This window comes from Emydura macquarii, unplaced genomic scaffold (genome assembly GCF_026122565.2).
Source record: "Emydura macquarii macquarii isolate MOO-44397 ecotype Brisbane River unplaced genomic scaffold, CSIRO-AGI_Emac_v2 contig_2422, whole genome shotgun sequence".
NCBI lineage: Eukaryota > Metazoa > Chordata > Testudines > Chelidae > Emydura > Emydura macquarii.
The window spans coordinates 23278403-23350491 of NW_027132559.1; the positions used below are offsets into that span (position 1 = coordinate 23278403).

At 39.8% G+C, this 72089-nt stretch overlaps 1 protein-coding gene across 1 annotated transcript; it reads left to right on the plus strand.

Annotated features, from left to right (window-relative positions):
- The first annotated feature begins 40947 nt into the window (after positions 1-40947).
- Positions 40948-52389, plus strand: AGR3 (anterior gradient 3, protein disulphide isomerase family member). Its single transcript, XM_067561675.1, has 8 exons — positions 40948-41050; positions 45483-45546; positions 46278-46330; positions 47007-47083; positions 47260-47323; positions 49722-49805; positions 50631-50722; positions 52316-52389. Exons 1-7 carry the CDS (start codon positions 40948-40950, stop codon positions 50678-50680), a joined length of 495 nt encoding a protein of 164 aa, XP_067417776.1. The 3' UTR covers positions 50681-50722; positions 52316-52389.
- The last annotated feature ends 19700 nt before the right edge of the window (positions 52390-72089 follow it).

Sequence of the window (72089 nt, forward strand, 5' to 3'; positions counted from 1 at the left end):
TGTCTGCAAATCTTCTCTTCCAAGGGGAAAGTTGAGGTGAGGCCCCAGTAAAGGTTGCACTTTCCCATCTCCACATATCCCTGGGATCCAAGAAGAAGGAAACCATAGTCCCATGGAGGGCTTTCAGGCTCCCTGCCAGGTAGCTGGGACCCTAGACGCCCCAGCTGAACTCTCAGCTTTGCATCAGGAACTCTGGAAGCCCGGAGAATCCCAGCTTCCCGGCTCCTGGCTCAGCTGTGGCTCCCAAGGCTTCTAGGTTCCCAGCTTCTTTTTAGCCTAGCACACTGACAGGGAACTGGGCAACAGGTTTTTTGGAGTCTTTGCACCCAGGCTCAAATTCTCCTTTCTAAACACATTTAGATTATTTCTATATAAAACTTGTTATGATCTTTCCTTCCACTGGAAATGTCAAAAATTCTACTTTTCATTCCAAAAGGGGACAATTTCCTACAAATTAAAAAAAAAAAAAAAAAAAAATCCTACAAAAATTACAGAATTTCCTACAAAAAAAAAATTCCTGCTTTCAACCAGCTCTCTCCAGACCTATATAACCTATTCACAGTGGCTTCAAATGAGATTCAAAAAGATTTTAACCATCATATCTAGTAGCCCAAGAAATCAAACAGCCTCTTCAATCTGCTGTTGTATTTTTAATACAAGTTTAGCATCTTTGCTTCATGTAGTTTTGAGATGAGTTTGAGTTGGCAACACTTTAGGCAGCTAGCAGCTTTGGAAGAGAAACTTCCCAGCAGAATTAACTGAAATGCAGAGATCAGTTTGTTTGTGCGCGTCCATGTAAAATGATGTCTCACAGCAGAAGCATTTCACTAACTGCAGTCTTGCTTTGTATGAAGCCTGGAGGAAAATACACAAACATCTATGCAACATCCAGATGGCGCAATCAGTGACTGAAGTGAAGACAAACTCAAAGTTCTCTGTCTGCCTGAAAGCGTCCAGAATCTCTGTCCAAGAACTGCACAAAAGAGTGTTTGTCTACCCTCCCTGATGAGAGATCCCTTTGAAGCTGTGGCATCCTAACTGGCAGCATTTCATATCTGGCCATCTTTTGGTTTGGAGCAATGGATACTGGAAAGGCAGAAGTGAGGGTGCAGGGGAAAGGGGAGATTGGGGCCAGACCTGAAAGAGATCTGGCTAAGAGCTCATGGCATCAACATATACTTTTTGAACTACCATCATTCTTTTTAAACTTATGAAATGGGGAGTGGCCAGCAAAGCAGGAAACAGATCTTAGCTAGTCACACATTTTGCCCTTAAAAACCAGAATGAACCCTTACATTCAGGTACACCATAAAGCGTTTCTATAATAATTCTAAAACTAAAACAGAGTCCCACATACATAGAATAGAGATACCAGCTCTGACTATCAGGCTTTGGGGAATCCTTTTACTACAATATGCTTTCATTTACCTAGAAAGGTCAACAGCTTAGTTTTGCTAAACTACAAATGTTTCGAATCCAGGAAACTCCTAGTTTTAGTCCCAGTTCTGCCACTGCCTTATTGTGTTTTCATGGGAAATCATTTTACCTCTCTATGCCTCAGTTTCTCTCATCATAAGATGCAGGTAATATTTACCTCCCAGATGGAGTGATGTGAGAATTACTTTGATATTGATATTGACCTTGAAAGGACTAGATACATGGTACACAGTAGTTCTTGTTAATTTAACAGTGCTCAATTTTGCACTATTCACAAAGTTTCCTGTTACCACAGATTCCTCCATTTCCAATTATAATTAATTTTTAAACCATAAAGATTTCATCCACATCTGACAAATTCTTCTTTTTTTCCTGTAATCTACCTTTTTCTATCAGATATAATTTAATCTAGTTGTGTGCTGAAAGAAAGAGGGCATAAAAAAGCAGAAGAGATCAGCTCTTCATCCTCAAGATTTTGAATCCCCAAAGGATCAGAACAGCTCTGTACACCAGTGTTGTTCACCAATTTTCTATGCCTCTATTTGTGAATACTCAGCTCTAGAAACTTTGCTCACATCATCAAAGCTATATGATTAGGTGCCTAACTCCCATTGAAATCAATGGAAGTTAGCTCCTAAAACTTTTGGGAATCTGGGCCCTTGTGACTAATTTTACATGATCCTGATGACTTGCAGGACCTTCTGAAAATCAGGCACAAAGTATCTCAAGTTGGCCCCCAAAAATAAGACAGAGAAAATTATCCAACACTTCTGAAAATTTGACTGCATGTGATTTACCAGAGGCAAAGCAAGAGTAAGTGATAGAGCCAGAATTAGACCTCAGGATTTTGATTCCCAATCACCTCTCAAAACACTAGACCATTAAAAGCTTCAGAGTTTAGATTAAGTTAAGAATCTGAATTTTAAAAGCTTATCTGATCCATACTTCTTAGGACTTCAAAATTGGCCTGGTAATCTCACCAGAGCAGGCTCTTTCATGCAACTTCAAGTGCTTCTATTTCTGGTCACAGGCAGAAATACCACAAGATGAGTGTTTCTTTGGTATTTTGGGTTTTCCATTTCCTGTGCTAGCTAGAAACAAAAAGTGAAGGGAAGTTATCACAATATTTCAGAAATGGGTTGTGAGTTCAATTCTAGAAATGGGCAAGGGTTGGAGGGGCTTGTGTTTTACCCATCTTACTGGACACAATGAATTTTGACTGTCCAAATTGATGTAAAAGTGTCCACATGCCACGTTAAAGGTCTGATTTAGTTAAATCGGTGCAATTAAATCGGTCTGCAGCTTTGTGAGTAGACTAGGCCTCAGCTAGCCATGCAGAACGCCATACAATCAAGGGGAGGATTCCTCCCTGGTGAAGTCGAACAGGAATAGGGCTGCTCTCTTGCCACAGCCTTTGAACTGCTCTCCTCCAAAGAGAAGGACTAGGACTAGAGCAGTAGACCCTAAAGCAGTAGACCCTCTGGCCCCACAGTCTCTTCCCCCTCAGACAGCCACTGTATGTGGTCATACAAGAAGCAATGTCAGCACTAATCTGTGCAGTGTCCTGTCATCCTTCACTGTAGCTTTAGAACCACAACTGTTCTGCCGTGTCTGGGATTTTGTGCACCTACAAAGGAGACTACCTGGGCCCAAATGAATGCACTGGTGTATCTACTGGATATGTACAAGTGTCAGCCTATGAAACTCCAATTGACATAGGACCACGTTTTCAAAAGAAGTGAGGATTTCTAGTGCTCAGGTCCCACAGCCAGGTCCAATTTTTCAAAAAAGGTGAACTCCCATTTTAGGCATCCATGTAATAGACATATTTTCAGAGATACTCAGCCCCCGCAGCGCCCATTGTGAAATTTATGGCCAGGTTTTTCATAAGAGCTCAGCACCCGTTGTGCACAATCTGGCCACTAGTTCTGATGAGTAAATGGGAGCAGGGCTTTTTGGAAAATCTGGCCTATAGTGCATTATTTTTTCTACAGTACATAATACGATAGCAATTTGTCTCATCTTAATACTCGATGTCTTGAGAATGTGTGATTAATTCACAATGTGAAAATTTGAAGGAGACACCTGACTTCCAAGCTTATAGTTTAAAAAGAAAGTTGTCATAGATATTGATTAATTAATCATAAAAGGGTGTTTTTTGGAGGGGAAGAGGATAGGAGAATCACATCAAACAAGAAAAAACCTGTTTTATTTCTGAAGTATGGTATGGATTCTAATAGATTTCTCACCATAATCCACCCCTTTAGGGCAATCAGAAAAGGATATTGTGGCACTTTCGCTATGTAACTGGGGAGGGGGCAGGGTTTCTGTCCTGGCTTGGAAGTATTCGAAAAACATACCATAAATAGTAGCAGTTCTGTGGTGATCATTTGAATGTGCTTGATAGATTAAAACGCTCTTTATACCTAAACTTTGATTCCCCTTCTGCCTATATTCCACCCTAACCAAATGGTCAAAATGAGTTCTGTTGCTCAGCAGTGGGACACCATTTTTGACTCCTATTAAGCACATTTCACGCTCAGGACACCACACCTTCAGAACACGCTCCTGTAGGCTGATTGGATGAGCCTCTGTTCCTTATGAGGAAAATTTCAAATCTATAGATCAGCAGCAGGTATAGCGTGTATAGGGAGAAATCACCACTCTCCCTCTAATGAAAACCCAAACGTATGATCTAATATACCCTGATCCATTGGCTCTGAAGGAAAGGGATCTGTTATTAAATTCAGGTCTCCTGTCTAGTTCAGCAGCACCAACCTAGCCATTTAACACCTCTTCTCTTCAGTTGGATTCTGCAGTACATCCATACTGGCGTCACCCTGACTCCTGTTAATTGGTGAAACATCATAAAAACTCATGAAGGAACATTTACATCATACTCCAAAACATGCTTATTAACGTCTCCTTATTGGATCTGACACAATGTAACAAGTTCTACAGTCCAATTTAAATACGCTGGGAAAATGAGAGTTTCAGTTATAATTACCACTGCTGTTAACATATCCTATTGTTCCTAGGTATAACAAGAGATGATCAGCTACCCATCTGAGATCCTCTATGACATGTGAGGACAAGATGGGTGACTCATGATGATGGGTGGTGCAAAAAACTTAACTCTCAATTTTCTTGATGTTCTTGCTGTTATTTGTTTAAATCCTGGTTACCATTACCATATTTTACTTTCCAGTTTTTATGTTTAATATTTTTTCCCTATAGGATATTTATCATTCAAGTCCTACAACCCTGAGCAGACAGACAGAAATTTGACTAACAAAGCAATGACTATTTATTAAAGCTCCAATAAATAATAAGAGTTTAACTAAGTATGACAAATACATTCATTTCAACCAATAGCCAAGAATCTTTTACTTAGACTTGTGAAACTCATACTGAGCTTCCCCCAACCCATAACAAATAATAATAATTCCCAGCTCTTATACTGTTTTCATCCATAGCTCTCACAGCATGAGGCCTGGGTTACTTGCAGGTTTAAACTAGTGTAAATGGTGGATTCTCTATAACTTGAAATTTTTAAATCATGATTTGAGGACTTCAGTAACTCAGCCAGAGGTTAGGGGTCTATTACACGAGTGGGAGGGTGAGGCTCTGTGGCCTGCAGTGTGCAGGAGATCAGACTAGATGATCATGATGGTCCCTTCTGACCTTAAAGTCTATGAGAAGTTTAAAAAGGAGGTATCATTAACCCCATTTTATAGATGGGGAAACCAAAGCCCAGAAAGGTAAAATGAGTTGCTCCAGGTCGCCCCTCAGGCTAGTGGCAGAACTAATAATAGAACTCAGGATTCCTGAGTCCCAGTCCAGAACCTCACTCAGCCATGCTACTTTTAATGTCAATAGATTCACAATGGGTCCCTAATCCTGACTGGGACCAGTAAGGGGTACCACAATACAAATAAATAATAATAATAAACCGTAGTTTCCCATCCTTTGCTCAAAATCTCTTGTGTCCATCCTGTCCCATCCTTCATCAGCCACTCAGAGAAGCAATGTTGGACCCCCACCCTTCCAATGATGACCAAAGCCAAAACTGTCAAACTTGGATGCCAAATGAGAGGCCCCTGGATTCACGTTTAGGCATCGGAATAAACCTAGCCTGATGTTCAAAGGTGTACAGTTCTGGCAGCTCCCATTGACTGGATAACAGCCACTTTTATTGGGGTGTCTAAATATGGTTATAGGTGCCTAACATTGGTCGCTCATGTTTGAAAATGTTGATGCAAATACACTATCACTGCAGCACTCTTAGCCCTGCTGGTGCAGGAGCAAATTGTCTACCACACGTGTGTATTAGCAATACTTTCACCTGACTGACTTCCAGAATCCGGTACAAATATCTGCATAAAAGACTACCACAACAGCATGAAAAAAGCAATTTTTGTTGATGCAAATTGGAGGAACACTGGCCTTTTTTCTTGTTTTACAGGCTTTTTTTTAATCACTTGATTGTCCTGGAAAAACTGACATGTTTATCTGGTTAAACAAAACAACTTCTCTCCAGAACAGACCAATAAAACAGGATTTATTTAAGGAGCTAAAGTTTTATTAGCTATTGACTTAAGCTGTTTGCCCTATTTTAGGAGAATATCTTTTTTTATTAGGGTTGTGTGTGTGTTGAAAGAGACTGGTAATTACATTGTCATAAATAAGGAACTACATTGTTTAATATGGCTCTTAAAAAGGAGTTTTATAGATCACATGATAAGGGTTCATTCAGCTCTCTTACCAATTAATATAAATAAGAAGTACAGTAATGGTGCATGACATGTTTTTGTTTGACCTTTTTCCCCCCTTCATTTTTTCCCCAGCTTTACATTTTCTTATGTAATCTCTCCAAAAACTTAACACTAGTGTCCTCTGCTGGCCAGACCATTTCCTCAACATACAATGTTGCTTACTTATGTAAACATGGCCAGTCAAATAAAACAACATTCACAAACTGGAGGTGTATTGATGAATGCAGGTGTGCAGGGTGTGGAGCCAAGTTGATCCAAAACCACCCTCCAACTTGCTTGCAGTGTAAGCTCTACATCTGCTTTTTCCACACTTGCATCAGGGGTGCACAGGAAAGCTAGTTTGGCACATTCACAGGGAATGTCACCATACACACAAAATATGTTCAAATACAAAATATAATTTTAATGCATACATTGGATATTCCACAGGGTAACCTAGTGAAAAGTCCAGTACTTTACTTCCTCCAATAATTATTTTAAATCCTAATGCTTCCGAATTTCTGCATTCAAAACAATCAATCACTTCTATTTAAAGACGAGTAGAAAAATATTCAATTTCTACAATTTCTCATCTTTAAACTTTCCTCTCCTGAATGACGAGTTAGCTCAAGAGATCGACCATGTACTATATACATCCCTTCATCTCTAAGCTTCTGGTTTAAATCTGCCTCAGGTCAATAGTGAATAAAAGGTGTTGCGAATTTGTTGGCTAATATGAAATGAGTTGGTGGACTCAGTCTACCTTCTAGCAGACAAGTGTCCATGCAAGCAAATCCCAATATGGGCAAGAAAGAAGAGGTAAGTCCATGGCCATGCCCCTTCTCTGTGCTGGTCACAGGAAGGGTGCCATTAAGGTACAATGTCTCCTATTGTGGCTTTGCACCAGACACACTATGTGGCCCACTGCTTAACAGATGATAAGTCTTCAGGTGTTAAATTTCATTCATGCTCAAATACCACTGGAATGGCCAGCTAATAGACAGCTAAATAGCTATGCAATAATTTGAATATTTTCCTAGACACTGAGAAGAGTTTTCTGCCAAAGAAAGTAAATAAGTTTTGTATTAAAAATTCAGTACAGCCTACCCAATTATTAGGGGCATTAATGCTTTGGTTTAAAGACATAGCAATGGATTCCAGATACACCCTTCTCCATCATTAGAACTGATTAGAGGAATGTCATTAGAAGATCCTTGCTGTTCAAGCATATCCACAGACACAGGAAACATCATTTGTAACTAACGACCTCTGCCCAAGGGCTGCTTCTACCCATTTCACTGAGCCATCTGAAAAAGTAGCTCCATCTCCAGAGCAGAAGCAAGAGAGAGAGTTTATTTTGGCAGATAAGTGTCAGGAGGGGTCTTCAGTAGGATCTTAAAAAAATTATTAAAATAGGCAGGTTTCTTTTAAAATATTATTAAATCAATTTTTCTAATGGGATCCCATGGCTGCAAACTTTTTTTATTCACCACTAGTCTGGAAAACATTCAAAGAAGGTTGCCATGAAAATAGGATAATGAAAGTCTTCTCTTCCATCTTAAAAACTAAACAACCCATTGGGCTGCTACACATTAAAACACCAGTCAACAAGAGACGTTATCATGAAACCTCTCTAAAAGGGAAGTAAACTCATATTTCTCTCCTTCATCCCTTTTGATGCCACACACACACACAGACACACACACACACACACACAAATAAAAGAAATGCAGAAATGAAACTACATGTAGCATAATATGTCTAAGGAAAAGTTTCAGAAAGTCTTGGATCGCCTTTTAACATAATTTGGGATCAACAAGACAACATTCGCTCATAAGTGACCTGGTTCAAAAGCCCACTGAAATCAGTGGAAAGATTCTCAACTGAGTCAGTGCACTTTAGATCAAAAAGAGCATAATTAGAGTTGGTTAAAAAAAATTTCCGTTGAACATTTTTTAATGAAAAATGGCCTTTAACTAAATGGATACTTTCATAAGAACATTTCTACTTTCACTGACTTTTTTTTTTTTTTTTTGGCAGCGTATTGGGGGCGGGGGGGTGCGAATTGGTCATTTTTCATTTTGATTTGGGGAGAAAAGAAATAAAAGAAAGCATACCACCTACTTTTCCTCATTTTTACATTTTGCCCCCCTCTTTCAGTGGTAAAAATTGGTGGCAGGGGTGGGGATGATGGGTAGAATAAAAAAAAGGGAGAGAGAGAGTTTTCCCACCTCCACTTAAATGTAACTTTTCAAACAAAATTGAAAAAAAAAATTCAGATAAAAGGAAAATGTTTTCATTTTTCTCTTTTTTACATGAATTACACTTGCCTTGATTGGAGCAGATCTAAACAAAATATGTAAGGGTTACATTAGAGCTGTGTGGGAACTGGAATTTCCATTCTGCAGAAAATTTTGCATTTCCAAAATATTTTGGGGCCTAATCAGAACTGAGGCGGCATATTCTGAGGAGTCATGCAGTCCACCCACCCACCCGCCTGACAAACATCCTGGGGAGTCGGGGAACCCAGAGAGCCAGAACTCCCTGTGTGTTTGTCTGGTTTCCGTCAAAAGTTCTGTCAGAATTAACATGCTCCTCCAGGACATTTCAATTCCCTCAAATCAGCATTTTCTGATGGACAAAAACGGTTCCACTGGGAAACTTTCAATCAGCTCTAGGATGCATGGACTGAACAGTTACATCCTTACAGCCAATCGCTCTCCTTTTATGATTTCTTCTTGCCCTCCTCGTTTAATTTTCTTTTGACTATTAAATAATTGGGGCTAAATATTTGAATCTGGCTGGAAAACTCTGAGATGATCCCCTTGCAGAGCTTTCCTATAATTGCTTTCTTGTGTGGGATGATAGGCACAATAACCACTTGTTCTGTCCCCAAGCAGAGGGAATTGGCCAGGGAAATCTGTGCATAGTGCTTGTGCCAACATACAAGCTCTAGCCCCTCCATCACATCTCCACTAGAGCTGTGCTGCTATGGCTTTGCCACCCAACCCTTTTCCTGGGCACTCCACCTTCACTAATTATTCAAAAAGTGCCGATTGTCACAGTACCCCACGTTAACGGCGGTTAACTCCTTGCGGTCTCCTCAAGGACACACCACTTAGCTCTCAGGCTTCTGGGCATCACCTTTCCTGGGGCAGAGTCCTGTGATTCTCTCCCGCCTGACTGAGGCTTTAGGCTGCAGACCCCTGCAATTCAGTGCAATTACCTCAGCATCTCCGACTTCCTTTCAGCACCTGCAGCCTGTTCGCTCAGAGTTAGCCAGCGACCAGCCGGCTTTCATAAATCAAAGTACTACTTATTCAGAACAAAGGCGTTACAGAGAAAACGTATCTTGGAAATAATAAACAGCTTATATGCATGTCTAGCTTATCAGGTACCACCCATGTTCCCTGGTAGGTCTAAAATACTCCTCCCACAGGGCCTGCTTCTGTTGGTCACAGTCACATGCCGATCAGTTCTCAGATCAGGGCTGTTTTATGTTATTTCAAGTCCTTTGTCCACTAAGGCCTTTGAACCAAGTCAGACCAATCTATGCGCTTTTTCCCTCAGGCAGGTAAAACTTCAGAAGACTTGTTACCTGCATTGTTTCAGGATTGGCAATTTGCATGAATTGCCCCCCATTGTTTTTAGTTCCTGCAGGAAGCAGTCTTTTTCTGCACCATTTAGTCAAGAACACAAGCACTGACAAGTCCATAAAGATCCATACAACATTTATCCTATTAAAACAATAGCCTTTGAATATTTCATGATTCCAGAACATCTGTCAGTGGGCACCCTGAATTCCAGTCAGAATCAGTGGGAACTGCGGGTTCTCAGCACTCTGAGAATCAGACCCCAAATACCCTCTCTGTCCATCTCTGGGGGGCTGGAGAAAGGGCAACAATGTGTACATCCTTTTCCCAGTCCCCTCCTTTAGCCCTGTCCTGTTCTGTACTTTCCCCTTATAATCTGTTGATTCCTGAGCTTTCCTCAAGTGCTTTCCTCTTTGAAAGAGCATTTTTGTGTCTTAAAGTGATTTCAGAAAGTCTCTAGCTGCTCCTGGAAAGTTCTGCATAGTGCTACTATTATGAGTCCATAAAGCGAGGGTGGATGCCACCCAAGAAGAATTAATAGTAATGTCCAAATTAAAATAGTCAGCTACCCAATGATGTCATTTTCACTGACAAAACAGAAATCTGTTTTCCTATTAAAAGGTTCGCATCCAACCTTCTTGTGAAGAGCAGTCTCTGAATTGACCCCAGCCCTTCCTTATGCAATTAACAAAAATCATCAAATGATCCTGATCTGCTCTAATAAATTATGGATGTTCATTGCCTCATTGAAGGTCTCATTTCTTGAAGTGGAACAGTAAGTACAGTAGTTCCACCAGAACGTTAGGTGGCTGCTGCATTTTTAGACATTCTGATTCAAGCTGTCCTAAAGGATTTTCAGGAAAAAAAGGGAATGTGATGGGCTAAAAATCACTGCATTGTTACTAGTTACTATTTATATTGCACTAATACCCCAAGACCACAGTAAGGATTGGGATTCCATTGTGCTTGGTGCTGTATAAAAATATACATAAAGTCCCTACCTCTGAGCTACCATAAACTAGCATAAGTTTAAACTAAACTAATTGGTAGGTATTTAAATACATGCTGCAATGACATAAATGACAATTTTTTTTAAAACTGAAAATGTGTAAAAATGTTTTCACTTTAATTTAATTTAATTTTTTTCTCGTACAGTGGGTTCTGCATCCATACCACTCCAATATGTCAGTTCAAAAACATTCAAGTTAAGTCTGGAAAAACACATTAAAAATAATAACTTGCTTTAATTAGCACAATACCGGAGCAGAAAGTCATTGCATGTCAACACATGAAGCACTGTAGCATGAGTTCACGTTGCATGATTACATTAGAGCAACACTTTCTCCATTATTTTGTAGTTATTTTTTTAAATGCACTCAAGCATCCCATTTGCTTTTTAAACTGCTGCTGTGTATTGGCCAGATATCTGTGCTGAGCTCTCAACCACGAGTCCCTAAGGGCTCTGTTAGGTCTCTACATCATGGGGAGAGGAGGAGCATCACTTGCGTGGGGTTACCAGAAGGTATTCTTCCTGTGGAAGCTAGGCAGAATAAGCTTGATTCCCCCTCCCTTGTACCTGGTGTTGTCATCACTTACACCTGTGCAAAGTGGGGGTCCTCTGACTCCTGAGATTCCTGGGGATGCATGCCCTCTTCCCCAGGAATAGATATGTATTATATATGCCGCCATATATAAAATACTCACATCTACATTCATTGTTCCACTTTTAACAAAACTTAGCTATTCTGTATTATACTATGCATGTCATAACAATTGGCCAGCCAACCCTTCCATCCCCAGAAGAACCCACTCAAGGCATTGGTCCTAACTGACCTCCTGCACGCCTTCACATGGGGAAGAGCTTAGTCTTAGTCTTCCAAACGTTTTTCTCATTTGCAGTGCTGCCTTTGGTCACCTTCATCTCACCCTATTCCTACCACTACAGCTCTTAGCAACCCAGCCTTGCTCTCTCGGGTCACTGTGTTTTTCATCTTCATCCCTCCATCTCCTTCCTCTGCTTTGCCATTTTCTCTCTCGCCCCCCTTCAGTCTTCCTCTCCTCTTACCCCACCAATACCTTCCTCTGCCTTAATTTAATCCCACATGTTTTACCAGCCCCTCCCCCCCCCACCTCAAAACTAACATGACACGTACCTAATGGCAACCTAACCTTTTGCTTGGATGCTATATCCATTTTCCTCATCCTTTGTCTGTTTTTTGTCAGTGCTTCACCACTGCTGTGTTTGTACAATGCCTAGTACACTAAGCCTCCAAACCTGATTTGGTCCTTTGGTGCTACCCCAATATAAATACTAATTTACTAGTATCCAGCATTTTAAATATAGTTCCTGAATATTGCCATGTGTCTTACATTAGGTAGACAATGCATTTAACTTTTGTACATACAGACATTTATGGAAAAATTTATTTTCCGCATGGAGGAATGAACTCTGCTTTCCTCTAACTGCATTCAGAGGCCCGTGACCACATCTGAAAGTGTTTCTTGTCATCTCTTCTTGTTTACTATAAAGATCCAGTATGCTACCATAAATGTCTAAAATGAGGCCAGATATTTTCAATTATTCATTTCATGAAGATGCCTTTTCAATCACAACTTCTTACTTGCAGCACAGCTGCTTGGGTCACATTTCACTTTAAGAGCCAAACTTCCTGATTATCAAAAGTTTCTGTCTGCGTCAGTCTCAAAGTGAGTAAGGACAGATTGCCTGTGTAAGAAAAGGGCTCCTCAAACAGCAATCATTTAGAAAAAAAGAATTGCCTCAGCCACACAACAGCAAACTTTTACTGAGAGGATGGGCCCGCTAGGAGGGTGTGTTTATTGTCAGTTTGGGTTTTATTTGACACATGTGGCTGTGGCCTAGAGCAGCACAAGATCGCCAGTTAAACCATTCCAACATTCCCATTAAACCAAAGTTCTACATCAATATATGTGGTTTTAGGGCCTGATCTGGCTACCTCTAAAGTCAGTGGAAAGACTCTCCTGGACTACTGAGGGATTTGGATCAGGTTCTTACTCACCTTTGACCCACAAGCAGTACTTGCAAAAAAAATCCCAGAATTCCATGCTGTGGTAAACGGGAGGTGTTGCTGATGGAAACTAACGTTTATCAATACTTGTGTTAATTAGCCAGATTCTTCCCTGTGTTTCAAGTCTACAAAATAAAGTATCGGTATGAAGGGGTGAGGTGGGAGGCTAAGTCGCCACTTACGGAACACCTCTTCCCCAGGCGCAGAGGGCTCCTGGCAGCAGTGAGGTTCCTGTGCACAAGGGAGGGCAGATTTTGGGTGGCTGCATAAAGGGGTATGTACCCCGAGCACAGTACAGAGTTCAGCTTGCACATAAGATGGGGATGGGAAACAGGTGGGCTGGAGACAGAGCTTGAGGATCTACTGTTACATGGATTATCCTGTCCTTGCCCCAACGAAAAGGGCATGTGAGGGGCTACAGAGACTACTCTGTCCTTTAGCTTGGAGCATGTTCTGTGCGGCACCTGCATGGGTGCTGCAAGGTCTTGGAGATGGGGTTGAAATTGTCAGTAACTGATTGCACTACATACTGGAACTCAAACTTTGGGGATCCTTGTCACATTTAAAATAAGTTCTATTTTGTAATACAAAATAAAAATCTATTAACAGTACTACAAAATTGCCAATGAAAATGGACAATCTATTATCGGGGATAGGGGAGAAGTGTTTTCTATTGTTGTACTGCTTTTCAACCACAAAACAACTAGTGCTACATAAAGGCAATCCTGTCTAGACCCTTTTAGCAAGATTTGAATTTTATGAATATCTGAAAAAAGGTCTAGGTGCTGTGGTATGAGTAGTTTGGTTTATACTTATACCAGCTAGAGGTTTATCAGACTTCTCTTGCACATCCTGTTCTCTAAAATGATGAAGAACGAAGCAGTTATAAAAAGTAACATGAAACACTTCCGTGGGTACATTTTCTGCCACAACAAAATTGGTAGGGCAGAGATGCATAGTTAACAATACTAACTGCATGTGCAAGTCCCAACAATCTCGGGTAAAGGAGACACTAATTTTCAAAGCTTTATTTGAAATGTCAATCTATCTGGAAACCATTCTGCTAATGTAATAGATTATATTTTTTGTCCCATGTTCTTTAGTACTATTGATTACTGCATGAAAATATAATCATTGTTTCCTATAAGTTCATCTGCTCCTGTTGCTTATTCCCTGCATAGAGTCATTTTTATATCACAAATAGTTGCTATGGAAATTATTACAAAGTCATTATTGTAGGATTAGGATTTCACAGTAGAAGAGTAAGTGGGACACACTGAACTCTTTGAATGAATGAAAAGAGGATGTGTCAGAAACTGGGACGTGGGTGGTCATGCCTAGTGATTGGAGCAGGCATCACTAATCACGAATTAGAACTGAGGGTCAGAACTAGACTCAAAGGCCAATTGCCAAAAGCCAAGCATCAGAGCCAAAGTCAGAAGTCAGGAACTGGAGCGGAGGGTCAGAGCCAGGTTACCTGGAATGAGGCGAGGGAGGGACAGGGTTGGAACAAGAAGGGCGGGAGCTAACGCAGCCATGGGCGAATGCTTTGAACAGCTGCCTGTGATGCTGGCAGACCAAGGGCCAGCTCATGCCAAGGCCCCTAGGCCTAAACTGAGCACTGACCAGTACATAGCTGAAAACCAGTCTGGCTCACCTGTGTGTTAGCATTGTTAAAATAGGTGTTAAGTTCATAAAAATGTGTTTAGACTTTATAAAATGCTTATAGGATGCAGCATGAAGTAATTTCACTGTAACATCTGTAGCCCACATTAGAAGGTTATATTTAGTGTGTGCACTGTAAACCTCTGTGACTGTGTAAGTCATCAAACAAGAAAGGAGCATGAAATAATGTAAAATGCTGGCTTCCTACAGAAGGTGTTAGGTCCTCCTGCCCACCACGAAGGCCTATTGAAAACATCAGAGAACAAAGACTTTGTTAATTTCTTTCCTCCCTGCCCCACACACCCTGAAGAGGAGATAAGCATGGGGACTGGTCCCCTTATCTTCAACTCTGTGGGAAGGGAATAGAAATCCCTGACAGGAGGAAACTGGATCTCTATGCTGCTTGGACTTTGAAAGGGCAAGATTTCTAAACATAAGCAAGGGATCCCCAAATGCTTAGCCTGGGTTAACCCTAGATGATGTGTAGACCTTGCATATTACAGTAGCCTCTATTACCTTGTGGAACCTAAGACTGTAAATCATTTGCACTTGTATGCTTACCTGCTTTAACCTTGTAAATAACTCTCATTTCTTTGTCTTAATAAATAAATCTTTAATTCATTTATTACAGGACTGGCAACAAGTATGGTCTTTGGTACAGGATCTAAGTGCAATTGATCTGGGGTAAGTCACTAGTCCTTTGGGACTGAGTAACCCGAAGGCTGTTGTGACTTTTGGTGTAAGGGACCATCCATCACAAATGCAAGCTTGCCTGAGTGGCAAGATAGACTGGAATGTCCAAGGGGACTGACTCCATGATAAGGCTGTTAAAGTGTGTGAGGAGCTCACACTTGAGTCTGGGTTGGTGAAATCTAAGTATAGAACTCACAGCCAGTTTGGGGCGTGTGCCCTGGTTTGTAACAGTCTGCCCTGAAGTTGGTACTCACTCGCCTTAGCCACTCCAACACTACCAAACTGGTGCTGGGCTTAAGAGTTAGTCTGCTGATTCTTCCCACCAATCAGATGGTGTAGCTAAGTAAGCAGCTAGTCGCATTAAGTCGCCCAAAAAGTGGCTCTGCTACAGATCCCTATTCCTGACCAGATGTTTGTTACTCTCTTTCATAATAAACAACCAAAAAGGGAAAACATAGAAAATATTATCCAGATCAGAATAGATTCATAACTGGGTTTTTCCAATTTTTCTTCAGTCATCTGTTGGGTTTTACCTGAGACTGAAGTACAAGAAAGAGTTATGAAAATGCCACGTCCATCGACCAAAACCGGCGAAAGCTGTGGTGGATATATCACTAGCAGAGTGAAGTAACTATAAATGAGTAAGGATGCCATTTGGTCACAGAGGTCGCAGATTCCGTGACTTTCCAGGACCCTCCGTGACTTCTGGGCCGGGGCTGGAGGAGCTGTCAGCTCTGGGGCCACCGCCAAACAGCTCATCAGGGGCCATCCACAGGCACTCAAAAGCTGGAGCAGGGGGCTGGAGCAGCTGCAAGCCCCAGGAGCTCTGTTTTCCCCTCCCCCTCAGGGGAGTTTTAGTAACAGTCAGGGACAGGTTGCGGCTTCCAAGAATTTTTGTTTATTGCCCACGACCTGTCCCTGACTTTTACTAAAAATACCTGTGGCAGAATCTTAACCTTATAAATGAGCCACTAAATAGTAGTGAACATAGGATAAGGGAGGATGGGGCTAGGCTGTTCTCGGTGGTGGTAGATGACAGAACAAGGAGCAACGGTCTCAAGTTGCAGGGCGGGAGGTCTAGGTTGGACATTAGGAAAAAGTTTTTTACTAGGAGGGTGGTGAAGCACTGGAATGGGTTACCTAGGGAGGTGGTGGAATCTCCATCCTTAGAGGTTTTTAAGCTGAGGCTTGACAAAGCCCTGGTTGGGATGATATAGCTGAGGTTAGTCCTGCTTTAAGCAGGTGGTTGGACTAGATGACCTCCTGAGGTCCCTTCCAACTCTATGATTCTATGATTCTATGATAATGAATGTATTGTGGGTGGACTCATACCAAAAACATTGTGATAGTGAACATTTAGAAATGGGGATTTCCAAAAACAAATGAAGAAGCGAAAAAAAGACACTAGGGAGTTAAAAATGTGGAAATTAAAATCGTTACACTCAGCATGAATGCTACTAAGGCTATATTTACACTAGCACTTAACTGCAGTACAACTTATGTCACTCAGGGGTGTTACACTGAACTAAGCATTGGTGTGGACAGCGCTGTGTCAGCAGGAGAGCTTCTCCCACCCTCATAGCTGCCGCCGCTTGCAGGGCTGGATTAGTTAAGCCAACGGGAGATCTCTCTCCCATCGGCTTAGAGTGGTTACATTAGAGACCTTACAGTGGTGTAACTGCATCGCTGCAGCTCTGCTGCTGTCAATTCTCTAGTGGAGCTGTAGCCTAACCTACACTGTAACAGCCTCCTACAAAGCATATATATTGCTTCACAATAAAGGGAATAGGAAGGTAACAAAATATGGTTTAGCTAAAAGTCAAGACTCAAGAGGTTATTCAAGCCAACCTAGTATCTAGTAGAAAATGGGAAATAAACCAAATGAAGTAATAGAAGGAGCATGAGCTATGGCAGTTAAAGTGTAAAGAGGACATTAGGAGATTTTAAAAGAGAATTCAAAGAGCAAAAAGCCGAAGTGATATAACCTGTAAGATAAATGCCTTGTCTGCTGAAATCAAAGAAGTAAAAAGGAGAGCAATGAAAGGACATTGCAGAGATTAAGCTAAATGATTTCTTTGCATCCAGTCTTCTTTACAGAGGATGTTGGAGAGTCACCGGTGGACCTTCACTTTTAAGGTAAAAAAAGATGAGGCATTATCAAAGACTGTCCAAAATTTTAAAAGTTGTTTTCCCATGCACTCCTTTCTAGTGGCAGGAAATTTTTTGATGGAATGTTTTCCATTGAAAAATGCTGATTTGACAAAAGAAATGTTTTGTGGAAGCGTGTCAATTTCAATAAAATTTCATTTAGAAACAAAACCAGAATTAAGCATGCCAATAAAGTCAAAGTGTTCCATTTTCACCTTTTCAGACTGAAAGCATTTTGGTTTTCCATTTCCAATTTTTTAAAATGTATAACATAAAAAGTCAAAATCAGAATGAATTGTTTCATTTTAATTGACCCAAAATGATTTAAAAAAAAAAAAAAACCCTTCATTTTGCACAACAATTTTTGGTTTTGTTTCATTTTCGGAATAGAAAAAAAAAATATAGAAACCTTAGAAATTCACGTGAAACAGAAAATCCAGTTCCCGTCCAGCTCTAATCCTTTATTTCTATATTTTAGCCAGCAGGTGGCACCCAGTACAACCCCAATTCCTGGATTATTTCATTCACCAGTGGCCATCATTGGAGGTTCTTTATTTAGTGCCTCCCCATTGACAGTCTCCTGCTGAATATTCATCCTTGCTTCCACCCTCACATTTTAAATCAGGTGTCCCCAGTCCTCTTTGACCTCTCCCTCTAAAAGTGACCTCTTTCAGAGGGTCTTGTCTGTTTTCTCTTCTGAGATCAAGTGGACCAAATGCAGAAAAGCCTCAGTGGGAAAGTTCCAACCCTGAATCACTGAGGCAGGGGTATCTTTCTAGTCCTAAAAATCATGTTAGACAGGTACCTCTTTCTAGTACCAGTAATCAGGGAAGAAGTCCACAACATAGTCCTCTTACTCACTGAATAATAATTTGCTTCATTCTTGGTCTATGTTTTGCCATAGCTAGCCCCAGGTGTTCCCATCTCCAAGTTGAAAGAAATATTCTTTTTCCTTGGCGCTACCCTATAAATCACTTCTCCAGAAACATACAGTAGTTTTGAAAGCAAGGTAACACATCTCGATTTTTGCACTGTGGATCTTTAGTCACTGTAAAACTCTTCCTCTGAAGGGTATTTCTGAGACATATGGAGGATGGTTTTTCTAAGTAGTGTTCTGGTTTATGAACTTCAGAGACAGCGGAAATATGGGGCCAGGTCCGTGGGTGTGTTGAGGCTGCTTGATGCTGGATTGCTGTATGTACTTCTATCATGTATAAACCATAAACTCAACCTAGCCACCTCAGGGTGGTTCACCCCAGTGATCCTGATATGAGGTAGTGCTGACATAAGCTCTATATACCACACACTCTTTATCTCCAGCTGTAGGCCTGCTTCAGAAGTTCCATTCACTTCACTAATAGGAAAAAAGGGGGCATGGCTAGAGAAAATGAGACATGGTCAGGCTCACGCAATGCCAGTTTTGGCCGACATTTTCAGTCCTTCATGCATTACAGGCTGGTATGAATTAGGGGAATGGTATGTAAAAAGCAGTACCAGCATCAGGCCAGTGCAAAGGAAATCTTTAAACCCCATTTGCACACCACCTGCTGACTTCCTTTCAGTGCAGGTTGTGCCAAGGATCTGCCTTCATCTGGATAAATCATCATTTCCCTTCCTCCCCCACCCCAGACAGAACTTTGGGATATGTGAATTCAGTGACTATAGTCCATGAACCCTAGCATTAATTCCTCCATGTTGTAAGGAGTAGACATAGGATGGGTTCTCCTTCAGCTGGAGTCCAATTTTAGTATCATGAATTTGCCTCCTGCACTACTCAGGAACGTCTGTGATGATCCAAATTTACCTACAGGGTAGTTAAAACACCACATCAGTGAATCATCCCACACTTGATTGTGATATATGATATTTCGGTTCTCATTCTCCTCCATTCCCAAAGCCAACTCTCTGCAGTTCCTCTTATTTTCATGATTTTGTAGCTTTCTCCAAGTTTTGCCATTCCCCTTATTGGCACAGCCACTCAACAGTTTTGCAATTATTATTTGTTATTCACCCAATGGTAGTGACTAGAAGTTCCAGTCGGGGAACAGGGCCACATTGTGCTGGGCATTTTACAAACGAGTGAAACTAAGACAGTCCCCTCACCAAAGAGCTCATAGTCTAGGTTTCTGCTAAGATGCAGTAAGATGGAACAGGAACAAGATGGATAGAGGACAAAAAAACAATAGAGAGGTATATTTACATAAATAAGTAGTTTAAGTGATTAACGGCCACTTCTTCCTAGAAGAAATATATTTTTCCTGTCTTTCTTTCCCTTTTACATACGTTAACCCAAAGGGCATTAACATTGCCCTGGTGACAATCACACCACCATATTTTGATTATGCCTGGGGGGTGACTTTTTCTAGTATTTCCTATGTCTGGCCAGGTTGGAAATGCGTTGAGAATCACCTCTTGGTGATATTTTAATACTTCGATTTCCACACACAGTTACCATAAAGTGCAGAGGCGTACAAAAATAGTTATGACAAAATATAGTTAAAAACCTGACTTACAGATTGCACCCTGGGCAAAAGATCAGTTTTATCTGAACTATTTGCCCACCCCTGAGCTACCAGTTGCTGAAAGAGATTGATGCTATACATAGGGCAACAAAGTAAGGTAGGAAATTACAGCTCTAGTTGTGAACTGTTAAATCACACAGACCTTTTAGGTCACTGGCTGTTTTCAATTTTAGTAACCAACTGATGTTTGATATTAATTCTGTGAGTCAAGGAAAAATCATGGAGCAGGTCCTCAAGGAATCCATTTTAAGGCACTTGGGAGAGAAGAAGGTGATCAGGAACAGTCAACATGGATTCACCAAGGACAAGTCATGCCTAACCAACCTGATTGCCTTTTATGAAGAGGTGACTGGCTCTGTGGGTGTAGGGAAAGCAGTGGACGTGATATACCTTGACTTTAGCAAAGCTTTTGATACAGTTTCCCACAGTATTCTTATCAGCAAGTTATAGAAGTATGGGGCTGGAGCACAATACTTATGAGGAGAGGCTGAGGTAACTAGGCTTGTTTAGTCTGCAGAAGAGAAGAATGAGGGGGGATTTGATAGCAGCCTTTAACTACCTGAAAGGGGGTTCCAGGGCGGATGGGGCTAGGCTGTTCTCAGTGGTGGCAGATGACAGAACAAGGAGCAACGGTCTCAAGTTGCAGTGGGGGAGGTTTAGATTGGATATTAGGAAAAAGTTTTTCACTAGGAGGGTGGTGAAGCACTGGAATGGGTTACCTAGGGAGGTGGTGGAATCTCCATCTTTAGAGGTTTTTAAGATGCAGCTTGACAAAGCCCTGGCTGGGATGATTTAGCTGAGGTTAGTCCTGCTTTGAGCAGGGGGTTGGACTAGATGACCTCCTGAGGTCCCTTCCAACTGTAATATTCTATGATTCTATGTTTTACTCCAATTTTTTTCCCCAATGAATAGGATGCTGCCATAGGGGACACCTGGTGTGCTTTTTATCCATAGAACAGGTCAAGTATGGACATATTTGTCCCACACACTGTCTTAATCCTGGGTTGAATGCACCACTAGCCATGAAATATATGGTATCCATGTCACACCCACTGAATAACTACTCTAGTGGTGGGTCTTGTGTCTGATTGGACACCACCGGTCCATGCTGAAATGCACTGAGACTAATCTCATTTCACATATGCTGCTTTTTGTTACTGCTGGCCTGAACTAAATTTCAGCCAGTGACCTCAAGAAGTTCAAAGTCTTCAACCCCACTAACAGTCTCCTTACCAGTCCAGTTCCTCTTCTGTAACCTGATTTCCCAGTTTAATGCTGTTGTAATGTTTCACTGTGAACTTAGTTCAGTACTGCCTTTGGCTCATGTTCACTAATGATGTGCTACAATTGTTCTTGCCAGCATGTTTTCCATTGACCACAGCTGTGTCATTTGTGTTGGATTTTCCTACCCTAATTAGATATTGCAACTAAAGGTTTGGTTGTTTTTTTTAATTTATTTGAACTTGCCTTTCCTGGAATTCTCTACTCTGTCAATATGGGCAAGTGAACTCAGTCATTGGTAGCTGTTATTTTCATTTCACAGTCTCGTCTCTCAAATCCTATAACCACTGATGGAAACTAAGTGATTTTCCTTCCCTCCTCCACCCCAGTCAAGGAATATCAAAGTAAAGCGTAAGTTTTCTATGTCTCTCAAATGGTACACTGTATGCCATTAGCTCAGTTTACAAGTAAAAATGTCCTCCCCCTGCTCCCCCATTCCTCCAACTGACACCCCTGTAAACTCGATCTGAAAATCGGGTTGCGTTCATCCTCACTCACATATCACCACTAAAAGATTCTGCAAACCAAATTCTTCCCTTGGTTACATGGCTGCAACATTCATTTACTGCAGTGAGAGTTGTTCCCATACAACCTGGGGAAGAAATAGGCTCCTTCAGTCTTCAGTGGAGTTGTACAAGTATATCTGAGGGCAGAATTGGGTTCTAAATCTGAAATGTAAGGCTTGTTTACAGACAGACATCAAGGAAAATTAATCTGAATGAACTAAAGGTGTGAATTTGAAGTGGATTACTTAAACCACATTAAATCCCTGTATGCCCGCACTACAAAGAAAGACCTGTTTTAGCTAGTCTCAGAGCCTTACTTGGGCTTGCACTACAGGGCTAAAAATAGCAATATAGATGTTCCCATTCTGGCTGGAGCCCTGGCTCTGAAACCCAGAAAGGGAAGTGGGTCTAAGAGCACAGGCTCCAGTCTGAGCATGAATGTTTACACTGCTACTTTTAGCCCCATGGCATGACCCCCAGTCAGTTGACCCTGGCTCTGAGACTCATTGCCATAGTTTTGGGTTTGTTTGGTGGTTTTGTTTTGTTTGTTTCGGTTTTGGTTTTGTGCAGCGTAAACATACCTAGAATTAAAGTGGCCTTAATTTAGTTGTTTTAATTCAATTCCAAAGAGAATTAAACTAAACTGAATTAAGGCCACTTTAATTCTGAATAAGGTTGTTTACACCAGGATTTAATGTAGTTTAACTAATTCACTTCAATTTCACACCTTTAGTAAGGTCAGATTAATTTACTGGCTATACCTGCGTAAACAAGCCCAAAATAAGCACATTTGTTGCCAGGCCTGAATCATACTCACTTTTCCATAGCTGTATTGGATCTTTAGTGCAAAGAACAGTATAAAAGAAGAACATCTGTGACCTAACTGAATACACATAAGCAGTAAAAAAAAAAAAAAAAGATGCTATTTGTACAGTCATTTTTCAGAGTGGAATAATCTTTTAGTGGAAAACATATCTAAGAAAAATAATAAATTACTGTACAGGTGCCTAGAGATTGTGAAAAGGAGACCTTAACCAACAACTGATAAACTCTTTCAAGCATCTGGTAGCAAGAGCCTCAACTGTTTTCTTTATAAAGTGGAGTCCTGAACCATTGGAACTACGTAGGTAGGAATGATTAAGAAAAAGAGTTACATTTACATTGTCTTCAAAATGTATTAGTAAAACCCAGATTACATGGAAACTGCTTGGAGACAAATTAAATCTAGGAGGTCTATATTTGTGCAAGGGTGTGGGGAGGAGAGGATGTAGTATTGATGGGCTAGGAAAAGGGGGATCATTTTATACAAAGGAAATATAATCTTTGTTTTCTCAGTCCTGGAATCCTCACGTAGGTCATAATAAAAGTCTTCTGTCCCATAGAAAAAAACATTACAAGAGAGGCGTTACAAATCAACTTCTTATGTCCAATAGTAGTAAAGGTCCAACAGAAGCAAAGTTTATTTGGAAAATTTTTGGATGGGTCTGATAAGCAGTCAAGAAATTGACTCTGGTTTTTGGACTCATAAGAAGGGAACTGCTTTCCAGGACAAAAGTGCAATTGTGAATGAAGGCCTTTGCTTAATCATTTTATAATAATGTGCTAAAAAGATGACTACTTCGGGTGAAATCCTGGCTCTGTTAATGTCAATGGGAATTTTGCCAAGATTTCACCCTTTGCATTTACGTGAGCGAAAGGCCTGGAAAAGAGTTTAATTATTCTTGATCATTTAAGGTTAGGAGAGAGACCTGATATGAGGATAGAAGACAAATGCTTTAAAATGATCCATACTGTATTTTTGTTTCAGTTTTGACAATAATACTTTGCAATTCTGTAGAGCCTTCAAGATGTCACGCTAACCCTGTGAGATTGCAAAATGGCAATTCCTTTTGTAGAAACAGAAGACATTCAATAATTTGCCAAAGCTCATTCTAGAAATTTGTGGCAGAATCCAGAGCAGAACCCAGATGTCTCAGCCAGCAGCCCCATTCCTTAAACAAGAAAAAAGTTCTTCCTAAGGTAGCAGAATTGGCACGCACACACACACACACACACAAAAAGGGGGAGGGGGATACAACTGTTTGAGTAATATGTAATACAGTTGCAGAGAGCTAGATTTGTATAAAACAGTGATGCATCCTTCATACCATCTGGGAAAAGGAAGAACATACATTCTGGTTTCTCTACCACAACTGAATGTTCATCATAATTAATCAACAGCAGCCAAGTGTTCAATCAGGATTTATAAAGTCTTTTTTTCTGAGGTGTCTCATTTGTTCCATTGTAAGAATATCCCTTATTCTGGAAAATCATTTATGAAGCGCCGGGTGCATGTTTGTTGTACCATCTGGAAGTTATTACAATCTGAGCCATGAAACAATATTCAGCAAACAGGTGTATCCTGCTGGTCAGTTCTAACCTGTGTCATAGATATGGGGTTCAGTAAGATTAACTTACATTTCAGTAATGTGATATATAGTATTTAGCTATAAATTGAAATATCTGGAGATTAGGGTAAATTGTCCTCAACACATCAGAAAATTCAGCCATTGTTCTGTACCCAGTCCAAGAGAAGTCTGTTTGCATTTGACAATATTATAACCCTTGTTCACCTATTCACTTCAGTGCTTATTATACATCACCTGCCAAGCTTGAGCCTTCTTCCTGATACTTGATACTTTCAAAGCCTTCACGATCAGAAGTGATATGAAGGGATAGCACTCTAAATCAGATTCCCTGTTGTTGTTATCCCACCATTCCCAAAGCATAATTTCCTTGACAGAAACATCTGTGAAGTATTTCCTGGAATCATGTTCAAAATCAGAAATGTTGCATTATTAAGGTGTTGATATTTTACTGAACAGAAAGATGACAATTAATTGGAAGAAGCTTTTGTATGTAGTGCTGTCAAGATAAGTGGAGAGAGATTAAATAAAGAAGATGTCATCTCAGAGCGATTGCACAACCTGAAAATGTTCTGTTCAAATGCAGTAAGAGTGGAAAGCAATGAATCATATCCTTGAGACCAAGTCTAAAACAGGATTGAGATAGTCATTGAGTTAACCTTTAAAAATACCTTCACTGACCAATTTTATTATAGTATAAAGGTTTTGCAGTTTAGTTTTCAAAAGCATCTAGTTTCTCTGTATTGTACATATATCCAGGCCACTTACAAAATTACATTTATTTATACGACAACTTGTGGGGGAGTTTGTTGTTCATGAGATAACCACATCCTAGCTAATTAAATTTGGAGGCCTAGCAACACTGACTGTACAGCACCCTTCCTGCTAATGTTGCTTTTACAGTGCACTTATTCAATCACCTCAGCCCAATTAAGCTCACAAGAGAGCTTCCTCCTGTCTTTTTGAGATCTGTTAAGTTACTACTGTCCTCTATACTGAGGCAGCACCCAGACAAAGGACATAAATATGTGGAGGTAATTTAGAAATGAAATAGGAAATTCTTAAGTGATTCCAGTGTGATAGATGATGGATCATCTTTGTACAGCTCAGGCTGACCCAAGGTTTCACCTATGGTAATGCAGAGCATTGGGTTGGTTCATTATCTGCCTCTTATTAGTCATTGGCTTAATTTTTTTTTAAGTTGCGCTACACTTATGTGGTGTTGTTCTTAATCAGACATGAATACCTTTGTCTTGCTTCCAAGATGTGAAGTATAATTAAAGAGACCATGAAAAAAATCCTCTGGAGAAAATCTGTTTTGAAATATTTTTTTTCTTCTAGGTTAAGTTTTCTGAATTTCATTTAGTCTACACTACAGAGAACAAGTGTGTAAAACAGGATCTTTATTAAGAGAGAATAGACGTTCCTTCTGAGCTTGATATCATAACTGACTGATGAAGTGATTACTTCATGAAATTGTACAAAAGGAACTCAAATTTACTCTGATTTTGGTATATCAGTGACAGGGCCCATGCAGTGACTGAAGTTCTCCAATTTGGAATTCCCTCCATAATTCAACAATCAAAGAGCTGGAATCCATACCTTAGTGAACTCCTTGTTTCTTTAGATTGGTGAGGCGTGCTCATTGGGAACACTTTCCTAGCAGCCAATCACTGGAGTAGGATGAACACAACAGGGACGGAAAAGGCAGCATCAGCTCATAGTGCGAGTGCTGAATTCATAGCTGCTTACTAAGCGCTTGATCCTGCACCCTCTGACCCTTGCCCAGCACACTGTGTAAGAATGGGCTTAACTTTAAGCACATGAATAGTTTTATTGACATCAGTCGGGTTGCTTTAAGGTAAGTATGTGCTCAGCACCTTGAAGGATCAAAGCCTAAGAAGATTTGGTTGAAGCATAGTGGGCTAAAAGGGAGCCCAAAGCTAAGAGATACTGAATTGTTCTCATGTCTTTCTGAGTCAGTGCCTCATGGAAATTAAGCCCTAGGACGGACTCTCGGTTATAATAGTAGGTAAAGGAATGCCTGTACTCAGGTCCCAAATACTACCACTTTACAGTGTTTTTTATCTATATAGTATTACATTTTAAAGCAGAGAATGATGTCACTGCAAAAAATCATCATAAAAATTCTGCAGGAACAGACATCTCTTTCAACAGATGCCTGGTTGACTCACTTTCACAGCTGCAGCAAAGTATTCCAATCTGTTTCTGGAAAGCATTCCTGCTTGTGAAGTCTTTAATAGGACACTTTGACTGTAAGGGAATGCAGCCGTTTTTCATTTCTTGTGGCAGTCAGAAAGTTTCATTGAATATTTCTGAGCTCTCAGTCTCTTCCAAACACATGCTGAATTTCCTGGCTCTCTTCCTTAAAATTTGGTCTGGGTTTCTACACCCCTGTCCTGCCTCAAATTAATTTATGCACAAATAAAATGAAAACAAACCAAAAAGAACCCTAAAATCATTATTTAAATCAATTTTTAACTTTTTCCTTCGCTCTGTGCATATTTACATGTAGTTTGTTTTTTGTTTAAAGTTTCTATCCTGAACACATTACTAGACTCAAAAGAAGTTGAAACAAAAACATCAATCTTATAGCTATTAACAATGCAACACTGCCAACTAGAGGAACTGTATTGATCAAGTTCTTGTCTCATGGACTAACTACATCAGTGTATTTTGAGGGTTTGTAAAGATATACATATTAAAATTCCATATTTGTTCAACAGGAATGCCAAACTGCCAAATATATTGGTCCTTGCCTTTGTTTTGCTAGACTTTTGTTGCCTCAGTAAGTCATATATGGAGCTGAAACACCACAAATTCTGTTATTCGCTCAATATGTCCACCATCTAGAGACTCAAATACCACAAGGAAGTGTTATTTTCTGCCTCCTACAAGAGTCACTAGAGCATTAAATAGCTTGTGAAGACACACACATACATTACTTTGATGACAAATACTAGAAACTTCACCCACCCCTGATATAGTCTCAGTTAAAAACAATTTGTTATCTATTCGGACTACTAATACATTTGGCCCAATCCTGCAGACATTCCACATGCAGGATAGCTGCAGGATTAGGACCAAAACTCCCTTGGATAATGCTTTACATCTTCCAGGAATAAACATTAGGCAATATCCACAAACACCCTTGTGAAAAAGGTAGTTGTTCCCTTTTAAACAGGAAATATGTGGAATTGGGTACAGACAACATACATCCAAAAAGACAGGTTTAAGTGTCACCTTGCTGCACTTGATTCCCTGATTTATACAAGTTTACTGTATCATTGCATTAGAACAGATTAAGTGTGATCAATGTTTCTAGGTTTTGTGGTCTTATTCCAGTGGCTCACTGGATTGTAGCTCACCATTACCTAGCAGCTCAATGTGGGGGGAACTAAAGCCGTGTACAGCCCCTACTTAAAAGTCTAATTGCAGCCATTGGACTTAGATAATACAATGGCTGCTTTCAAACTGCTCCCTTCAGGATGCGTAATGGCCCAAAAGAAGCAGGTGAAATTATGACGCCACACACTCACCCCCACACCAGCCACCAGGGCTGGTTTGCCACAGGATGAGAATATGCTAGTCAGGCCTGGCATATTCACTACACCTCCCAATGTTGGCATAATCTCTGTATCTAGAAGGTGTCATGTAAGGTGTTACCGACACACTGTTAACACGCAGGTCCCCAAAATAATGGTGCTGTGTATGTAGGGGGTGTGTACAAAGCTATAAATATGTGCTAGAATTATGTTCTTACAATGTGCTTAGCAAGCAAATGCATAAGCCCCATCCATCCTAGACAAAGGAGTGCATATTTGTTTGTCTGACCCACCACGTCATCAGGCAGAAACAACGAAGGTACATTTACATATGAGGTAGACAAAGCCATTAAGCTAACAAGTGGGGGGAAGAAGACAGCCTGGCATCTATCCCCTAGCAGGAGAGAGAAGTTCCGTCTGGGCTTACTTTTTAAAGAACACATTTCAAAATGTACTGGACTATAAAAAGAAGGGGAGAGAAGCCCTAAGTTATCCTTCACCTGAAGAGTCCAGTGCTAAAGAACAGACCGTGGGAGAAAAACTTTGAACAAAAGACTATTTGTTAGCTTGTGTTTTAGTCTCAGAAGTGTATTTTTTCCCTTTCCTGGTAGTCATTTCTATCTGTATTCTTTATACTTGAAATCATGTAAACCTCTGTCCCTTTCTTAATAAGCTTATTTTACGTTTACCATAAACCGCCTCAGTGCTTTGACTGAAGTGGAGGGTTTGTTAACCCAATAAGCTATTGTGTACTTTGTCTCTGCAAAGGAAGAGAGAATTTAATACAGTTTTGTAAGCCTTGAAGTGAGAGGGAGTGGACACTGCAGAAAGAGGTGACTCTTTGTGCTGAAAGCCAGGTTGAGACCTGTATGCGTGTAGGCTGGCTGTTGGCATCAAGGCTGTGAGCCGCAGCAGCATAGAATTCTAGGCACCCAGAGTTGGTTCAGTGATCAGCTGCTTTCCCTTTAATGGCCTGGGTGAACTCCAGAGCATCACAGCTGCTGTCCTTAAAGGTGTGAGTGTATTCTCATGCACACCTGGGAGCCCTTGTGAGACGAGGAGAGGGATAGCATGCCTCCTAGTGATCCCCTCTGGATCAGAGCTGCCCCACACCATTCCTTACTACTGCTCTGTGCTATTAGCATGATCTAGCCCTAAGAATATAAAACCCAATAAAAATTAAATAAATTGTCTCTCCCATAGTGATAGCCTACAGGATTATTTGAGAGTCATATATGTGGAAGTCCAGCATCCTAGAAAGATCTGGCTACAGACGATGAGCACTGGCTGTATCTATTAGAGCTGCTCAATATATAATTTTCATGCTGAAGGAGTTATTCAACCACATCTATGGATGATCTCATACTATCCATCAACACACATTTGCAGTAATACGTTCCATTTCCCCCCTGATGTTCATCCATCCCAAGTACCTATAAAAGGAGCTAGAAGCTTTAAGAGGCCTAAAGTAAGTGGGAAATAATCTTAGGGGGGCAAAGGGAAGCAGATGGAAAAACAGCAGAGAGTCATGGAGCCTTAGGACTTCAGAGCAGCTGAGAAAGAGGCAGAGAGTAACCCACGGGGAGATGAAGGAAGCAAGGTTTGCCAGGACCACACTGCAGGATAGTTCAACGATGCGGGAGTTAGAGTGACCCAAAACAGCAGACCAACTGGAAGGGGTAAGAGATGACAGTACTGGAACAACATGAAGATTAAGATGTGAGCCAGGGAAGCTTAGGCACTGGGCTTGGAAACAGAGTAAAGTTTACAGCCAATATAAACCACTGTAAAGAGTCATTCAATAAGTGTTCTTCCAGTTACGTAGTTAGGCTTACTGTACAGAAATCATTATGGACGGTAACTAGAACACAAACCCAACAAAAACCAGTTATTCAGTAGGAACAAAACCACTATGGCTTAGGACTAGCCGACGTATTTTATTCATTCTAGCAGCACCTGGAGCGCTTTAAAAAAAAGAAAAGAAAATACACATCTGTTGTGAATCATCTTATAATGCCAGAAGTGGAGTTTCCACAATGGTGAATGGGCCCTTGGGGGGAAAAAAAGTACACGATATCTAGTTTTCATTCTTTATTGAGATGAATCAGAGATTTTCTGGCTGTCATTCAGAACCCTAAGGTGAGTAGGCACTTGTAGCATTTTTCCATCCATTCATCAGTGAAAATTTGTGTGCAGCATTTTTGGGTTTTTCTGAAATCTGATCCCCCACTGTGTTGTTTTAAAATACATTTTACCTGATTACTATGTTATTAATGGCTTGATGCCAAGAGATGATGCACACCTGCTCTCACCACTGACATCAGTGGGAGTGGTGAGCGCTCAGCATCTCTGAAAAAATATCAGGACATAAACATTTTATGAATTAATCTCATTCTGTTCAGTGTATCGTCTGTCTGGGCATTGTGCTCTGTAATCTAGTTACTTAATTAAGGTGTTTCAGATACCTTTAAAGATGCATATATTGGCAGTTATTACAATCTTTTGGAGCCCTATGTAGAGATTTTGAGAGAGAGGTTTGAATTACTGCTGTTACTCCAGCTGCGCTCTGATCCCCTCACTTCCCACAATCTAAGCATGATTGGCCTGGGTTTGTTACCTAGGTGACAGACTTCCTTTCTGGGTGAAGCACAAAGTAAGGTTTGAATGGTAAATGCTGCCTGCTGAATCGTAGAGTCGGCTCTCAGACAATACTCAGCCATGATGACAGAAGACACTATCCTGTAGGAGGCACCATCTTTCAGATAAGACATAAAGCCAGGGCCTTCCTCGCCACTTGTGGTCAATACAGCACATATTGCAAGGGCAGAAGTGTTAACCTTTGCGTCCTTACTGAATTACCATTTGGATAGTTATAAGCTCCCGACCTACGTTGCCTAGTACACTACAATGGTTTCAGTGAAGAATAATGCTCATGTCCACTTACTTGCTGTCCCAAACTGTTGTGTAGCGCAGCTTGGTGCTATTCAGCAGCTTATACATTTCCCCACAGATGCAACTGCATTTCACGGATAGACAAACTGTACACAAGGACTACTTTGCTTATTTCAATTTGTCAGATCTTATCTTCTTTGGGGATGAGAGGAGATATAGGAAAGAGCAGAATTACAATATCATGACTTCATTGAGAAACTATATGTGTGCACGTGTTCAAAGATTACAGAAGTAAAAGATGGAAATGAAATCTTTGCTAGCAACTCATTCACATGTAACTCTAAAATACTTATCTTTCTATGGATAAAGCTGAGAGCTAGGCCATGGCATTATTAGTGCACAAAGTTAATATGATTGTGTTACTAGTTTAGAATCTTTGTTTCTACAGCTCAGGGGATTGGCCTTTGGAAACTATGATACAGATTCAAGTGGTGCAGTGCATTTTGAGGAACAGGGCATGTGCAGGGAAATAACTCTGCTTGCAGTTTTCTAAAAGATCCTCCCCCCAACTCCCCATAGTCAGATGGGCTCTCATTCCCCATCCCCCAAACCTCCCTAGCCCATATCCAATGCTCACTTTTATACAGTTACATTATTAGTAATACCATAGCTCCTGGGAGATCTAGTCATGGATCAGGACACCACTGTGCTAGGCTCTGTGCACACACAGAACAAAAAGATGATCCCTGCCCCCATAGAGTTTACTGCAGTTCAGTTCCACCGTTAAGAAATCCAAGGCCAGATTCACTCATACACTTGGCTACGTTGGGCTCCTGCAGTAGGGCAAAAACCACCATAAACTCCGTATAATCAGCCACGTAAGCCAAGTTTATAGTTGCTTTGTATCAAAAGAATGACACAAAGTGGCTGAAACATACGTGTCCTCTAGTATTTATGATGGTCTACTAGCAATGAATAGAGGAAGTACAACAGCAGGAAAAGAACAGTCAGAGATTGGACTCACAGGATGTCAAAGTGGAAATAGAACACTTTTGGTTATATTCACATCTCAATGGTGCCAAAGGAAATAGATCTTCTCCATGGAAGACTAATACAGCACTTTGTGATATCTACTAATAAGAGCTTTAGTAGGTGTTATTTAATAGTGATTAAACGATTTCACAACATTCATTTCTGTGGTTTTCACCAAAGAAGTTTAGCAACCACCAAAAGTTAGTCTGGTCTTCTCTAATGTTGTTACTGTGACTGTTTATATAAGATCATTTTTTGGTATTTGTTATTTATTTTTGAAGATCATATTTATGCCTTCTTTTTTCTAAAGACTTTGAAAAGTGATACTCCTGAGACTTTCCACTTCCTCCATTATGTTAAGAATGTCTCTAGCTTGATTTAAATTGAAGACTAAATATACAAAAACCAGATTTAGAAACTAAAAATGCACTCAGTTTAACTTTACACAGATTGAAATCCCAAAGACATTCAGTCTTTGTAAATAAGATCAAAACCTTTGATTTCTTACAAGACCACTAATCATTTGAGTTTAGATTTCACCTTCTAAAGTAAAAGAATCAGAAAACAAATACCAAAACATAATGCCAGTACTTGTAGTTTAACACATTCTAAAACTATTCACATAACTGCTTGTGCAAACCTAATTCTCAAGAGACTGTCCCACTCCATTTTTCAGAGCACTATAACAGGTGTACGTTACAAATTAACACTACAGCCTGTGTTACTTGCTGACGCAGTATGTTAAACAAAGGTATTTCCTGTATAGCTCTGCAATCTTTTTCTATTTGGTTTCTCAGAAGGAGAGTGAGTGGGATAATTTGGCTTGGATTCTTTTTAGCACTTTCTTTGGTGTTAAAGACTTTCAAGATGGGCGTGGTGCTCCTTGCTGCCTGGTTTGCTGGGCAGGGTGGGGAACAATGGCCTCTTTGTACATGCTGCTTTCCATGATTACTACTTACTCTGTGAAAGTCTCTGTTCAGACCTGTCTTCCATCTGGATGAATGAGCTGCTGAAGTGGGGAGTTCACTTACCTGGCACTAAAATGTAAAAGGGTGTGAGCAGGGTACAAGCAGCCTCTCTACTTGCACAGCTCACGTAATTTGAACAATTTGTAATTCAAGCCCCTGATTATATTCTGCTCCCTCTCTAATTTCTTTGGGGGCAATCAGCCAGCCCAAGGTTAATTAACATTGAAGTGTACACCTACCTTACAATACTAATCCAGACCTGTGCATTCTTACTAGGATTGCAGTAGAGTTCACAATGTACTAAGTCTAAGTGATACACAGCAAACTGGGAACTCAGATACCATTAAAATCAATGGGAGTTGGGTGCATAACTCCATTAGGAGTTTTGGAAAAATCCAAGGTGAAATCCTGGCCCCTTCGAAGTCAATAGCAAAACTTCAATGGGACCAAGATTTCACTCCCAACCTTCAGTTCAACAGGAACTATGCTAAAATGAGCAATGGCATTATCAAAATGGCTTCAATGACATTACCTTTCTGGGACAACTCAGAATTGAGAAGCAGAAGAAAAAAAGTTTTACATGGGAGTTACTTATCAGTGGAAGCATAAATTCATCATTCCTTTTCTTCCCTCCATCAATTATTGTAATGCCTTTTTCTTTCCCTTCTTGAACCTGAAGTCTTTTGTTTTTAATCATCACCATGAAGAAAGAAGCTCATTATGACCTATTTACAAAACAATGGGTCAAGCTGTCAGATTTCAGCTGTTAAAGAAATGCAGTCAGCTTTTAGCCAGACTCCATTAAAAGTTTCTCATTGCTTCTCATTGTTTGCATGGCTCTACCGTATCAGCAGATGGCGCTATCCACTTAAGTAATAAAATTGTTGATCTTAGAAAAAAATTCATCTCTTCTTCTCCTCTACCTCTTTCATATTAAGTTAAAATACTTAAGAAATGAGTTCCCAGCTATGGCTTGAAGAAAATCCACTAAGAAACAGGGAGAAAACAAATCATTTTGGCAAGTGGAAAAGCGCATAACTCGTGAGATAAGAAATGTTCAAGTTTGAAAAATATTCATAATCATAGAAGTTAAAATAAAAACTGTTTTAAAAATGTAATCTCTCTTTATATTAGTGTAATGCTACTGTACTACGTACTCTGTTCTTTTCCCATGCTTTACAATATCTGATTAGGTATTTATAAAGAGCCTAATCTCTGTGATATCCAATAAGGAAAAGAAGATATCAGATATGAGTTTTTAAATTGCACAAGAAAAAAAATTGTAGTGCTTTAATATGCAAAAACAGGGAAAAAAAAAGACTTCTGGTATTATTTTAATCAAATGTGATCTCTCTATCTTGTAATAGCAGATGTTTAGATATCCCTCTGTCATCTGGGAGCCACAAATGAAGGTCATATATTTGGCATTAAGAAGATAAGCAATAGCATATGACAAAACAGTACATAGCAGAGGTATATCATCAGGTTTTGGGTTTTTTCCCAGAAGTTGTGTGGTACCCTGACTTTATAATGTGAATTACCTGAGTGAAACAGCGCAACCCAACTCCGCATGGTGTGACAGTTTAATGGCACAGGCTTAGTGCAGAATTTATTGGGCAAGAGTCTTTGGTCTGTGTTATGCAAGAGGTCCAAAGGGATTACCATAATGGTCACTTCTGATCTTAAACTCTAGGACTCTAGAACTGTATGCAACCTAATCAAAGAAGAGAGAATGAGCCAAGATAGGAGATGAGAAATCCTGAGCTCTCATTCTAGCTCTGTCATTGTCTCACTGCATGGCCTGGGGCAAGTCACTTCACTTTTCTGCCTCACTTTCCCTAGCTGTAAAACAGGGGTAGCACCACTTACCCATCTCCAGCACCAGAGGTTTTGTGAATCTTAATCAGCAAATTTCTGGACAGGATTTTGAAAATGTGAAGCTCTATATAAACATTAGGTTATAGTATTCTCTCACTGTATAACAACGACAAAATGCAGTTCAAAAGTCAGTTTCAAGGTGACATTTCACAAGGAATTCCTTAGATGGGTCCACACAACCTTCCTTAAATTCTTACTCAGGCAACATAACAGTACTCCTATTCTATTTACTCATCACTTTCCAGCAACTATCCTCTTCCTAATAGTCTATCCTCCATTTGTGCCTAATCCAGACTTATTTGCAGCCTAGTTATGGCTTAGTTCCCATATAACTAATTCCCATGTACTCTGATTTTAGAACTGGGTAGGTGCAGCATTTGCATATTTAGAGTAAATTTCTAGTTAGCTGCTACTTCAGAAACAAATCCTTTAAGACAGGGGGAAGAAGGGTGCAAAACACCTCCCCCTCCACATCACCTTATATGTACACCACCCAGCATTAGTGATTAATAGCCCAAGTCTGGACATGGCAGTGCACAAGTACATCTTCAGTGTGAGGATTCGATATCTGGCGGGTAATTGCTGCTGTACCTATACTAGTCATCCTTCTAAATGTAGAACACTCCAGCTGACAAGCTGTGATGGAAGGCTGGCTGTACCTGTATGAGCTCCATTTTCAAACTCATTATTGCATATATGCAGCATCCAGGTCAGTGTGGAGTGAGGTTCCATCTCGTGGGCAGTGACTGGATTTAGAAACTTAAGGCACCTAGTGCGTCTCTATACAACGTTCAAGTCAATTCCCTCCAGCGTCGAGCCCCTCCATTACGACAGTGCCATCCTTTTGACATGTCTCTCTACATAGAACTATGCCGGTTGACATCTCCCTGTCCAAATGGAATTGGCGCACAGACGGCCAAAGCTGTACCCGAGCAAATGTTTTAAAGCCTGTTGAAAGCACACAAGTGTCAGAAAGCACAGAACTGTCAGAAGCTTGTGGCTAGAGAATAGGATTTGGAGTTAAGACATATGGGTTCTGCTCCTGTTTCTACCAAGAGCTTTTGTGCCTTGGGCAAGTTGTGTAGCCTCTCTGCCTCAGTTTCCCTCATTTGTAAAATGAGGACAACTATATTTACCCCACACAGGTGAGTAGACACTGAATTAATTCAATGGTTGTAAAATGCTTCAGGATCTTCAGGAGAAAGGTGCTTAAAAAGCAGAAGTACTACAAAGGGATAGAATTGTGCCTGTACCATGAAAGTGGACCAAGTGGGTGGAGGAAGGTAAGGAAAAGCCAAAAGGTGAATAAGGCTGACAAGTACTTCCAGCTCCTGACTGATCACATTCATGTTAGGTATACGCCTATTATATGTATATTCTCCCTTCCCCCTGCCCCGCCCCCCCATGCTCCTGGGCCTCTACTTACTGGTTGTGCATGAGAAACAGGTCTGACTATGTAGGATATATAGACAGGAGCACAGAAGGTATCTGACAGGGCAGATGCCTGGTAATTTAAGCAGCTTTGCATTAAGCCCATCTCCAGTTATATTTCCATCTGATTGAACTACTATTGTGCTTTGAATCCCAACAACAGTAGAGTATCTGCAGGAGATGAGGAACAATCCTATCAAATATATCCAGCAACATACTTAAATGTACTTACAACCTTCACATTTCATTCATATTTTCTCCCAAACAATTCTTTAATTACTAAGAAATTTGTTCTAGGGTGGGGAGTAAGACACACTGGGGCTTTGTATGATTTTATGCTTGGAATTCCTGGATGATTGCACTTTTAAAAATGTAAGTCAAGTAGCTCAGAGCTTTGGATGGATGCCCTCTGGCGTGAAGGTTCTTTAGACCAAAATCTAAATGAACACATAAAATAAAGCTATTTGTTTTAAAACAGGGGTTTGCTTCCTATTTTCTAACCTGTCCACATTTTCTTTTATTTGATCTTTAAGGTACTGAAAATATTGTGTAATTAAATGTAACACACATGAAATTTTTGTGCACTCTAATACAAATATTAAAGACGGTTTTTGTATACACAATGATGAGACATTTTCAAAAAAATTTAGTGCAAAAATAGTTGTTTCATTGCAACAACAGATAAGCAGAAAATACACGTGTGTTGACACCAACTAAAAAGTAAACATTCTGACAGGAAATTCTATAAAACAAGCTGCAATTTTTCCAGAACTTTTTTTGATCAAATATGGAAATCCTCATATGATAATTTCAACATCAATGGGCTATTACCAGAGATAAGCCAAAGCAGCAGATTTAAATGCTGGAGCCAAAATTCAGTTGGGAGAGAATTGGAGGAAATCATTTTGATTTAAGGCACATGATCCTTCACCAATGACTATTTTATGTTAATGAGAACTATGCTGTAATGTCAGGTAGAGAAAGAATCCAGTTGTATAAGAGAGGTTGCTCTTAATGCATATGGATTCCTATGCAAAAGTTGTACCCGAATGGACAAAGATAACCTAGGTAATTCCTTTTGTATTCAAGGACAATGAAGCACTTCTATGTCTGTCAAGCTGGGTCAGAATTATATTAAGCAGCAAATCTAAAAAACCTCCTATCTTTAAACTTTAAGTTAAAGAAACAATATAATCACCAGATTCATGATCTTTAAAGTAGCATTCTGTTTTGCTCCTAAATTTAAACAAACAAGTTACCTTCATTTGTTAATTACATTCTTCTACACAAAGTAACTCTTGTGTCATCCTATTAACTTCATACCTAATCTCCAAGTACCAGTGAACCCAGCCATTCATTGGGAACAATAGCACATACAGTTTCATCTTTCACTGGTGGTTTCTTTTTTCACTGGACTGAAGCCATACCCAAACTATTTGCGGGGGGAAGTCACAGACATACACAAGTCACTATTTATTTTGAGTTCCAATATGATGACACCTGATACAAGCCAAGATGGAGAGAAACTGGAGTATTTAGTGTACAAGCATGAGAATTCACAAGAGTAAAAAGTTAAAGAGGAGGGCAGGAGGGGTGTGGGAAGAAAAAAAAAGCTTGGTTTCTGACTAACTGGTTCCTGTTTTTTGCAGGTGGATACACTCTTGTTGCTATGCACATAGAACTGTGCAGGTCAGATATTCTTGTCTGTATAAATCACACCCATTTTTAACTAGCCGCTTCCAAAAAGAGGAACTTTTATCAGCAGAAGTGATCAGCTAAGGTGAGCAAAAGTTTTCAGCATTTAAAGGTATTTATTTAGCAGTGAATCTGTGTTATCTATAATGAGCATATTGCTGGGAAAGAAAAATAAAAAAAGTTAACTGGCAAAAAAAAAAAATCTTCTAAAGGGAATATATAAAGCAGGAGTGGGTCTGATTTCAAGGCTGTGTCCTATAACGAATGCATTGTTTAAACCAGCATACTGGCATTGGATCTCAGCATATCAGAAATGGACTTTTAAGCTGCATCCAGCAACAGTGATGGCAACTCTCTCTCATAGACGCCATCCTGGATTTTCTTTATGAGGATTTTCTGAAAAAATTGTTTAAGTGTGAGGAAAATATTTCTGTTGGCCATGAGCTAAAACCCCGTGTTCATTTCCTGAGACTGAAGAGAGATTCTTCTCGACTGTAAAAAGTGTCTTATTTATCTTGAAGGAAAGACTGACTGCTTATTACATAGCTGTTATATAGTCACAATTCTGAGACTATTTCACTAACCCATAACCATCAACATTTTCACAGCACTTTGAAAATATAAAACAAAATATATGTGACAGGTTTTATTATTAATCTTTGATGTGTCTACTAGTTATTATTAACCTCCACATACAAGGGCTACAAAGAATCATTTTTGTTGACTTTATACTGTAGATTACAGACGTCTAATTTTAATGGCCACAGGGTAGTGATCTGCACAGTCCTGGAGAGAGTTTGGGGATGATTTTCTGTTCCTAGTAGTTTTCCTGAATTCCCTGAGTTAAAGCAGTAGGCTTAGTCCCTCTTTGTGGAGCAGCACGTTACTCAGCACTCAACTTCAACCCCTTCAGCAAGTTAAAGAGATCCAAAAGGGGTTATCATCCATTCCTACACACAACATTGAGGGACGGGTATGTAAAACAAAGAAAAATTGTGGAATTCTTAAAGCCCCAAAAGAAACAAAGTGAACCACTATGGATCAGGGTTGGGAGGGAAAATATTATGGTGATTTTACGAACTGTTTTAGAAGCCTAGAGTAGTCTCTTAAGGATTCCATAACGCTTAGGAAATGATAACACTTGCAAGAAAATTTGTGTTTTGTTTTAATCAACAGATTCTATTGTGGCCTCTTTGAGGAGACTCTGTTTTTTGTGTTGAGATTGCCAGGTGTAGGAGAACCAGTGCTGGAATGCACTTGCCAGAATTGGAGTTGGTAACACTGATACATGGGGCATTGGAGGGCTGCTGTATAGGCTGTGTAAAAGCCCCCCAAAACTTTTCATGACTGCCCATCCTCAGATGGTGTGGTGGCTATTACACTGCTAGCATTCAGTCTTGGCTGGTCCTGGTGAAATTCCACAATGGATATAGCTACCGAGTTCAAATTTAAGGTATTCTCCATTACAACAGGCTTAATCTTGGTTTGGTTTTTTTAATTTTTAGTCAGAGGCCTCTCTCATAGATTCATAGATTTTAAAGCCAGAAGGGATCATCACGATCATCTTGTCAGACTTCCTGCAGACCACAGAATCTCACCCATCCACTCCTGCAATAGACCCTTAACCTCTGGCTGAGTTACTCAAGCCCTCAAATCATGATTTAAAGACTTCAAGTTATAAAGAATACACCATTGTGTAACTAAACACAATGCAGCATGGGACAAAGGTCTCTTGCTGGTTTAAACACTAGTTTAAACCTGCAAGTGACCTGTGCTCCATGCTTCAGAGGAAGGCGAAAAGCTCCCGAGGTCTCTGACAATCTGACCCAGGGGAGAATTCTTTCCCAACCCTAAATATGGCTATCAGTTAGACTCTGAGCAAGTGGGCAAGCCCCAGCAGTCAGACATCTGGGAAATAATTCACTGTAGTAACTTAGTTCTCCCCATGTAACATCCCACCACTGCCTGTTGGAGATATTTGCTACTATCAGTTACATGCCATTGTAGGCAGTCCCATCATACTATATCCTCCATTAACTTATTAAGCTTAGTCTTGAAGCCAGTTAGGTTTTTGTCTCCCACTACTCCCCTTGGAAGGCTGTTCCAGAACTTCACTTCAGTTATGGTTACAAACCGTCATTTAATTTCAAGCCTATGCTTATTGATAACCCATTTATTTCCATTTGTTTTTTTGTCAATATTGGCACTTAACTTAAATAACTCCTCCCCCATCCCTGGTATTTATCCTCTGATGTATTTATAGAGAGCAATTTTAGTTTATTTTTCTTATTCTCAACAAGTTCTCTTATAATTCATAAAGTGCTGCCACTAAAATTAACATCACAAATGGCAGTAAGCCAATACAGAAATTCAATTTTCTCTTCTTCATCATGCATTTCCAGAAACAGTGTATACTTTGCCAGTGATGGTCAGTAAATACCTGGGGCTTTGGAGAAACAATACATAGCAATGATTGGACCAGGTTAGAGGGGGAAAAGCTACCGTTTTTAAAAAACAGAAATTCTAACCAGGTTCCAAACAATTCCTGTTTGCACAGATTTTGCCTTTCTAATCAGAAACAGAAATCATGAAATTTCATGAGTGGCTATTCTCACATGAGTTTTGCCATGAACAAAAACCCTTAGAATACTGAAATTGCCATGACATTTTCTGAGTTAAGATATTTTGGACAAATGTCAGACAAACAAATACTTTTTTTCAGTGGAAGCACTGTTTTTTGTTTAAGTGTAGTTATAAATGTGTTTCCCACTTTATAATTTTAAATTGTAAAAAATATTCATTTGTTTTTGTTTTCTGGGAAATCCCTTCCTGATGCTTCGCCAACATGTCTTGTTACACCGGATTCTATGAGAAGGCAAGCTTTCTGTAATTTCAGCAAACTTTTTAAAAGGGACATCAACTATAATTGGAGCACAAAACCTATTGTCAATAGAAATGTTCCATGCCATTAGTTTTTTATTATTATTTTTAATTCCAACAATACAGCTTGGGGAAAGGAAAAACAACCCCAGAAATATTGTCCTGCCATATTGTTTGCAACCCAAACATTACAACATTAGACTAGAGAATGACAATTAGAATGTGAAATTGACCAGAAATGAAAGTGAAATTAATTCATTTTTCATTGTTCAAAACTATAGTAGTAACTCTATATTATTCTGCAGCTGTATATCTGACAACTTTGCTGTAAACTTAAGTATCTAGAGTAGACCACCTGTACTCTGGGCTATTGTCATCGAGCAAGTCAGTTGTTTCCAGAAACAACCAAAACAGTCCTTGTGGTATAGATCATTAGAATGCTATTAACATTGTCTTTCAGATGGCACCTTGTAATGAACCCACCCAATTAAAAATGTTGCTTTATTTTCCAGTTTCACAGCTGCATTGAAAGGGGCCTTCTTAAAGAAATAATCATGCATTCAGCATTGGCTTTGTCACTCCTGCTAATCGCAGTCTCTTCCAACCTCGCAATGGCAATCAAAAAGGAAAAAAGAGCTCCCCAGACTCTGTCAAGAGGTCCTGTATTTTCACTTTATTTAATTAACTGTTTAGTTAATATAAAATGCAGCCTAGTCTTTAAATTCAATATAATATTTTATGACATTTGATAGCATATGTAGAGAAGTTAGAGAGAGTCCAGTGGAGGCAACAAAAATGATTAGGGGGCTGAAGCACAAGATTTATGAGGAGATGATGAAGGAACTAGGCTTGTTCAGTCTACAGAAGAGAAGAATGAGGGGGGATTTGATAGCAGCCTTTAACTACCTGAAGGGGGTTCCAGGGAGGATGGAGCTAGGCTGTTCTCAGTGGTGGCAGATGACAGAACTAGGAGCAACGGTCTCAAGTTGCAGGGGGAGGTCTAGGTTGGACATTAGGAAAAAGTTTTTCACTAGGAGGGTGGTGAAGCACTGGAATGGGTTATCTAGGAGGTGGTGGAATCTCCATCTTTAGAGGTTTTTAAGCTGCAGCTTGACAAAACCCTCACTGGGATTATTTAGCTGAGGTTAGTCCTGCTCTGAGCAGGGGGTTGGACTAGATGACCTCTTGAGGTCACTTCCAACTCTATGATTCTATGATTCTACGTATATTTATTTTAAGCGTGTTTTGCTCTGAAAAGGACTATATAAAAAGAGCACTTTCTTGTTCAACAGATTTACCCCTTGTGTGTATTCACTCATACATGTTTTCTTTCCCACCCCTCACCTTTACTGATTTTTTTCCTTTTAGCTCTGTAAAACCAGCAGAGCTAAGAGTGAGAAAGGTTCTGTTTTTTTCTTGTGCAATGAAGAAATTTGCACAATTCCAATCAGTTATGCCTTCGTAAACCCAGTGAGGTAATGGAGTTGTACAAATATCGCTGAAGACCTCTGTCACAGTGCCTTGGTGGTGAGTGGACTCTTTCTCCTGGCTGCTCTGAGAATTAGCTCCACTAATTCTGACACCTTTCCTCACACCATGGTCTCTCTCTGGAACTCAGGGTATTCCTTCTTCATGACTTAGCCCTCCAGCAAGGTCACTTTATAGTACTCCCATTCCAGGGCATCACAATCCCATTGGACAACTGTCCCGGGCAGTATCCGGGTCCACTGCCCAGTCTATGCTATCACCTCAGTGGCTGGGAGAGGAACCTGAGCCCACCTACTACTCCAGATTCCAGTTCAGGCATCCTATGTCCAGCACCTATGCTCCATTTGCACCCAGATCCTGTTGCTGTTTCCCTGGACTCCTTCCTACTTCTGTGTTCTTATCTTCTAGTATATCCCCACTCCCTAGGTTTATCAGTCCAAACTTCCTATTCCTAAGGAGCGACTACAGTCTACTTCCCCTGCAACACCTTTCTGCTGCCAACTTCCTGGCTTTATACCAGTCCTGCCTATTCCTTTTAGCTGAGTTCCACCTTCAATCAACCTTTCAAGCCCTGTCTCACCCTCAGCTGCAGCCTATCAGGTTAATTAACCTCACTCAATCTGCTCTGCTTTGTATGGGGTGGACACCACATCACAGCCTAATTTGGTCTGCACAATCTATTACAGTAATGACCCAATTTGACATGGAAATCACATAGACTATTTTTGCTGAATCATTTTTCAGAACAGAAGCACATTTAGAGTCTGAACAATGAGGATGCTCACATATCTATCTCCTGTCCCTTAGTTGTTCATTTTCACACTTTTGAGAAGTTCCTTGTTATGCAAATTTTTCAACTTTAATGTTAAGTATAGACTTTAATGTAATGATTTTCTGCCTGTTAATTTCCTTTAGAATATGGGCAGAGGAGTAGTTTAGGAGCTCTGCAAGGTCCTTGCCACTTCTCCATCTCCCTTTGTCGAGTTTAGATAAGATTACTTGCTTTGCATAACCTCCAGCTACCTCCCCTGTCTCTCCCTATCATGTAGTGTTTAACTCCCATAACTCATGCTCGGCAAAATTCATCCCAGACAAAGGTTAGCACAAGGCACAGGCACCATATAATTCCCACCTAAATTACCCAATTACCCATGAAGGGTCACACATCCTTCCATGCAAAGAGAGGGGAACTCTTTGTAGCTGAAAGTCTGATAACCTATCGCAAGCATCCTGAAGTCCTGCAGTTCTTGACAAGCAAAGCTTTACAAAAATAGCAGGACCAAGGCCTAATATGTCACTACGGCATAGATTAGGACTGAAAATGGAAGTTATAATCATGTCAGTCTTGAGAACAATGAGAAAGACAATACAGAGAACCTCTCAGAACCATTGCTCAGTACATCTGGGTGTGAAACAGTTTTCCTCTCTCGCAAACATTTTTGAGATTTCAAAACTGTTTCAAAAATGTTTATGAACCAAAAGAAATATATATATGGTTACTCAAAACATTTTGATAATTTCAAAAAAGTGTTTTATTTCAATATTGATTGTCTTTTTTTTTTTTTTTTTTTTTTTAAGATTTGGGTTTTTTATAATAAATTAACTTAAATTTCTAAATGCAATATAATTTTGAACCAAAATATGGACCTTTTTGAATTTTGAAAATGTTAAAATGGGATGCTTTAATAATGTTTGAAATTTTCCAATTTTTTTTCAAAATGAGAAATTCCTTTCCTGCAGAAAGTTTTGGCTTTGACAAATCAGCATTTTCTAACAAAACAAGTTTCATCAAAAGATTCCCGACAAGATGTACCCATGAGGCTGTGGGAAAGAACATCTTTAGACCTGTGTGAAGAAAAAGGCCACCGCAATCTGGGAGCTATTGATTTATAGCTATTCTCCCGACTAAATCCACAAGTGAACAGCTCATGTAAAGTAATGAGACATCGTTCCTTGTTTTGGAAATTTGGAAGAAATAATCACTGACAGCATGTCACAGCTGGCTTACTCTGAATTCCAAGCTTTTGTGACACAATATAATTTTAAACATGTAACCTGCAGCCCTCATAACCTACAAGGGAATATATTGCTCTTTCCAGCAGTCCAGATTGCTAAGAAAATTCTACAATAAAGGGACCTTATATTAGCTCTTCTGAACTTTAGGACAATCCCCTTCCTCAGTCATTGAATCAAACCAAGTTCAGCTGCTTATTGGTCAATAGATCAGAACAATATTGCCAACCTGAGAGATATTTCATTAACTTAAGATTAAATAAATGATAGGAGGCCAAGAGATACCTGATTTAAAACATCTCAGGCTTCTTCTCTTTAATCCATCAGAATGGAGTCTGAATTTCAATCATGAACAAATATTGACAAGACTGGTTAAGAAAGCGATTGAATAATATGAGCTGGTGTCACTAGGTGGAGCTTTACTACAAAATCCTATGTGGTTGAGATTGACCGAGATACTCAGCAGAGAAGAAACAGGCAGGATCTTCAGCTGGTTCCAAGCCCAGTGAAATTGCCATTCAATCCTTGCAGCAATAGTACTCACACCATAGCCTTAATAGGGAAATAACATTGTTGAGGAGTCTGAAACAAGAATCTCCACATTATCAAATCCCTAAGGCACATGAATCAATTGGACAGTACTACCATCCTCAAGACCAGAAAATGATTAGGTAGGACTTGTAGCCTCTCCACTCATCCCCACCAAATCATTTTCTGGTCTTGAGGAGGGTAACATCTGGAAATATTTTTAATGTTAATTCTTATTAACTACTGCATGTATCACCAATTACTCATGTTCAAAAGTCCTGATTCAGGCCCCCCAAATTATGAGATTAGATTAAAAATGATGAGGTTTGGGTTTTTTTAAATGTTGACTTTGGAATCCTGTTGTCTTCTGGTATTTGAAATTTTAAGGGTCATGTTTTTAAAATTTTCCCCACAACCAGGAGGGTTGGGAACTCTTTTTTCACCCTTCTTTTGTCCTCTGGTATCAGGCTCTGCATCAAACACAGATCAGCCAGATTTAGGGCATGTCCACACTAGGTGGCTCCATTGGCACTGCAGCCATTTATGCAGCAGCATCGATTGAGCAGTCTGTTGAAGCCATGCTCAATTGATTGTCAAGCGCTTCTCCAGTCAACTCTGGTACTCCAACGGAGCAAGAAGTGCACGCTATGTAAATGGGAAAGGCTCCCCTGTCAACATAGCATAGTGAAGACAGCACGTCAGGAATTTGGGGATAGAAATTTAAATATGCAGCTAGGCAGGACCTAATGGAATTTATAAAGTGCTTAGGTTTGGTATCTAACCTGCCTAGGCATTTTTGAAATTCCAACTTCATACCTATCCACCTCTTTAGAAATCTGAATATCTTTTTAAACCTGTTTCCTGCTCCTTTGTGCCTAAATTTACCTATCTGTAAAATGAACGTGATATTCAAAAGTTGAGAGACTTAATATCTATATGGAGTTTTGAAGGCACTGGATAAAAAAAAATCCTACATGTGTGCAAGATATTGATAAATGCCCAAAACATAAGTTATTTTCAAGACTCTGCTTAGTGATTAATCCCTCCATTTTGATTCCAGGCTGGGGAGATGATATTACCTGGGTGCAAACCTATGAGGAAGGGCTTTTTCAAGCAAGAAAAAGGTAAAGGAGTCTTTGAAAAGAACATTTTGAAAAGATAGAAGTTGTCAAGTCAGCTGGTCAAAGTATTGTAAAGAAACAAACAAAGCAAAACAAAAAATCCCAATTAAATTAAATTACCTTTTTTCCCCAAAAATGTTGAAAGATATCTACATTTTGAAATTTCATTAACATGTTTCATTTGTGGAAAAATTTCAGCCAATTCCACAGCTGTTCAAAACCCACAAATTTTGCAATGAAACTTTTCAAAGAAAATTTTCAAGGGTTAGGGCACTTCAATCAAAAAATAGATTTTTTTAATGATAAAAAAAACCTGTAAAAAACCAGATCCAGGAAATTTTGACTAGTTCTATTCAGTAGTAAGTGTCTACAGGACTAGCCTTCTGTACTGAGGGAAGATTCTCTTTGTAATCTCTCCTGGAACTATACACTAAGCAATAATAAAATGATAATGATCCTCTGCAGTCTCCAAGTTTAGAACTTCTTATTTTAGAACATGTCTTGCTCCTCCATTTTCCTGAGTTCCTTTTTATGAAGGAGTTGCATGATATTCTTGTCCCTAAGTTCAGAAATATGCTCCATTCTTCCCAATGCCTTAGTCTAGGTATTAGTTTGGTGTAACATAAGATACAACAGCAGTTGCATATCCTAGCCTGTCAGTAAAATTAGAGTCACTTTGATACTCATCAGATGAGCTAATTCTGTTGTTTTTTGTTTTTTTTTAATTATTAAAGTAACAAGCCACTGATGGTCATTCATCATTTGGAGGACTGTCAATACTGTCAAGGTAATTTCAATTGTCTGACTGTTAAATTAACGTGATGATTTTTAGAATGTATATCTGCCAATATCTGGATCGTTATATGACCCCTTACTATATTTATCTGGAACACTGACTCACTTTCTCAGATGTGTTGAATATTTAATAGAATGTATTTTTAAAAGTAAATAATGAATACAGGCTGCTTACAAACCCCACCACAAGCCTCTTACAACAAAGAACGTGAAAAATACCTTTAAATTGTTCTGCTAAAGCTGATGCAGCATTAGACAGCTTAAATTAAGACGCATTAATTTACTCCTGACTCATTGAACAGATTTAATATTGTTCTGTCCTCCTGAACTGGTAACCAGAGAAGGAGACTGGTGCATGACTGCTGAAATTGACCTAAGGAGAATTTACCAGGAATAATACACTTTTGTCGGGCTGTGGCATTGAAACTACAGGCTTCAGAAATCATAGGAGAAAGCTTCCATTTGTACAGCTGAAGGTTGTCCTGATATAGGACAAAAACAAAATGTGGTGATAGATCTGTGACCTGTCTCCTTAGAAATTTGGAGAAGCAAAGCATAAACAATGTGGTCAGTCTCATGCATATGTTGCCACAGTGTGGAAAGAAAAAAAAGATCTTGGAAGCAGTGACTGAAAGCAGGTTTTAAAACCAACATAATATCTTTTCTAGCACTGAAGAAGGTTTTTGCAGAAAATGAGGAAATACAAGAAATGGCTCAAAATAACTTCATCATGCTAAACCTCATGGTAAGGATATAGATATACATATTTCACATTTTAAAACAATGTATTTCAGCATATGTTGTCACTTTAGCATTGTCTACCACGGCTTCATACGCTTCTATCATACGTTTCATGCACAAATGCTAGTTTCACAAAGTGCCAATGAATATTTAATAATTTGCTTTTAATTTTCCTGCCAGCATGAAACAACAGATAAGAACTTGTCACCTGATGGACAATATGTACCTCGAATCATGTTTGTGGGTATGCACAATATATATTTGCTTCTTCAAAAATGAAACCTCATTTCAATAGTATGTATGTATTATGGGAATTTTCTCCATCATGATACATAGGATATTTAATATTTTTATTTATTAATTTTTAAGTTAGCATGGTACATGCCAAATGGTTGCCTCCTTCAAGGACATACTATCCTTATATCTAGTTAGGAAGTTTTTCTTAATATCTAAAACAAATCTCCCTTGCTGCATACTAAGCCCATTACTTCTCATCCTATCTTCAGTGGACATGGAGAAAAACTGATCCTCCTCTTCTTTATAACAGCCTTTAACATATTTTACTAGGTCCTATCTCAGTCTTCTCTAAACTAAAATATCCCCTCTAGCAGAGGGCAGCATGGACAGACAGATGCATACATACACACAGAGAGAGCAGACTCCAGCAGACTATAGGAGTAAGGGATGGATGGAATGTGAAGGTAGTTTGGGTTTGAGTTCCCCACCCCCTCAATCTTAGAATTCTATTCTCATAGGCTCTTCCCAGTCCTGGGCTGAGTTTGAATCTGGTAAGACATTTTCAAGACAGCATTGCTTTGTGTAGAATCCTTGGGCCTGTGATTTGAGGGAGATGGCAGGGAGCTGGTGGTTCCACATCCTGGAAAGGGGATAATAAATGAAAGGTGTAGCATTGGCAGATGGTGCAGAAGGGAAGTGGATCGACTAGCTATTAAAAATTATAGTGATTTAATAAAAAAGTGATTTAAACAGCTCAGATTTAAAAATCAGTCTACCCAGGCAACTAGCCACAAAAGCAATCAACACTATATGCACATTGCCCCTGCCCTCCACAGCCAGGCAGACTCTCAGCTGTTGGCAAAAGGAACTTACTGAGTTGCCTAACTGGAAAGACATCTCCATAAATGTCTAATAAATTGGTCGTACAGCATTGCAATAGTACGTTCCTGCAAACAGTCTCACGATGGGGCAGTGTGTGTTTTTAATGCGCTCATCACTAGGCTGGTAAAAAGGGATGTGTCAGCCCCATTCTGCAATATAACCCAGCTCTGCGCCAAGCCAGCTGATACCAAAAAAAGTTCAATCCAGTGCCACATGGGGAAAGGGGTGCGCTGCAGTCCAGAGCTGCTCAGGTGGAAGATGTTGTGAATGAGGAAATCATGCAAGTGAATTTTCTACACACACACACACACACACACACACACACACACACACACACACACACACACACACACACACACACACACACACACACACACACACACACACCCCATTAATCGTGGTCTCTCTGTTTCACACTGCGAGTCCCTACAGCTTCAGTAAGCCTCAGGCAGGGGATGAGAGATGGGTGTTGTTGCCAGATCCCTCCAGTCATTATTTTTAAACAAGTTGCCTCCTTCAGGAAAGGTTCAGTGAGGGGATATAAACAAACAGTTACAGACCCACACCAGGACATTATCTTAGCACTGTATCTTCATAGCAAAGGTGAAATTTGCTTTTTAAAAAAAAGCCGTCACGAAGAGGGAGAAATCATGCATGATCAATGATGGACGGCTCAGTGTGGCTCTTAAACCCTGATCTGTAGATCACCAGGGGCCCAGAGTGTTCTTGGTGCTCTTCAGAATGAATCAGTTTGAAGACAAGTCTCAAAATGGTGCAGTGGCTGTAGCACTTGCTTTGAGTGTGGAGACCTGGATTCAAATCCTGATCCATCACAGACTTCTTAAGTGATTGGATATGTCACTTAGTTTTCTATGGTTTAGTTCCCCTATTATAAAATGAGGATAATAATACATTCCTACCTCACAGGGAAGGATGAATGCATTAAAGATTGTGGGACCCTCAGATACTATGGTAATGGGGCCATATAAGTCAGTTATAAGAATCTTAGCTAGAAAGCTTGAGAAAGGAAGTGAGCTAATGAGAGGATGATAAAAGTTGTCCCTCAGAAAGTAAAAGTTCAAGAATCACAGTAATGCACGATTTTGGCTCTGAAAGTGCCACATAAATCATGCAAATACACTACCAAATGTATGTGCATAGTTATACATACTGAATATATATTCAGTCAGACTGGCCTCCTCTTATGATATTCTTAATATGTGTAGCACAGTTATTTTTCTTTAAACATGCAATAGAATATACATGCTGGTGAACATAACAGATATCTCTATTTAACAATGACTACATAATATTTAAAATAAATATCTCACTCGTTCAAGTATGTATCAGTGTGATAAGAACTGTCTGGCGGGGAAGACTGTAATTTTTCCCTTTGCTCTAAATTAGTAGCCTCCAAAATTATCTTTAAATTGATGCAACCTCATATTCACAATCAATGGGTATTAAAGATGCTGTTAAAGAGAACGCAATAGGATAATGGTATAATATGGATTCTTTTTCAGACCCCTCTCTCACAGTAAGAGCTGATATCACTGGAAGATACTCTAATCGACTCTATACTTACGAACCACAAGACATACCATTCTGTAAGTGTCCACATTGTGCATGCTGTGACCAGCAACCTACCCATTGACTAGTGCTTAGGGATCAGATAGCATTTCATTGTCCTTCCTGCTGCCCACCCAAAAAATACCTAGGGAAAATCTTTAAAAGAGTCTATAAAACTATGATAAGGAGCTTGATCCTGCAAGATGTCGATCCAGCCAAAGCACTTAAGTACACAAATAATCCCACTGAAGTTGATAGGACTACTTACGTGAGTCAAGTTAAGCATGTGTGTAAGGTTCACAGGATCAGGATATAACTGATTATACAGGGGAACACTGGAATACTATGCACAAAAGGGCTGTCGGATGCATAAAGTAAACAGCCTGGGAAAAAAAACTGAGAAAAATATTTTTACTAGCAATTTTTTAAATTTAGAGTTACTTAGGTACAACCTAGGATTACATATTATCAGACAGAAAAGTGATTTTTTTTTAAATGACCTTTTCCCCTTCATGTTACAGCATCTATCAAAATGCATAACATTTTTCTTACCCCAAATGAAATATTGGATGTTCTGAAGACCATTGATTTTTATGTTAGCTCTACAAGTATGATAATAAGATTTACTGATGAGGAGCAGTTCTTTTTAGTGATGAACCATGAAAGTCTACATTCACTGTTGCAGTAAATGATGCCAAAAATCCCACAATAAAAGATCTACAATATATTTTGTACCCCAATATACATCATTTAATTCACATGCAAAGCATTTTAATAAATTGAGATTTTATTTTAAGATAGAAATATACTTTAAAATTTTTTTTTTTTTTTTTTTTGTAATTTTCTGTTTATTCTCCTTCCAGTGATAGAGAACATGAAGAAAGCATTACGCCTCATTCAGACTGAACTGTAACTTGTGGCAGTGAAATCACCATAACCTCCACAAGGTGAAATGGTACAAGGAAACCCTCCAAGTTTCAAATTTTAATTAGCTGATTTCTCTGTATTAGCATTTAAACCTTATAGCAATCAGTTGTGGTACATAGAATGTCATATGAAAATATATATGTTGCAGGTATATATAACACTTTTGAAAATGAATTGAACATTTAGAACAGATGATAGGAAATATGTAAAACATGTAAAATGTTAGCTACATAGATAATTCAGGAGAATGGTAAAAAGATGCAAAAAGTCTTTAATTTCTAGGTCACTGATTCAAATCTGGCCCAATAAAGTTTGATCAGAAGTTGTAACCCGTCCCAGCTGATGGCTGCTTGGTAGCTCATGCCAGTTAATAACCTCAGCTCAGTTCTTGTTTTTATTCTATACCTTGGGAAGGTCTTTAGTGCAACTCAGGTTTATTCTCCAATTTCTTGCTCTAGAAAAAAAAGAGCTTTGCTGAGAGGATCAGATCAGAAGACATTTTCTAGGGAGATTGGAGCAGAAAAGGAGAATATGTTCATTGTAACTTTTCAAGAGTAGCTCAGTTTTCATATTGCATATGTCATGCACATGACATGCACATGCCCCTTTTCCCATGATCCTCTGTGGAGGACCATCTCAGATGCCATTGCAGCAGGTAGAAAGGAGATCAGAGTTCCCTTGCACTAAGCTCTCCTGGAACAACTGAGCAGTAGAAATACACAGGAATGACTCTGTGGGTTGGTGTAAATAGCTGGAGTCAATAGAGGTATGACAGTTAACAGCTAGCAAGGATCTGCCCCATAGTTTCTGCTGTGCTTGTACATGGCTCACCAGAGGAAGCCAGCAGATGTTTCATCCTATGACAAGAGCAAGGACATGACCTATCATATTCGTGGTATGGTACAAAGCACAGAGCCCATTGTAGCTCTGTAATTTCCCATTTGATATGATGGGGCTTACATGGAAATGTAAGAAAGCAGGTGGAGGTAGTCTGCAAGACTGTTTCGGACCCATATATCTGTTTGTTAATTTACAGTACATACACACACTCATTTGTTAGGAAATAACTAAGTTATTCCTTAACTAGAAAGTAAAACATTGTGCATAAGGAGAGCTGCTGTTATAACAGAGTTTGAGAGAGACTTGGAGAGAAATGATCTGTATGCTTAAAGAAAAATTCACTTTCTGACATTAGTCACGAATAGTGTATTATATCTTGACAACTAGTAAAATGAATTTTGCACCTGTAGGAAGATGTTAAAAATAAAATAAATCTGTCAAATACGTTGCTTCTAATTCTGCTTCGTTTTCTTCATTGGATATATGATTCAAATTCCATTCAAGGCATAAGAAATCCAGGGAGTAGCCAGAATACTAGGGTCTGACATGGTATCACTTTGCTGTCATTTTCAAGTGTCATGATTAGACCCAGTTGGAATTTTTCAATCTATAATAATTTATTTTTAATCAACCCTAGTTGTGAGTCCTGGTGTCCTTCAGGTATCAAGGACTGACTCCTCAGGGCAACACAATATATTCTCAGCTGAGGTCCAAAAAGCCACCTATCATTCTGGAAGACTGCAAGAAATATGCCTAGTAATCATAATGATTTCCACTCCAGCAGGGACTGGAAATACAACGAGAGTCTGTGAATGAAGTAAATGAAAAAGCACAGCTTCTCATGGAAAAGTTTCTTAAAGCAAGTATTGAAGACTTGGAGTAACTGTGTTTTAAGAATCTGTGAACAAAAGGAATCTTATTACCTTCCCTTCCACTTATGCAGGTAACATAACATTTGTAACAGTGACAGGGCTGGTTATAAAAGATTGTAATTATGTGTTTAGCTTGTACCCTTTATAATTCAGACACTGCATAAAACCTGTAGTAACAAAAGGGCATTCATCGTACATACAGTAATACAAAGGAGAGCAACTGCACTGAGCTACAAGACTGCTTTGAGTTTATACAGTGTATGAACATTCTATTCCTTGCATTTTGTCGAAAAAAAATATGATACACATGTACATTGAAAATAAATCCAAACAGCTCATCTCCACTGAATGTTATCATGATATAACTAAAGAGGAGAAAACCACAAAACCTGAATTTGATGATATCGGTGTAACTCGGAATATAAGAACATAAGAAGTGCCAAGCTGGCTCAGACCAATGGTCTATCTAGCCCAGTATCCTGACTCTGTCAGTGGCCAAAGCTTCCGGGGGGAGTGTACGGAACAGGACAACCGGAATGATCCACCCCTGTCTTCCTCTCCCTGCATCTAGCAATGAGAGGTTTAGGGTTGCCCTTAGCATGTGGTTGCATCTCTGCCCATCTTGGTAAATAGCTATTGATGGACCTATCCTTCATCAATATATCTAGTTATTTTTTTGAACCCATTTATACTTCTGGTCATCACAACATCCCATAACACTGAGTCCCACAGGTTAATTGTACATTGTGTGAATAAGTACTTCCTCTTGTTTGCCTATTAATTTCATCGGGTGAACCCTGTTTTTGTATTGTAGGAAAAGGTAAATAACACTTATCTATTTACTTTCTCCTCAGAAGTAACTCCACAAAGTCAGTGGTGTTGTTTATTTTGGTTTTTAAATTTTTTTTTAAAAGTGCTTCTCTTTGGTTCTAAGCAACTCTGCCATGACTTAAAAATACAAATCACCACTTTAAGTAAAAGAAGAATGAAGCTTACCATGTGCACACTGAATTTTGCACAATTCTAAAACCAAACAGAATCCTGACAAAAGGGATTTCCTCAGGTAAAACCAGTTTTAAGAATACAAGTATGCTAAGCTAAAACAAGGCAAATATATTCTTTTTCATCTTTGATAACATTTTTATAACCATGCTTCCTACAAGGGAAGAACTTGGAGCCATTCATCTGAGCTGCTCCAGATTTAAATGCAAACTGAATGGTGTTACCAACTTTATTCTCGAGGACTGACACTACAAGAGCAAGCGCTACAAAACAGAAAGTCCCTCCCTGCACAAGTAGTCCAAAATCAAAGATCTTGCAACATTAATCCATTTACTACTAGCCCTCTCCTTGTCCTCTCCACCAATAAAAGATATTACTCACCCACCTTGTCCCTCTCAGATCCTGGGATCAACATGGCTACAACAACACCACCACCATAAACAACCCTCCCCTACACCTGTGGTGCTCAAGTTAACCATAAACATGTCATTTAAATCAACCACCTGTGGCTGGTACATTCAGCAGCAGGGCAGAAACATTCCATCAGGGCATACATGAAATGTTCAGAGACAGGCATCCATGTAATTTTACCTTAAGAATGTGCTTTAGGTATAGACACTAAGACTACATTTGTCGTTTTGTCAGACAACATTTGGGGTTTGGGACCTAAAACCAATGCATACCAGAAGCAATTCATGTAACATTAAGGTTGGGCAGTTGTAAAATAATTGCAACAATTAAGACTCCAATTGCATTGTTAACTCAGCTATGTTCCACAACTTGTATGTTTTATAGCATAATTGAATAATGGAACTAGTAACAGCAAGGTTTTTCTTAATAGCACAAACATACAATGCAGCCAAGTTAATGTCGCTTAACGTTTACAGTTACACAACCTAGGACTAGTTTGTAGAATATGGCATCAGTCCCAAACTGGAAGTGGCAAGGAGGTGAGCAGCACTGGGTGGTGAGGAGCTTATAGCAGGCTATTCTCCAGAAGACAGTGCACCACCACTGGAAACAACACAACCTCTGCCCCCCTCTGTACCAAGCCAGGGCTGTTGGCCAATTTGGGGGAGTGGGACAAGGACACAACCCACCCCTTTTACAAAGGTTAGTGTTAATAGTGGTGGCAGCCCTGCAGAGACTTTATACTCCCTGAATGCAAAGAATCCCATTGGCCTCTGCAAGGGTGATGACAGAGGAGAAGGGCTTCCTGAGCTTTAACAAGCATCTCATCTATTCCCTCTCATCTCATCCCTGTCCATGATTATTAATACAATAACCACTTGTGTTGCTGGTTAGGGAGCCTTGCAACCCCTGCTGTTGCATTTTAAAAGGACTTTATGAACCAGTTTATTTTTGTTATAGGTGCATCTCATTATATATAAAGCCATTCTTCCCTTTCTGAATAACCCTTTAAATTCCCTACCCTTCTCTCAACCCCACCTTTCCTATCAACAAAACTCATTTCACCCAACTGAAATAAGTTATTACTAGAGCTGGACACAACTTTACAACTGAAACCTTTTTTGCAGAAAAATGCAATTTGGGTCGACCCAAACAATTCATGGGTTTTGAGTCCATTTTGGTGAATTGTTTCAGTAGAAAAAGAAAAATCAGACATGTTGAACCAGTTTGTTTTGGCATTTCTGAAACAGAACATTTTGATCTTTAATTCTATCATATATTGATGACATGCAACTAGATGTTCATTAAAATGTATCGACTATATGTAATGGGGCTAATTTACACAGGAAGCAGGATTTGGGCCTATCATCTTTATTATTCATATTGCAGCAGCACCCACATGTATGCTAAATGGTGTCAAACATAAGAATGCATACTCTCTGCTCTAAAGGGTTTGAATGTGGATATTAAAACCCAACATAAACCCAAACAAATCACCATCACAGCAGTCTATGGAGAAGAAGTAGGCAGTATTATAAAAATGGTCACTGCTGATAATTCAGTTTTCTTGGACATGAAAACAAAGGGACTAAGAATCGGATCAGATACCAAAAATATTAACACAAGTAGATCAAAATATGGGTGACTTAGAGGATCTAGGAGAGAGCATAGCGGTAGAAAAAATAAGAGGATTTAGAGACCTGAAATGGTGCAATAGAAGAGAAGACTTCATGACCCTTAATGTAATGAGGTTTCAGATCCAGTCCATTGGGTGGAGCTATATATTCATAGAACAAACACGTTGTGTATCTGTAGTGTTTAATGTTTCCCTCTCGCTTCAGTTTTAATGTGTCTTTAAATTAACAGTTGACCTGCCCCTTCTCTCCCCTTGAGATTTACTTTTCCACATACAAGACTTGCTGCTGTAATAAGCTGAAATCAGATTTACAACTTGTTTCCTGGCGACCTATATTTTAAGCTAAATAATATGGTAGTCCATGACATGACAGATACAATCACCCTATCTTCCTCCTTCTTTCTCCTCCCCCTCTGATGCTGCCCTGAAAAAATACAGATGAAATGGTTTCAAAAGGGACAATGCTCCCTCCTGTCCCCTCCCGTCTCTTGGCTGCTGTCCTACGAAGCCCTGTCTCCTACTTTTTCATTTTAGCAGTACTAGTTGCAGACAAAGATTTATCAATGTTTTTTATTTCCTTCTCTTGTGATATAGGAAAGGATCTGTTCCTTCAGTTTCCTTATTCCTAGCCCACAATTCATTGACATGAGAAAGTCCCAGTTTGTTTGACTTCCTGTGTTTAGATTAGAGTTGATGAGGCCAGGAAGGAAAAAGATAGAGAGGGTGTGAGCGTTTGAGAGAGAGAGAGAGAGAGAGGGGCAATAACGTGCTTTTTTTACACTGAATCAAGTTAATAATAGCAGTACAGCAGAGCCAGAGTTCAGGAAGGCCAATGTTGTAGATGTGTCCTTTTATACAGCCTTATTATATATACAGTGCATGTATATTATAAGCCTGTAGAAGAGGAGATATCTACATCATGGCCTTTTTCTAGCTCTGGTATAAACTTGCTTCATTTTGAAAGCAGGCTCTATTGCCACTCACACATTTTCCTTTCTGGATTTATCAGCTGTAATTTGAACAGGGAAGGTCTAATGAACGTGGACTTTTTAACGTCAATGAACTGAGGTCTAGGAATTAGGAAACTGACGGAACAGGATCCTCCCCTATATCCGTCTCTGAGCAAAAGGGTGTTGGCTTTTATAAACAGATGGTTGATGTATAGCTCTGTGGAGTGGAACATTTTCTAATGTGCAAATATTTGCACTGAATCCGAACAAAAGAAAAACATTGTAGCTTTGTTTACCAGGGAGACCAAAGACTTTGGGACAGCTCAGCATTTAAGCAATATGAACCGGATGAATGAGCTCCGATCCTGATTTCAATTGTTTCGTGTTCTAAACCTGTTCTTGTCAAAGACTGGTGTAATGAAAGTTCCAAATGTTGAATTGTACTCCCAGGGGACCAGTCAAGTCAAGACTTATTGCTTTCTTTTCCTTCCTTCCTGGGGGGTAATGGTTTATGCAGATGATCAGTAGAAGATGGAAAGTAAAAATCCTCATGGCAATTAAAAAACCAGTAGCACTTTTGAGAAGAGTAGGAATATTGGTACTAGAATCTGGAAAATTCCAGGATCTAATTACTCAGACTGACTACCACATTCTCTTTGCTCTTCATTTTTGTCCCAAACTCCATTTTTTGGAGATAGCAAACCAAGGCAGAGAGAGGCTATGTGATTTCCCCAAGGAAACCTGTGGAAGAGCAAGGAATTGACGCAGAGTCTCCCATGTCTCACGTTAGCACCCTAGCCACTGAGTCGTCATGATACATATGAACATGTGTATAGTAGGCGTTACAACAGTGTAATAAATTTAACTTATCTGTACCACATATACAGAGTAAAGTACCTAAAAATAAAGAGAGGTTTTTATTTCTGGGCACACAAAAATGTGCACTACTGGTCCTAGATTATGCCTGAACTTAAAAAAAAAAAAAGTTTAAGTGTTATAACATACAAGTAAAGGGGGGACATTCAAGGCTTGATGACTGATTGCTGTGCAGTGAGCCAGAAGGCCTTTCTTCTTGCATTGTAAACCTCAAGGGGGATACGTGTTCTTCCAACAGAGAAAAGATGACTCACCAAGAGAGGAGAAAAAAATTACCTCTATGCAGTATAATTTCATAACATGCTCTACTGAGCCATAAAAAAACCCCAAGGGTAATAACAATATCATTAGGAAAACGCTAAATTCAAAAAATATTTGTGGTAAACTGATAATATGCCAATCTACAGCACTGCCAACAGTCATATGGTCTTTATGGCTTCCAGGGCTGGCAATAAGAGAATCCTCCCTAGCTCTACAACGAGAGTCCTGTGGCACCTTAAAGACTAACAAATTTATTTAGGCGTAAGCTTTCGTGGGCAGAAACCCACTTCGTCAGATGCATGAAGTGGAAACTTCAGTTTGGTAGGTATCTATACACATGCAAGGATGGGTGAGTTACATCACAGTGAGGAGGGCAAGTGTTAACAAGGTTAATTCAATCAGGGTGGATGAGGCCATTCACAACAGTTGATCAGAAAGTGTGAATGTCAAAAGGGGGAACATTATTTTTTGTCGTGGGCTAACCACTCCCAGTCGCTATTCAGACCTAGTCTGATAGTGTCAAGTTTGTTCCAGCTCAGCAGTTTCTCACTGGAGTTTGTTTTTGAAGTTTTTTTGTTGAAGTATGGCAACTTTTAAGTCTGTTACTGAGTGTCCAGGGAGATTGAAGTACTCTCCTACTGGTTTTTAAATGTTACCATTCCTGATGTCTGATTTGTGCCCATTTACTCTTTTACATAGAGACAGTCCGGTTTGGCCAATGTACATGGCAGAGGGGCATTGCTGGCACATGATGGCATATATCACATTAGTAGGTGTGCACGTGGATGAGCTCATGATGGTGTGACTGAGGTGGTTAGGACTTGTGATGGTGTCACTTGAGTAGATATGCGGGCAGAGCTGGCAATGGGGTTTGTTGCAAAGATACGTTCCTGGGCTAGTGTTTCTATTGTATGGTATGCAGTTGCTGGTGAACATTTGCTTCAGGTTGGGGGGCTGTCTGTAAGCGAGGACTGGCCTGCCTCCCAGGGTTTGTGAGAGTGAGGGATCGTCTTCCAGGATAGGTTGTAGAGCTTGATGATGTGTTGGAGAGATTTTAGCTGGGAAAACAACAGAACACCACTGGACAGTGGCCACTCAAACTCCATGTGGAAATCCTACATTTGTACCAAAGACGGCTATATAAGTAAACAGCACAAGCAATAGTGTATGTGCCTCAATCTTTCTGCACACACGGTGGATGTATGAATGAAATTTAAGCAGTCACTTGGGTATGTTCAGTTCTCTGCACGCATTAGAGTATTTTTATCACTTATTTATTCCCCCTAAAAGGAACAATTTGTATGTTTTGTGTACTTAAATAAAGAAGAATCCTATTATAAAGCTATTTATGGAGCTAAATTGTGGGAGTTGATAGAATATCTATTTATAAAAAGATAGATTTAGAAACTCCAAGAGCAATTGTTAATTCTAATTACTACTTCATGCATATCCCAGAGGAAGAAAATATATCCTTAATTACCAAAGCAATCATCATGGCAGTTACTGCAGCATGGATATAGCAACTGAATTTCAAACTGTCTCCTTTATAAAGAAGTTCTACTCTGGTTGCATAAAGTCCAGTTTAAGATCTGGAAATCATTTTCATCACAGCTTGGCTAGAGACTAATTTATTTAAAAAATATTCTGCAGTTTTATAAGCCTGTATGGTGAGCTGAATTAAAGTCCATAGGGAGGAGAACACTAATCCTTAAGAACTGTTTTTTGTGGGATACAAAAAATGTTGAATGTGATTAAGCAAAATGTGGAATACTGGGAGTTGGATATTTCTAGCCCTTTTACCTCTAGGTCTCAGTCACAAAATTGGATCCAGGTAAGGAATCATCAAAAATTATTGCCATGTGATAGCTATTCAGTAATCATTGTGAAACAGGTTGGTCAATAGGGAAGCTATTAATCTCAGTCTTCTCTAAGTGGAAAAACAGATGTCCACATAGGTATTACTTACATGACTCTCAGGGGTACTATGTGGCTTTACTAACCATTTGTAAAGCATTTTGGAATCCTTGATTTGAATAGTGATATTATGTAATATCCTTTTAGAAAAGATATGTGTCAATACAGGGTAACTTGTCCAATGTTAAAAAAAAATGATTCAAGTAGTCAGTGTGGGATTGTGCTGCCAACCCACTGCCATCTTTGCCAACAAAGCAGAGAAGGAACACTACTAATTGGTTAATTCTGCACAGCTATCTGCCAACTAGTATAAAATGGGAATGACAACACTTCCCTACCCTCTCTGGGGTGTTGAGGAGAAATACATTAAAGCTTGCAAGGCACTCTACTTTGACCAATGTAATGGTAAGATGGCATATATAAATACCTGAAATACTTCCAAGGGGCACTGCTGAACAGACCTACAACACAAACTGTGGCAGAATGCAATAGCAAAAAAGATACCAGTCAATAGTTGAAGTTGGGATTTTTCCTCTTCATTGTTTGTGATATTTTCAAAGTTAGAAAATACTCTCTCATTTGCTAGTGTTGACCTTCTCCATTTGACAAATCCACGTTTGCCACTATGACCTAAAACCAACTGGACTCAACTTTTTTTATTTCCTTGTTTCTTTCCTGTTTCCTTGATCATGTTAGCAAAACTGTAGAAATGAGGGTCAACCATTTTTAAATCTCTTGGCTGAATAATTTGGACCTTTGCACAAAGCACAAAGCATTTTGCATCTTACATATGACTAATGGTCTGATATCTTGATTGCAAGAAGTGCTGGATATTGTGGAGTATGAGGGCGTTGTGTATTATTTTTTATAAATATCATATCTAATTCAGTTTACCTGGTTGATATTATCCAGCCTGATTGCACTGAGTTAAATCAAAGAATGTTGTAATGACGGAAACAAACAGGAAATGAAAGAAACAGCAAATATCACCAAGGTTCCTTGAGGAGACAGCAGGAAAGCTTTAATTAGTAAATACCCCCTACCTGGCTCCAGCTAGGCTGGCCATTTTTATCCTTCTCAAATTCAATCCTAGGATCAAAAGGTAAGACTAACACTTTTAAAATGCTGCTCTACCAAAGAAGGGGTGGAGTGGGTTTCCATCAATTGCCCAGGGGAAGATGCTGACAGACACACACAGAGAGAAGGAGAAATTGCAGCAAGCAGTCGCTCCATTTCTCCCAGCCAGAGATGGTAGGCCCTGGGAGGAGGGGAACTTACACTGGAGTCTTTCCTTGCAAGCTTGTATGGAAGACCCATCTGTATAAGTCTTTTTTGTTTTTTCCTTTTGATCTGTGCGTTATGTACCATTAGGGGAATAAATAATGCATTGTTAAGAAAAAGCTGCTTTTGAGTCACTTTAATTAGTTGCTGTCACAGACTTCTGGAAGAAAAGGGCTCACAAAACACATCTGGACCTGTCAAGTTAACATGGTTGGTAAACAAGGAGGCTGCAGCCCAGAGATCTAGTCTGAATGGTAGGACCATGTGGTTCCACCCATAGAAAGGTGAATATAGTGAAACCTGTCCCCATCGGGGTGCACACAAGAGGGAGTAGGAATCATCTAGAAGCTCACTCTGTAACCATGACAGATTTTATACAATACTTATAATCCATATAATTTTCAGCACCAAAAAAGAACTCACTATAAATCACATTTTGGTCTTCAGCTGACAGTCAGAGTAGTACTGATAGACACATAAGATATAAATAAATAAAAACTTATTTTATTTTGGGGACAACAAGCTAATAATCAAACTCAAAATAGGGATTCAGCTGTATAAAGGAGGGCAATATTTGTCTGTTACTCCACTAAACCCTCTGACAGATGCAACTCATTTTCAAAACCGGGGTTATTTTTTAAAAATCTACATTGTATATGTATTCTTGCTGCAATTCATCTTCATTTACTATAGGATTTTCCTTCCTTGAGTCATCTGCCCAGCATCCTCTCTTGGAAATTGCTGAAGAATAAGCAAGCTGAAGTTCATCATAAATACAGACATTCCTTCTGTAGATTCTGCTGCGTGGTTTCCCAAGGTGAATATTCATTGTAATTGTTCCTGTGGTTCTTGACAGACATTTTGTGAAAGGAAATGCTGTATCCTTCCCAGTGCTACAGAAGATTAAAGCTATGAATATACTATACATGGTGGGCCTGATTCCCCTTTCCTTTATTCAGCATAAAGCAGGTCTAACACCAATGTAGGTGCATCAGTGTAGAACTGGTGAGAGAGATCAATCAGGCCGCATGACTGTGGCAGAGCAAGAGAAGTGCAGCAGTCTCCCCCCTCTGCCCTTGTTGGCGACTGTTGTGAGTGGGATCTCTGACAGGGGCACCAGAAAGAGGTGGTAGCATTCACCAAATCAAAATCATCGCTCCTGAGACCTTTTGTCCTGCATCTTAAAGCAACCATCTAGCTAGGTAAACATAATGGGATGAGAACCCTCTACTCTGAAGAAAGAGAATTTATGCAGAGCTACTGAAAATAAGTTTTCAGAATAAATTTGACAGGGTGAGCTTTTTTTTAAAAAAAAAAAAAGGATTCCTTCTACTTTCTTTTTGCACAGAGGCCATCTTCACTGAATGCAATGAGGCCTCGTCTTGAGCAATGAAGTTTATAGGCGGAGTTTAGGGGCAGTGCTATGATCAAAGGTCTTTCATTCCACCTGAGTTTTTTCTGTGTGAAGTGCTAATGTAAACAATACAACACTAATGATGAATCATTCAAGAAGAGCTGCTCCCTATGTATTTGTTTTATATGATACTTGCTGCATCAGGCCCGAGAGGCTTACAGTGTGCTTTTAATTTCACATTTTGCTTCTATTAAGTGTGATCAAATGGAGAGAGAAAAAGTGTGTCTTAAAGACAGACATTTCACAGAAGTATATTTTGGGCTCTTGTGGGACAGGATATTACCTGTAGCAACTTCATTGATTTCCCCAGTTGAACTACACCAGCTCGTAAAACTATGCACTTTCTTGTGTCTGGCAGTTGGGTGGTCAGACAGCAGGAACATAATTATAATTGGCAGTGAAGCATTCACCTGCAGTGTGATATCTGAGATTAACTCCTACTCACATCTAGCTGAAAGCTATCTATCTAACACAGAGATCCCATTCCGAGCTTCAAGTGCTGTAATGTGCATTGCTCATGCAATTTAAGTCCAGCTCTTCTAATAGGATTCTTGGCCACTAGTTGGTGAAGAGAGTATGTGTGTTTTATAGGTGGACAGATGCATTCTTGTTGGCACTGCCTCGCCTGCTGCATTGCAGAGAGATTCATCAGGAGGAGGCAGGTATCGCTCCCAACCCTCCATAACAGCACAGCTGGTGGCAACTGCAGTGGAGATGGGTTGAATCAGCACACTTCACAGTCGCATCTCCTTCTTGGCCAGCACTGCCAATTTTTGAGGCAACTTCTAGCCCACGGCCAAGTTAAAGTTATGGCTTCTTGCAGAAATTCTGTCCCTGGCCCTGGGTGTCTTGGACTCAGACCCTCCAGCCAGCCTCATCTAGGGGATGTAATTTGATATAACCCAACAGCAGTATGTCATACTTTGAAGCTTTGTGTCTTTAGAGCTACAAATTGGGACTGAAGGAAGTTGCCTGACCACCAATATCACCAACAGTGTAAGGGAAAGGTCAGCCCTTTGGGTTATTTAAAAGCTAATCAAAGTTGTTCACTTCCAAAGAAATACATAGTATTTGTGGGTCACATTAAATTTTGACTGTTAAGCACAATTAAAAAAAAAAAAAAAAAAAAAGCCTCCTGGAGATGTTCTGTCTCCATCATTCATAATAAAAAAGTTGCATCTGACCAGGCACTGATGCAAGTGCAAGTGGTGATTTCGGTGGATACCCCGGCTTTTAAAATGGCTCAAGAAAAAAAATCCCATGTTTCCTCTTTACAAACATTAATTGAAGAGATGCCAGCTATGTCATTACTACATTATAACCCCCTCTCTCCATGAGCTTTGTGGGGGTGTGCATACACATAAAAGCAAGAATGACTTAACTGATGCATAGCTGTAAGAGGCTTGAGATTTATAGAGCAAATATCTGATAATGAGATAGCAATCACAGGGGATTACAGGAAGGGAAGAAATCAGGGATAAGAATGATTTAGAATACAGTCAATTAGATTTAGGAAATTTGAGCACAAAAATGTTTTAGTTCTGATGAATTAATAGTTAATTGCTTCAGAAAAAAGGAACTCTTTAAACTTTAAGAAGCAGCATTAGAAACTGCAGCATTTCTGGATAAATAAAGCACTAGTACTACTGATGCCCTAAAAATTTACTTGAAGGCCCCCAAGGCAACAAGAAACAGGGAGGCAGACATTTACCAGTTGATTCAGTCTCTTCACATGGAGACTACTTCAGCGAGCATTTTGAAATGGATTTGTGAGTGGAGGAATTCTGAACCGGTTTATCATCACTTAAAGAACTATGTTGCAAGTGCAACCAACATTCTCCATAGTTACATTAGCTGCCCTAGCTGACCTCATGACAAAGTACATATAGATTACAGGGAGATTACAGTCATTCAAACATAGCTGAAACACAAACTAGGCTACCGCTCAAATGGAAATAAATTTTATCCAATCAGTTTTGTGAGCGAGCCACAAAAGTAGGAACTAAGAGTAAGGTAGTTCCTGGACACTTCTGCCAGCATGCTCAGCTACTCACACATACTCACTCAATTGCATTCAATGATTTAATTTAGATTTCTATGTAGTGCCAATCCTATGCTCTAGATGTGTTAATGGTTAATAATTCCAGGGTTTTTCATACTGGTACAAGAGGAAGGAGTGAATTCCAAAGCCCAGGACAGCAAACAAAATACTGCTTTGCCAGCTTCCTTTAAAACCAATTATTAGCTTCAGTGTATCCTTTCATCACAAATGTGTCAGTGTCACACAGGGATAGGAGCAGGTTTTTGATAGACAGGTCTTAAACCATTCTGAGCTTTATACATCAAAACCAACCCTATAAACTCCAGCTAGAAGCTCACTGGGAAACAGGGTAGATTTCAATGCACTAATGTATTGTGCTCTCTATATGAAGCACTACACACTATAATGGCAGCCACCTTCTGCACCAGTTTAAACTTCCAAATGGACTTAAGATGTAGCCTCATGTAGGACACCTTTTACTAAGACTCAAGGATAGAAAAGTTATGGATGACTGTTAAAAAGATCCATACCCTTCTTGGCAGGGCACAGGGGGAAACAGAAGGTACTTGGCCATACTTGCTACCTGATCACCCCGGAGCAGCTAAGGGCTAAGGCATTCCTAAATTGTGAACCTGAGTAACAAGTGATAGATGCATTCCATGGCTCAAAGTGATTGGATTTCCACTGTCTAGCAACTGTAATGTGATGCCAGGAGCTATTTCAGTTCGAATCAAAACACAGGAGCTTCCCACACACTCATAGCTAAATTATGATCCGTTTCTTCCTTCAGTAGTGTTCAATAGATAGCAGTATATGGTTCTGACTGAACTGATCACCCTGTCACCCAGATCAGATGTCACTGGTCTAGGCAATATTGCCTATTAGATTATAAGCTCTTCAGGGCAAGAACCGTGCCTTGCTATAGGTCTGTATGGCATTTAGCAGGATGAATCTTCTATCATAATTGACAACAGGATTTGTTCAAAATACATTTTTTTAATAGTTAATTTCACTGAATTCTTTTCAGAAACAGAATATGTTTGTAATATTCACTACAGTGTACTCAAAACATGGTTGACAAACAAACCTAGATGAGAGAGGGAACAGAAATATTTGTCTACGTTATTTAAGCATATTTTTTAACAATTGTTTGGATGGCTTAAGCACTGATAGACGTTGCACACTTACCGCTTCTTCAGTCCAGCCATTGTAAGGAAGTATATTTGCGTACATGTTTGTGTTTGTTTAGCTTCCTCCTGCTCATGTAGTTTTGAAGGAATGGATTTTTGGTCTGCATTGATGAGTGGCTTCTATGTTTGTTTTCTTTTTCCTTTTTGGTTAGTTGGTTGGTTGTGCATAGGCACTGGGGGCAGTAAGAGGCAAACTTTTTAAAGCAGGTATGGGCCCAACATGCAAATCTCATGTTGAGCTGCAGAGCAAGTGAATACTGCAAGAGGTCCTGGGTTCAAATCCTAGTCAATCTTTCCAATAGATTAAAGTGTATATTATATAGAGAGCTAAAGCAGCTTAGGCACTGCAATACTATGCAAACAAAAATATGGCAAGCCTGCAGATATTTAGGGATAATCAATTATGGGGATTTGGTTCACTCTATTAGAGGCCAGATGCAAAAGTGGGACCTGCATCCAGGTTCAGATTCCAATAAAATTCAGTTAGAGCCAATCTTGATTTTAAAGACATGAATACCATAAGTTTCTCTAATACATTTATTATTCTTTTCAAGAGTAGCTGAAACTTGAAGGAGCATTAGAAATGGTATTGAGTGGAATCTTTTTCGAGTATGTAAAATTCAGATATACCTTTCCCCTGCCTCCCAAGAATGTCTGGTTCATAACAAGAACGGCTGAGAATATACAAGCAATCATGATACAGAATAGTCTCTCCCACCCATTTCCCATGGCCCAAATAATTCCTTCCCAGGCACTGGCCACCAGAGATGGCCTGTATGGTAGAATCCTGAGCAATGTGCTGATTTAGTTATAGACTCACACTTTTAAAGTGTTCTTCGTACACATACTTTTATAAAAATATTGCATAGTATATACAGTAAGGCCAAGGTCTGAGTGAATAATGATTTTGGGTGCCCACTGTGAGTCCTCTTCAACAGGCCTGATTTTTCAGAAGGTGGGTGCTCAAAACTTTCTGAAAAGCAGGCTTGTTTAGGAGTTCTCAAGTTAGTGACCCAAAAGCTTGGCCTAATTGTTCAAGACACTGCAGTAACGCTAGCATACAGCTTTTGTGCTTCATACCATGAAAATTTACAACACTAAAGTAGTTTTGTAAGGGTAGCTTTTTAGAGAGATCAACTACCCTTAGTCGATAGAAAACATTTCTCTTTGTTTCCACTCTGTCTTCCAAAGAGACCACATAACTCAGATGAAATTCCCTTCTGTAGAAAGAGTACCGTCAATGTCACTCAAGTCTTCTTTTGAGAAATTACATGAGACTGAGGCTTAAACTGCTACAGCAGCACAGCAATGTAGACTCTCACCATAGCAAGGGGAGGGATTTTCCCATCGCCGTAGTTAATCCACCTCCCTGAGATGCAGTAGCTAGGTTGATGGAAGAATTCTTCCACAACCTACCACTGTCTATCGTTGGGGCTAGCTCAGCTTAACTACATCGCTCAGGGGTGACGATTTTTCATACCCCAGAGCACATAGCAGGGTCAACCTAATTTTCCAGTGTAGATTCAGCAATAGTCTTTAAACTAGCATTCTGCACACAGTGAATTTCACTCTCTGTGCATTTCAGTGGGGATAGAAATAGAGTGACCTTACTACCCACGTCAAAATGACCATTAACTTACAAAAATATTGGCAGTTACATCTCTGGAGTTTTTCGTCATTTCTTTGGTTAAAGATGAATATATTTAAACATTAAACAAAGCAACATGGATTGGGAAGTAATAAGACTCTAATAAGTGAAGTGTGGTACAACATCCCGAGGCAGGGTTTTATGGACTTTATGCCCTGTGCAATTCCTGCCAATTCAGATTTTTGTGAGGTTCTTTGTACAGCTTAGCTATTCAGCTGGAACAGAGCAGCCTGATATAGCCATGAGATATAGCGTAACTAGCACAACAACCCCAGCACCAATATTTAGCAATCTGTAATCAGCAGCGCAGGTAGCACCTCCACCAATAGATAGTCCTGTCTTTATCTTAGTATTAAGCTGTTGTCTTGAAGGTCATTACATTGTCTCAGTAGGTTTCAGCAGGAAGTCAGACATGCCTGTGTGTGCTGGAGTTGGTTCTTGCAGTTATTCCAATAAATCCCCATAAGCGAGTACTATGACTGGTGACAGCAGCTTCCAGATGGCAAAAGCACTTTCCCTTGAGAAGAAATGTATTGGTCCTGCAGATAAAATAGGAATCTGGGAGTACGTGCCAGACTTTAAACTGTTGCTTTTTGTGAATGAATGGTCTGATGAGAGAGCAGCACGGTACCTAGCAGTGCTTTTGGATGGTGTTGCCAAAGCATTTTACCAGCAGCTTCCCCTTCTGGATCATGATTGTTACGGACATTTACATGAACATTTATACAATTACAACCACTGTGATGGAAGACTGGTCATTTTAAAATACTGGAAGAAACAACAAGCCAGGAGGTAGAACCTCTGTATTGTTATTTGTGTGAATTGCAAAGACTGTTTGATGAGGCCTTCCCTGCCCCATCCTGGGGCTTGAGCAAAGCAGAACCTGCTGTTATGAATGTGGAACTAGCAGTGCAGAAAGGAGCCCATGCCTAGTAACAAGCCAGGAGAGGATTCTGCGTGAAAAGAGTTTAGAAATGGTTTAAACAGAAGAACATCATAACCTGCTGGTGAAGGAAGATCACACTGGATAAATCTCTGGACCAGATTATACACAGAGTTCAAAATGTAGAAGAACTCGGGGTTTCTTTAAAGGTATTAGGTGTTAATTCCCAGCCCGGGGGTAACTCCTTTGCAGCTCTTTCAGAAAAGATTGCTAGGGAAGTAGCTAAGAAAATAGCAGCAGCCCAGGTGCAAGCTATTTGCTGTTTCCTGAGAGAGTCAAGCAATGCAGATGCAATGGCCACTGGAGCTGGCATTGCCCAAGCAGAGAGGTGCCTAAGCTAGATCACAGGAAACTAGAAGATGCAGAGATGCACCATCAACAACTATTAGAACAGATCACATGAAGAGCTGCCCAGATACCTGCTCTATGCGTCTGAAGACATGGATCGCTGGAAGACCAAAGTGAGACTCAGAATCTGAAATAAGTCTGATTCACTGGGAACAGCCAGTACCAAAGAGGAAGAAAATTTGTACTTCAGGAATTAACTGATGACTATTAATCATCAGCCACTGCAGACAACAGGAGAAATCCAGCTGCTCTTATGGAATAATGAAGAGCTTGGGAGATATGACCAACATCAGATAGTGCTTAAGCCAGGGAATGTTCCTGTGAGGTTGTCCCCACATCAGACTCCCTGGTATCATGCAGCAGTGAAAGAGAAGCCAAATCACACAGCAGAGGATGGCTTGACAGAGGAATCTGCATCACCTTAGACATCCCAAATTGTAATTATAAAAAGTCTAATGGAGACTTGAGGATGTGTGTTGACTCCAGGAAACTTCATTCATGATAACTACCGACTTCCCCACATCACAGACACACTGGATAAAATATCAGGAGCAAAATATTTTAAGAGTTTTGTTTTCATGTATGGATACTATCAGGTTAAAATGGCACCTGACGATCAAGGGGAAAAAAACTGCCTTTCTGACACCCTATGGATTGTTTCAATTTCACAGAATGCCTTGGGCACTCATGAATGCATTGGGGACATTTCAGAGGGTGATCTAACCCTAGTTGTGAGAACTGAAGACATCCTCATATATTTGGTTCTCTGGAACATGAGAGGAACATCCAGCAGGAGTGAAAAACTTTTTAAGGAATCAGGGTTTAGACTTTCAGGAAACAAGTGTCACTTTGCAAGGAGTCACATCACCTTTCTTGGACACGTAGTCAGAAAGGATGAGTTGGAGTCCAACCCAGAAACTGAATGTTATAAAAGACTGGAAGATTCCTTCTAACCTGGAGGAAATACAGCAATTCTAGGATGCATCAGGTGAGGTATTTTCAGTAGAGATAGAGAAATGTTGTTACCATTATACAAGGCACTGGTAAGACCTCATCTGGAACACTGTGTACAATTCTGGTCTCTGATGTTTAAGAAAAAAGAATTCAAACTGGAATAGGTGTAGAAAGATTACTGGGGTTATCAGAGGAATGGAGAACCTTCTTTACAAGAGGAGACTTAAGAAGCTTGGCTTGTTTAGTCTAACAAAATAAGGGATGTGCGGAATAAATACCAGGGTGGGAGAAGAATCATTTAAGGACCAATGTTGGCAGAAGAACAAATGGATATAAACTGGTCGTCTAGAAATTTAGGCTTGAAATTAGATGAACGTTTCTAACCATCAGAAGAGTGAAGTTCTGGAACAGCCTTCCAAGGGAAGTAGTGGGGGGGCAGTAGTGGAGGGGAAGGTATAATGAGATTGCTTATAATAGAATATGACCCATTTGTGACTGTTGTTAGCCAATATCTCCCATGGCCAGAGATGGGAGAAGAGATGGGAGGGCTCTGAGTTACTAGAAGGAATTCTTTCCCAAGTGTCCAGCTGGTGGGTCTCTCCTACATGCTCAGGATTTAACTGATCACCATATTTGGGGCTCAAGAAGGAATTTCCCAGGATTTTTCACCTTCTTCTGCAGCATGGGACACGGGTCACTAGCTGGTTTGAACTAGAACAAATGATGGATTCTCTGCAACTTGACGTTATTAAGTCAAGATTTGAGGACGTCAGTAAGTCAGACACAGGTTACGGACCTATTGCAAGGTGGGTGGATGAGGTTCTGTGGCCTGCTATATGCAGGAGGTCAGATTTAATGATCATGATGGTCCCTTCTAGCCTAAAGTCTATGAGTTATGCCTGCACTGATGAAACATGTAGTGTTGCAGTTTGGCCCACCCAGCTGCATCTGCAGTGATCAGGTGAACTTGATCAATGCATTTGAATCCTGGTTATTATACAAGGTTTACTGACAACTCCACATAACCAAAGTAAGGACCAATGTCCCCACCGTGTGAGTAATAGATGAGGTAGAGAGAGTAAAGTGCACCATTGTGTCCATGCTTAGGCCTGGTCTACACTAAGAAATTAGGTCATATTAACTACATCACTCAGGGGTGTGAAAAATTCTCCCGTTGAGTGGAGAACCCTTCCCATCGGCATAGGTAATGTCTTCAGTGAAGCACTACTGCTGCAGCGTTTTAAGTGTGGACTTGGGATATGAAAACACCTTTTGTCATCTTCGCATATAACACCAGCGAGCACTCAACTATCCATTATTCTCCTTAGGAGATCATTTTTGGACTCCGCAAACCCACACTGTCCTGTGACAGTGTTCAGGCAGCAAGGCCTCCTGCACTGACACAGGTGAGAGACACAGTGGAGTCTTACAACAGCAACTAGAGGAGAGCATTCCAGAGAGGAGAAGGCTGGAGAAGCAAGCATGCCGGGCCCAAGATGCCAGGAAAAAGGGGAATTATGTGCCCATCCAGGAAGGGTGAAAGATGTGGCTCCACAACTGAAAAAAAAAATCCCAAACATACGTCTTTTTGGAGGGGACTTTACACAGTAATTAAAAAACTAAACAACTTATCCCTGACAACACAGACAGCAAGCGCTCGCCCCTTTGTAGTGCATTGAGAACCGGTGCACAGATTCATCAAAAGAAAGGGGAGGGTGAACACTGAAGATGCTTAACTGCCATCCTGGAAGGAGGCAGAAGACTATTTGGAGGTGCCCCAGCAAGTTTCTGTGGTTCATGGTGGGAGACTGGTTGTGGAGGAGGAATTGCCAGGATGCCCTCATGACTTCAACACTCTGCAGTCTTCACCAGACAGTGGATAGGCCTGATTTATGGGCCCTGAGCTCTGCATTTGCTGATAATGTAGATCCAATTACAAGTGATGTCTCCATGACTGAATACAGGACTCAAGCAGGCAGATCAACACAAAAACCTGCATGGATGGTTGAGTACCTGGATTCCTAGGAGTTACTGTTTTAAGTTCTTATTTAACTGAAGAGGGGAAAGTTATAATGATCAGTGCAGACAGCACCTCCACCGAAACATGGTGCTGTATCTTTATGTTAGCGTTAGGGGTCATGTATCATATGTTATTTATCTGATCCGAGGATTTTAGCAGGTAGTTCAGTCCTACTTGTGTCTGTTGGAGTTAGTAGTTACAGTGTTCAATAAATTCCTGTGATTCTATAAAGGAGTATTATGCATCTCATATGTGCTCACTGAAAAGCAACGAGTTACTACATTGTTTGATGTACTGTTCACGATGAAATATTATCCTGTAATACAAAAACAAGGAAGTAAAATGATATTATTCTGCACACACTAGAGAAGGTATGTGCCCCATCACAACTAACCAGTCTTCTTAACAGACTTGCATCTTACAGCTGCTGCCACTCTCAATCCCACACTCTCCCCCAACATAATTCAAGCCAAGAGGTGGGAGCTTGCAATTTTTATTTAAACAAAGCACTCCCAAATCATTGTGGCACTAAGCAACACCAAGACAACGCCCAGTACTGCTGATTGCAGTTATTCCTGTTTGCCCGTTCTACAAATACCGAGCAAGAATTTAAATTCACCAGAGGATGAACTCAATGAGACAATCAGAGATGGGAGGGATGGGGTAACAGGCAACCATTTAAATGATTTCACAAAATCTTACACATGTTGTGAAACATTTTGATTTAAAAGAAGAAGAAACCTTAATAGACAAAAATGCCATTTAAATTCATTTCTGTCAAGTGTTCTGGAATA

Bases quoted from the DNA above. Each gene is read 5' to 3' on its own strand.
- AGR3 (XM_067561675.1), top strand. From the start codon at position 40,948: ATGCATTCAGCATTGGCTTTGTCACTCCTGCTAATCGCAGTCTCTTCC. The intron at 45,547-46,277 runs GTAAAGGAGTCT...TAATTATTAAAG, and splicing joins CTTTTTCAAGCAAGAAAAAG to TAACAAGCCACTGATGGTCA. The intron at 49,806-50,630 runs GTAAGTGTCCAC...TTCTCCTTCCAG, and splicing joins ACCACAAGACATACCATTCT to TGATAGAGAACATGAAGAAA.